A 72,089-nucleotide genomic window follows, 5' to 3' on the forward strand; every position below is an offset into this window, starting at 1 on the left:
TGACTTTCTGTTTTGACGTTAGGTACCCTTTCTCTAACTCCACACTGTTCTGACTTTACCCATTTCAGAAACTAGATTTGATTCTGCACCCACATAGCTGATATTGAAAAGGATGCCTCCAGCATAGCTTACACTTATATTGGTGTAGCAGAAAGAGCAGTGAACTGGGATTGAGAAAATGTGGATTCAAATCTTGTCCTAGATACGTAAGATTAGATAATTCACTGCATTAAAGGGTACCTCTGATTCTTCATATGTTAATGATGAAGTGCGTTGATCTAGATGGTTTTAGGATCCTTTCCCCAGACATATTAACCTTCTGGTACTCAACTAGTCCCTGAAAGCAATGGCAACCACTCCAGAGCGACCTCAGATCAATCCTCTGCCTAATTTCTGGATAAAAGAGGCTCAACAATCTTTGAGATCTTTGTATTTATAACATCTGTATTGATATGAATGGATTCAATAAATTTCATGGCATGAAAAGAACCAGCTACTCCCTGGGGGAACTAACACATGTTCAAGTTCCAATGGGAATTATTAGAACATTCAACACATTTTGTCCAGAGTTAAAGATGGATCATAAAGTGTCATTATTATTCTTAAGTGCTCTATGTATATGGAGTGAATATGATGGGAAAGATGTAAGTGAGAATCCTTATCTTGGGCCACAGCAAAGATAAGACAAATAGGATCTATTATTTGGCTTTGGGGCTACAAATGTTATCTCTCAGTTCATTGAAAAATAAATGAGAATGTGTTTCCCTGTTTGAGACCAGAAAAATTCATACTCTTAAAGGAAGTGTTCAGAACCTATGTGAGGAAAAGTTTAAAGCCCTCCTGCTGCTGCTGCTGCTAAGTCGCTTCAGTCATGTCCGACTCTGTGCGACCCCATAAACGGAAGCCAACCAGGCTCCCCTGTCCCTGGGATTCTCCAGGCAAGAACACTGGAGTGGGTTGCCATTTCCTTCTCCAATACATGAAAGTGAAAAGTGAAAGTGAAGTTGCTGTGGGTTCGGCTCAGTTTCAGATAGCTCCTCGTTCCAGCTTACACTTCTCGGTATCTACAGGCCCCTTACGGTGTAGTCAGTGTTTTCTAGAGGGATTTTAATCTGTTGCACCAGTCCCTTCTGAAGCTGTTCCCTTACAGATGGCTAACAAACACATGAAAAGATGCTCAACATCACTCATTATTAGAGAAATGCAAATCAAAACCACAATGAGGTACCATTACACGCCAGTCAGGATGGCTGCTATCCAAAAGTCTACAAGCAATAAATGCTGGAGAGGGTGTGGAGAAAAGGGAACCCTCTTACACTGTTGGTGGGAATGCAAGCTAGTACAGCCGCTATGGAAAACAGTGTGGAGATTTCTTAAAAAACTGGAAATAGAACTGCCATATGACCCAGCAATCCCACTTCTGGGCATACACACAGAGGAAACCAGATCTGAAAGAGACACGTGCACCCCAATGTTCATTGCAGCACTGTTTATAATAGCCAGGACATGGAAGCAACCTAGATGCCCATCAGCAGATGAATGGATAAGGAAGCTGTGGTACATATACACCATGGAATATTACTCAGCCGTTAAAAAGAATTCATTTGAACAGTTCTAATGAGATGGATGAAACTGGAGCCCTTATACAGAGTGAAGTAAGCCAGAAAGATAAAGAACATTAAGCATACTAACGCATATATATGGAATTTAGAAAGATGGTAACGATAACCTATATGCAAAACAGAAAAAGAGACACACAAATACAGAACAGACTATTGAACTCTGTGGGAGAATGTGAGGGTCGGATATTTCAAAAGAACAGCATGTATACTATCTATGGTGAAACAGATCACCAGCCCAGGTGGGATGCATGAGACAAGTGCTCGGGCCTGGTGCACTGGGAAGACCCAGAGGAATCGGGTGGAGAGGGAGGTGGGAGGGGGAATCGGGATGGGGAATACGTGTAAATCTATGGCTGATTCATATCAATGTATGACAAAACCCACTGAAATGTTGTGAAGTAATTAGCCTCCAACTAATAAAAAATTAAAAAAAAAAAAGAAAGTGAAGTTGCTCAGCCGCATCCACCTCTTAACGACCCCATGGACTGCAGCCTACCAGTCTCCACCATCCATGTATTTTCCAGGCAAGAGTACTGGAGTGGGGTGCCATTGCCTTCTCCAAAGCCCTCCTACAAGACTCAAATATAGACTTGAACAAATGGAAACATACACCATGATCTTGAATTAGAATATACATCATAAAGATGTCCGTTCACCTTAAATGAATTTATAGAGTTAATGTAATTTAAATAATAAATCACACCAGGCCTCTTTGATCTAGATAAACTGACTACAAAATTCTTTCAGAAAAATAAAATGCAAACATGCAAGAGGAGCCAGGGATACATTTTAAAAAGTAGAGCAATGGGAGAGGATGAGTTCTAGAGTGCAGAGAAACCATGCTATAAAGATGCCATAAATAAAACAATTTGATATAGATGAATTAATATAAAAACAATTAAAAAAACAAAATTAAAAATCAAGGAATAGGCTTAATTGCACATGGAAATAAAGTATATAAAAAATGAATTTCTAAAATGAAGTGAAGTGAAGTCGCTCAGTCGTGTCTGACTCTTTGTGACCCCATGGACGGTAGCTACCAGGCTCCGTGATCCATGGGATTTTCCAGGCAAGAATACTGGAGTGGGCTGCCATTTCCTTCTCCAGAGGATCTTCCCAACCCAGGGAGTAGGGGACAATTAGTGCTTTTTAACAAGTGATTTTGAGATAGCTGGATAGCCACCTTGAAAAGAACTGCATTAATTCCTCATACCTTACCTACCTTACACATATTTACTTGTAAAACCTGATTTTCTTTTTATATCTAGGGGAGGAAATAATTCCCAACTACAACTCAAAATTCATTAATAATAAGGGAAAATTGAATATTTTGATTACATACTTTTTCATGGCAGAAACGCAAAAGCATAGCTGACACAAATGAATACTTAGAGAAAAAAATCTAACCTTTAAGGATGAAGCAATGATAAATTAATACATAAAGAGCTAATAAACGAGTAAAAAGACCAGCAACCATGCAGAGAAATGGAACAAGATGTGCAAATACGTTATTGTTGTTCAGTCGCTAAGTTGTTTCCGACTCTTTGCGACCCTTTGGACTGCAGCGCACCAGGCTTCCCTGTGCTTCACTATCTCCCAGAGTTTGTTCAGAATTATGTCCATTGAGTCAGTGATGCCATCCCACCATCTCATCCTCTGTTGCCCCCTTCTCCTCCTACCTTCAATCTTTCTCAGCATCAGGGTTTTTCCAATGAGTTGGCTCTTTTCATCAGGTGGCTAAAGTATTGGAGCTTCAGCATCAGTCCTTCCAATGAATATTCAGGCCTGATTTCCTTTAGGATTGACTGTTTTGATCTCTTTGCTGTCTAAGGGACTCTCAAGAGTTTTCTCCAACACCACAGTTTGAAAGCATCAGTTCTTCAGTTCTCAGCCTTCTTTACGGTCCAACACTCACATCTGTACATTACTACTGGAAAAACCATTACTTTGACTATATGGACCTTTGTCAGCAAAGTGATGTCTCTGTTTTTTAAAACACTGCTTAGGTTTGTCATAGTTTTTCTTCCAAGGAGTAAGCGTCTTTTAATTTCATGGCTGCAGTCACTGTCTGCACTGATTTTGGAGTCAAAGAAAATAAAGTCTGTCACTGTTTCCACTGTTTCCCCAACTATTTGCCATTAAGTGATGAGACCGGATGCCATGATCTTAGTCTTTTTGAATGTTGAGTTTTAGGCCAGCCTTCTACTCTCCTCTTTCACCTTTACCAAGAGGCTCTTTAGTTCCTCTTCACTTTCTGCTGTAAGGGTGGTGTCACCTGAATATCTGAGGTTATCATATTTCTCCCAGAAATCTTGATTCCAGCTTGGCATTTTGCATGATGCAAATAGGAACAAGCTGTATAAAAATGTTCAAACTTTAATAAGAAAATGTATTAGGGAATTCCCTGGTGGGTCAGTGGTTAGGACTTGGTGCTTTCACTGTAGTGGGCCCAGAGTTTGATCCCTGGTTGGGGAACTAAGATCACATAAGCTACATGGTGCAGCCAAAAAAATAAGCTGTTAAATTACATTGAGATACTGTTTATCAACTATCATATGCAAAATAATTTATATCAGATAAAAATCTAACAGCTTGGAAACCTACTACAGTTTGAACTTCTTTACACAGGAACTATATCCCAGTACAGTGGAATGAAAATTGGAACCCTGCTAACTCACACAGGTCTCTGGACCTCACACAACCCTGTAACCAAATTTTATTGCTCAAAGCAATTTCCAAGATCCATGGGGTTGGGAAAATGTTCAGTTTTTATTTGAAGAAGATGTAATATATTCTGGTTGTGATTTCCAATCTATATCTGCTCACTCTCTGGATACAATTATTTACAGTCTTCCTGCATGAAAAATATGCGCACTAAATTTCAAGATTCTCAAATTCTCAACTATTTGGCTAGAAGTCCAAGGTCTTTTCTTCTGCACCAGCTCCACATATATATGTGTATGCGTGTGTGGGTGGTTCCTTGGGCGCAGATCTTCTTCATATGAATCAAAAGACATCATCTGTTCTACTCTTCACACACCCAACGTTCAATGATGAGACTCTGATCAGTTAATTGTGACAGACACACCAATTGAAAAAGAAGAGAAACAAAGGCACATAGTGGGACTTGGCCCATGGCTGTTCTAAAATACTTCTGGGGCAGTTTCCCTGGGGCAGGGAATGCTCTTTGACTATGGTTAGGTTCATTATCGTTCCAGATGTTTCTTCTGTTCCTTTCTCTCTTTCTCCTCCTGAAATTCTCACCACACATACGTTATACATTTTGTAGCAGTCCCACAAACTTTGGATATTCTCTCTCTTTTCTTTTTTCAGGTTTTGTTCTCTTTGCTTTTCAATTTTGAAGGTTTCTGTTAATATTTGAGGTATCCTTAAGTTCACATATTCTTTCTTCAGCCACATCCAGGGCACCAATGAGCCCATCAGAGGCATTCTTCATTTCCGTTTCAGTGTTTTGGATCTATTGCATTACCCTTTTGGTGCTTTCTTAGGATCTCCATCTCTTTGCTTACATTGTCCATCTGTTCTTGCCTGTTGTCTACTTTATCCATTAGCACATCCATAACATTTGTTTTAAATTCCCAGTCTGGTAATTCCAATATTCCCAATGTATGGAATTCTGATTCCATACATTCTGGTGGTTCTGATGCTTACTCTGCTTCTTCAAACTGTGGGTTTTTCTATTTTTTTTTTTTTTTTGTTTGTTTTGATTTTGGTATGCCTTGTGATTTTTTTTTTTTTTTTTTTTTTTTGATGGTCAAACCTGGGTAAAAGGAGCTACCATAAACATGCCTTAAATAATGTGGTAGTTAAATGCAGGGGTGAGGGGAAGCTTTCTATAGACCCATGATTAGGTCTCAGAGTTTCAGTAAGCCTGTACTTCTGGGTGAACTTCATAAGTGTTTTGCTTCCTTTTGTTTTCCTAATTGCTTGGGTAGGATAGAATGTCTTGAGTGAGCTAGAGTTGGGATTCTCCTTTATCCCATACGGAAGGCCAAAGCTGACTGGAGATGGGGTATTCCCCATCTTCTAGGTCAGCTGGGCTCTGATAATACCCTATCAGGTTAGGTTCTGGTTAAATGGTTTCTCCTAGGGCAGACATTGTTAATGTGTGTATGTGTGCTCTGACATATTTCAAAATGGTTCTTTTTCCTCTTCCTCTCTGCTGGAAGCTGGAGAGGATTTTTTCTCTGATATACTCTAAGAATCTAGTCTAACTCTTGGAGATAAATAATATAAAATTTTGCTCATATGACCAGGTTCTCTAGTTTTTAACACTCAAAGTTGTCCATACTGAGCCTCCACAATTAGTCAATTACAGTTCAAATTTTCCCACCCTGTACTGGTTCCCTGGGCATTTCTAGCTAAGGTCTTTGCTCTTATAACTGGTGACTCCTATATTGCCCGCATTTCTCTCCAATATTGGAGGCAGAGATGTGCCTGTGTCCCACCTCTCTTAAATATCCTAGAAGAGTTGTTTTTTCAGTCTGTTCATCTCCAATATACATGACTTTATACACACACACTCACATAGTTACATAGTTGACCCTTGAACAACACAGGTTTGAACTGTCCTAGTCCATTTATATGTGGATTTTTTTTCAGTAGTAAATATGAGAACACTACATGATTCGAGGTTGGTTTAATCCATGGATGTGGAATGGTGGACACAGAGGACTTACTATCAAGTTACACACAAATTTTTGACTTCTTACTCTTAACCCCCATGTTCAAGGGTCAACTGTAGTTTCAAGAGTAAGACATGTGGCTTCTTGCAATGTTTTCAAGGTTCATTCAGGTTGTAGCATGGATCACTATTTTATACCTCATTCCATTTCATGGCCAAATAATATTCCATTGTATGGCTATCCAACATTTAGTTTATTCATTAATCAGTTTATAGATGTTTCCACATTTTGGCTGTTGTGAATAATGCTACTACAAACATTTATGTACAAGTTTTTGACACAAAAGGCTGCATATTATGTTATTTCATTTGTATGAAATGTCAGGAATAGACAAACGCATACAGAAAACAGATTATTGATTGTAAGGGCTTGGAGAAAGGAGATTTGGGAGTGTTTGCTCAACAAATACAGGCTTTCCTTTTGGATAAAATGTTCTGGAATGTGAAAGGGGATAGTGGCAGTCATTGACAAAAAAATTTTCTTGAACTAGATGGTGGTGATAGTTGCACAATGCTCAGAATATACTAAATATCACTAAAGGTAAATTTTATATTATGTGTATTTAACTGCAAACAAAATTAGTAAGAAGTGAAAATTTTCCAAATATATATGAAGAAGGAAATGCATCAACTACTTCTTTATTCTCAATCCCTGATGTAGCCAGTGTTAGTCTACTCTGTTATTGTTTGTTTCTTATAAAATTAAGATCATATAATACACATGACCAACCAGTTTGTTTTTCATTTGATGGTTTATTATAGACATTGTAGTGTATTCAAATTCAAGTATTTCTTTTCATGACAGCTGTATTTTTTAAAGTAAGGGTATTCTGTAACTTATATAATTCCTTTACTAATAGGTAATCAGATTTTTCCCCTTATTTTTCCCACTGCTTACTCTGCTAAAATAAATATTTTTTTTTTCATAGTTTAAAGGATCACTGCTTTTATTTCCATGAATTGATTCTCAAAAGAAAGATTTATGAGTCAAATGACATTGAAGAAAAGTATACTTTAATTTTAGAAGTTATTGCCGAGATATTGGGTTTGTTTGTTTTTAACGCTGCAGTTTATACATTCATCAATGATATGCGTGTGTGCTAAGTTGCTTCAGCCAGATCTGACTCTTTGTGATACTATGGATGATAGCCTGCCAGGATCCTCTGCCCGTGGGGATTCTCCAGGCAAGAATACGGAAGGGGTTGCCATGCCCTCCTTCAGGGGATCTTCCCCACCCAGAGATCAAACCCCCATCTCTTATGTCTTCTGTACTGGCAGGTAGGTTCTTTACCACTAGCATCACCTGGGAAGCCCCATCCATGATACAAAATATCCCTAAATATTCTTCTAAATTTTGATCAATTTGATGAGCAAAAATGTCATTGATTTTTATTTTAATATGCAGTTCCCTGGCCATTAATGAGGTTAAATATTTCTCATAAGTTTATTTGTTATTAGGTGTAATTTATTCTAGGAATTACTTATTTATTGTGTTTTTTTTTTTTTGTCAATTTTTTCCCTATTGAAATTTTTCTTATTAATTTACTGGAGACATTTCAAAATGCTTTTTGCATAAGGTTGCAGACAAGGAATGAAGTTATTTATTTACTTTCCATATAGATGTGCATGCATGCTTAGTTTCTCCAGTCATGTCTGACTCTTTGCAACCCTATAGACTGTAGCCCACCAGGCTTCTCTGTCCATGAGATTCTCTAGGCAAGAATGCTGGAGTGGGTTGCCATGCCCTGCTCCAGGGGATCTTCCCGACCCAGGGATCCAACCTGATCTCCTGTGTCTCCTGCATTGCAGGCAGGTCCTTTACCACTGAGCCACTGGAACAAAGAACAATTGTTAAACAGTCTTTTGTTAAAAGGGCTCTTCTTTCCTATCAAATTATTTTGGTACCTTTTTTGAAAATCAGTTATCATATATGTGAAATTCTTCTGGACTTTCCATTCTGTTCCATGCATCTGTTTTGTAGGCAAACACAATACTCTAATGATTACTATAGCTTTATAATAAGTGTTGAAAACAGATTTTGTGACCCTAACAAATTTGTTCTGTTCACATTGTTTCAGTGATCTTAGGTTATTTGAAATTTCATATTAATTTTAAAATCAATTTAAGCCTGCTGGGATAATGATTAGCATGATGTTAAATGTATACAACAATTAGGAGATAATGAACTCGTTCACAGAATTGTGTCTTTTTATCTATGAGCACAGTCTGCTTCCCATCATCTCTTCATCCTTGGACCCAGGAAGATGGATAAAGAGCAATGCGGGAATTATGCATTGAATCTTAAAGCTTCTGCTCAAATGTGGCACATGTGGCACAAAACTTCTGCCCATATTATGTTGAATAAATAAGTCATGTTTCCAAGGCTTTGGTTAAAAAAAAAAAACAAAACAAAAAAATGGGAATTATGCTCTTCTTACAGCAATGGAGGGTCTCTGAAGAGATAAACTAAGTAGAATTATTTAATTTAATAATTTCCTGCCTTCAAATGCTCTCTTCTCAAATCATCTGTATAAATCCTTACAAAATATTGATTTCAAGTCACCATAACTGCCTATAGTCTTACAATGAGCCATTATCGTCTCTTACATCAAATCATATTTTAGAGTGGCATTCTTATTCTTCTAAACTGCTAGCTGAATATCTTGTTCCTGCAAATAAGTTCCACTATTTCATTTCCCACATACTTTTTTCCCTTACCAAGCGAAATTTTAGTTTTCATTATAGGTCAAGTTCATGATATTTCTTCTGTAAGAACATATTCTTGATTGATTAAGCACACTGCAATTTTTCCCTTATCTAAAATCCAGTGCACTCTTTATCTCTAAGAATTGGTTGAAAACTTGATATATTTGACTGCACTGTTTCACAAATTGTTTTATTTATGAGTGTTCAGTAACTCCAAAAAATTATACATTACTTAAAGCATAAATAAATGTTCCTGGATTTTATTCTCCCATGGCCTCTAGAACAAGGCTAGATAATCAAGAGTGCTCATTAAAATTTGTTGGCATCTCCTTCTACCTTCTAAATGTTGACTTTTCCAACTTCCATCCCCTGAATCTCTCAGGTCCAGGTAAAAACAATCATTGTAAATTCCCATGAGAAAATTAATATATCTTCCTGTTGTGAACTAAATCATACCACTGTTGTTGTTCAAAAGATCCCATTGAAATATGATTTCTTGGTCAATTCCCAAGTCCCTACAACATCCATTTTATCTACAGCTGCTACACAGCTAATGATTCACCTAGGTCATTTATTTATATTTAAAACTAACTCCTCTACATTCTCCGTCAGAGCCTACTCAACACTGTGTATACTATAAAGCCTTGATTCTGCTAGAGATCTGGTAAGCAAAAGTGCTCTTTTCTTTTTTTCGTGTGTCTTTCCTACTTCCACCTTCTAATTCTGGAGGATTAGGTCATTAAAACAGTTTGCATATGTTGGCATATATGAAGGGAGAATTCAAACAGAAGTGGGACTAAGCCTTAAGGCTTATTCTCATTGAAGTGATATGATATATCCTGTAGAAGACAAGGTAAAATTTTAATTCATGTAATTATGTAATCACAAATATTTGTAGGAGGAACATACTCCTATTTAAGGAAAAAGAGAAATAGAGAAGCAGTTAAATGCCTTTCTTTGGGGTAGTGGCTATATTGCAATATACTTGATACTCAGTCTTGTTCAGTTCAGTTCAGTTCAGTCACTCTTTGTGACCCCATAGGCTGCAGCATGTCAGACTTCCCTGTTCATCACCACCCTGGAGTTTGCTCAAACTCATGTACATCGAGTCAGTGAGGCTATCCAACCATCCCATCCTCTGTTGTTCCTTTCTCCTCCTGCCTTCAATCTTTCTCAGCATCAGAGTCTTTTCAAATGAGTCAGTTCTTCCCATCAGGTGGCCAAAGTATTGGAGTTTCAGCTGCATCAGTCCTTCCAATGAATAGTCAGGCCTGATTTCCTTTAGGATGGACTGGTGTTGGATCTCCTTGCAGTCCAAGGGACTCTCAAGAGTCTTCTCCAACACCACAGTTCAAAAGCATCAGTTCTTTGGTGCTCAGCTATGTTTATAGTCCAACTCTCACATCCATACATGACTACTGGAAAAACCATAGCCTTGACTAGATGGACTTTTGTTGGCAAAGTAATGCCTCTGCTTTTTAATATGCTGTCTAGGTTCGTCATAACTTTTCTTCCAAGAAGTAAGCATCTTTTAATTTTATGGCTGCAGTCATCACCTGTAGTGATTTTGGAGCCCCCCAAAATAAAGTCTGTCATGGTTTCCACTGTTTCCCCATCTGTTTCCCATGAAGTGATGGGACCAGATGCCATGATCTTAGTTTTCTGAATGTTGAGCTCTAAGCCAACTTTTCACTTTCATCAAGAGGCTCTTTAGTTCTTCTTCTCTTTCTGCCATAAGGGTGGTGTCACCTGAATATCTGAGGTTATTGATGTTTCTTCTAGCAATCTTGATTCCAGCTTGTGCTTCATCCAGTCCAGGATTTCTCATGATGTACTCTGCATATAAGTTAAATAAGCAGGGTGACAATATACAGCCTCGATGTACTTCTTTCCCTATTTGGAACCAGTCTGTTGTTCCATGTCCAGTTCTAACTGTTGCTTCCTGATCTGCATACAGGTTTCTCAAGAGGCAGGTCAGGTGGTCTGGTATGCCCATCTCTTTCAGAATTTTCCACAGTTTGTTGTGGAAAACAGTTTGTTGACTGTGATCCACACAGTCAAAGGCTTTGGCATAGTCAATAAAACAGAAGTAGATGTTTTTCTGGAACTCTCTTGCTTTTTCATGATCTAGCAGATGTTGGCAATTTGACCTCTGGTTCCTCTGCCTTTTGTAAATTCAGCTTGAACATCTGGAAGTTCGTGGTTCACATACTATTGAATTCTGTTTTGGAGAATTTTGAGCATTACTTTGCTAGTGTGTGAGATGAGTGCAATTGTGCAGTAGTTTGAGCATTCTTTGGCATTGCCTTTCTTTGGGACTGGAATGAAAACTGACCTTTTCCAGTCCCGTGGCCACTGCTGAGTTTTCCAAATTTGCTGGCATATTGAGTGCAGCATTTTCACAGCATCATCTTCTAGGTTTTGAAATAGCTCAACTGGCATTCCATCACCTCCACTAGCTTTGTTCGTAGAATGCTTCCTAAGGCTCACTTCACTTTGCATTCCAGGCTGTCTGGCTCTAGGTAAGTGATCATACCATCATGATTATCTGGGTCATGAAGATCTTTTTTTGTATAGTTCATCTGTGTATTCTTGCCACATCTTCTTAATAACTTCTGCTTCTGTTAGGTCCGTACTATTTCTGTTCTTTATTGTGCCCGTCTTTGCATGGAATGTTCCCTTGATATCTCTAATTTTCTTGAAGAGATCTCTAGTCTTTCCCATTCTATTGTTTTCCTCTATTTCTTTGCATTGATCACTGAGGAAGGCTTTCTTATTTCTCTTTGCTGTTCTTTGGAACTCTGCATTCAAATGGGTATATCTTTCCTTTTCTCCTTTGCCTTTTGCTTCTCTTCTTTTCACAGCTATTTGTAATGCTTCCTCAGACAACCATTTTCCTTTTGCATTTCTTTTTCTTGGGAATGGTCTTGATCACTGCCTTCTGTACAATGTCATGAACCTCCATCCATAATTCTTCAGGCACTCTATCAGATTTAATCCCTTGAATCTATTTCTCACTTCCACTGTATAATCATAAGGGATTTGATTTAGGTCATACCTGAATGGTCTAGTGGTTTTCCCTACTTTCTTCAATTTAAGTCTGAATTTGGCAATAAGTAGTTCATGATCTGAGTGACAGTCAGCTCTCAGTCTTGTTTTTGCTGACTTTATAAAACTTAGTTTGGGTAAATATCAACAAAACTAATTTTCTCTGTGTTTCTGGTGGGTCTCAATCAGATGAATTTTATCCATAAATATGTTAATAATTCTCTATAAATTTATGAGCTTTTGCAACTGTCAACTTAAGTCTGTCCATAACGTTGCTTAAGAGCCCATGTCACTTATATGAGATATAATTTTTAATGTTCTTTCATGATGGATAACCTTATGGAAATCCATACTTTCAGTATGGATAAGTTTCTAAATGACTAAACCTGTGTGTGTGTATGTGTGTGTGTGTGTGTGTGTGTGTGTGTGTGTATGCATTTAACACACAGTCAATTCAGAGTAAGTGCTTCCTTAATGTGAGTTCTTATCTTTAAAATTGCACATGCTAATCTCATTTGGATTTCCACTAGCACTAGGAAGGAAAGTGTTATTTTCAACATCTATGACTTAAGTGGTATTCCACCACAATCCCTAATATCCTACTTTTCAAATCAATATAGCCAATGAAGGTGGAAAGAATACTAAAGATAAGTTTTCCTAGAGGAAGCAAAGTCTATGAAAATGAATCTGGGAAACAGAGCCTTCACTTCAATAGAATCATGTTTTCTCTTGAATTTTTTTCTTTTTCTTTGATATAGGTTTCCAACTATCAGTTAGGACGATGGATGTGGCGAACGAGTCTACAGTTTCTGGTTTTGTTTTGCTAGGACTCTCTAAATCCTGGAAACTACAGACATTTTTCTTTGTGGTGTTTTCGCTGTTTTATGTGGCAACAATGGTGGGTAATAGCCTCATAGTCATCACAGTGATAGCTGACTCTCATCTGCACTTCCCCATGTACTTCCTGCTCACCAACCTTTCCATCATTGATATGTCTCTTGCTTCCTTTGCAACCCCTAAGATGATCACAGACTACCTCAGTGGACACAAAACCATCTCCTTTGATGGTTGCATCACCCAGATATTTTTTCTACACCTTTTTACTGGCACTGAGATTATTTTACTAATGGCTATGTCTTTTGATAGGTATATTGCAATATGCAAGCCTCTCCACTATGCTTCAATCATAAGTCCCCAGATGTGTGTTGCCCTTGTGGTGGTCTCCTGGGTTGTAGGAGTCATGCATTCCATGAGCCAGGTCATATTCGCTTTCACATTGCCATTCTGTGGTCCCAATGAGGTAGATAGCTTTTTCTGTGACCTTCCTGTGGTGTTCCAACTAGCATGTGTAAATACTTATGTCCTGGGCCTCTTTATGATCTCAACCAGTGGCATCATTGCCTTGTCCTGCTTTATTCTTCTATTCAGTTCTTATGTTATTGTCTTGGTAACTATCAGAAATCATGCTTCAAAAGGAACATCTAAGATTCTTTCTACCTGCACAGCTCATTTCATTGTTGTCTTCATGTTCTTTGGCCCCTGCATCTTCATCTATATGTGGCCACTAAGCAGTTTTCTGATAGACAAGATTCTATCTGTGTTTTATACCATCTTCACTCCCATTCTGAACCCAGTCATCTATACTTTGAGAAATCAGGAAGTGAAAACAGCCATGAGGAAACTGAAGAATAAGCTTCTAAATTCTAACAAGGCAACTCCATTGCATTATTTTTAGTTTTAACATCTAGTTTTATTCCTGGGTATTAATTGCCACATTTTTTGTGCACACAGCACACGTTAGGCTTTTATTTCTCAAGTTATTATCAACTTGAAATTGCCAAAATTTGTGAAATCACAAGTTCATGTTAAAACTATCCTCATACATGTATTTTAAATACATTTTAAATTTCAGAAAAGCAAGCTGACAGAAGCAAATTTTTCCAGAAGCAAAGAATATCTATAAAAATGTTAAGAGTGATTGTTTCAGTTAGGAAATTCAATATTAGCATTCTATTCATTGGAAAAGAGGAATAGAAAATGAGAAGTATTGATCAAACGCTAACTAGAAGATAATGACATTTACATACAACTAACAACTGAGCTACTCAGAGAACTCTAAAGTATGACAAATTAGTGAATTTCTGTAAGCCTTATAAATTCAATACTGGTATAGGAGTAACCTCTGATCAATAAGCAATGATTATCTATGCACATTCCTGACATTACTACTTAACATTTAAACAAATTTGTGAGTTCTATTAAAGAAAGTCTGAGTATGTTTCATTATAAATTTTGATGAAGTCCAAAGTGAGTGCTGTAAGTAGACACTCACTTTTAGCTAATAAGAAACACATTCATGATAACTCCTTCTGATAACACAGACTGAAAAAAGAGGCTAGAAAATTCTATGAGTAGAAGATATTATGAAATGAGTTTCAAAACACCACACTTTGCTTCATACAGACCCTAAGGTCAGTTTAATGCCTGGAAAGTTAAAACTAGAATGAAATGAAAGATACAGTATATGATAGTGAATTAGTGGAAAGTTTATGCTTTTCTTTGAAGTATTATATTGTTTTATACTTTTGTTAAATTACTTCTTCCTCTTAATATTTGGATGCAAAAATAAGAAATTTGTGATTAGTTATACAATGTCAATGTAATAAGTGTACTTCTGTCAGGAAAGTTTTTTTTTTTTTTTCTAATACTTTTAAGTAAGTGCTAGGTTCAAAATTAGGTTGAAGGTACACAAGGTATCACTACCACCTGCTGGTCGATACTGGAAATGCAGGCATTGAAAGACTTGCCATCTCCTGGACCCTTTACTTTGCAAATCATTGGCTTTGTTGATGGCAAATCTTAAAGAATTAACTGTTATTTGGAATTTACTAAATTATACTTATAAAATATGGTGTCCAATATATTATACAATTTGTATTTTCAAGAGGAAAGATCAGTTGCCACCACAGTGTTTGATAAATATCAAGTTGTTATTCTTTTCTGGCATTATTGAACAGAGAAAACCAAGAATTATATATGCATTAAATGCCATTAACAAGAGAGAATTTAAGAAAATGAAATTCTTAACTTTTCATTTTAAGCCAAATGATGAGAAATATGTTTTTCTTCCTTAGTGTGTGTTTTTTATTTTATTAATTAAAGTATTAAACAAAGGGATGCTTACAGTTTGAAAGTGTGATATTGTGTTTAAACTAGGCATTTTTGAAACTATTGAATAAATCATCTGCAGTATTAACACAAGAATAAAATCTGTCTATTGCTGCAGAATAATAGCATAATTCTATTTGAAATAGGGATCAGTTCAGTTCAGTTCTGTCTCTCAGTCATGTCCTACTCTTTGCGACCCCATGAATCGCAGCACGCCAGGCCTCCCTGTCCATCACAAACTCCAGGAGTTTACTCAAACTCATGTCCATCGAGTCGGTGATGCCATCCAGCCACCTCATCCTCTTTCATCCCCTTCTCCTCCTGCCCCCGATCCCTCCCAGCATCAGGGCCTTTTCCAACGAGTCAACTCTTCTCATGAGGTGGCCAAAGTATTGGAGTTTCAGCTTCAGCATCAGTCTTTCCAGTGAACACCCAGGACTCATCTCCTTTGGGATGGACTGGTTGGATCTCCTTGCAGTCCAAGGGACTCTCAAGAGTCTTCTCCAACACCACAGTTCAAAAGCATCAATTTTTCGGCGCTCAGCTTTCTTCACAGTCCAACTCTCACATCCATACATGACCACCGGAAAAACTATAGCCTTGACCAGACGGATCTTTGTTGGCAAAGTAATGTCTCTGCTTTTTAATATGCTATCTACGTTGGTCATAACTCTCCTTTCAAGGAGTAAGCGTCTTTTAATTTCATGGCTGCAGTCACCATCTGCAGCAATTTTGGAGCCCCCAAAAATAAATAAGGATAGAGATGGACAAATTCTGGTTGTATGCATAAATTTTCTCTGTTTCAGTTACATGTGCAAATATGTTCAAGATTAAGGAACTCATTTATATAGAATTTTTATATCTGTTGTTCTAGAAATGCTCCAAGTAATGCTTTCAAATAATATCTTTATTTGAACAGGAATTATGTTTTTAAATGAACTGCTTTTTGCAGGATAAAACTGTGGAGTCTTTTTAAAGGGATGTCATCAATCTTCAGTGCTTATGTGGATAATTCTAAAACCCAAGGGTATTTGCCAAACTCTCAACAGTATAACTCATCAACAGATAACTCTGTAAGGCAAGTCAATAATGAAATTGAGTAGTTGGATTGATAGTAAGTTTGTCTAGCTGAGAATGAAAAGGACCATAGATAGCCTCTGGACAACTTCCATATATAACGAGAACTACCACTTTCTCTGATGGCTCAGCATGAGGAGTCATCATACAAGATACTTCTACACATTACATAAACACTAAAATCATAATTAGGAGCCACATCTTGATTATTTTATCGCCGTGTCTCCTCAACATGCTGCTGACACCCTTTAACCAAGGGTAAGTACAATCTAATGGCCACAGGCTCCTGAAACAGGAAAGATGGTGCCATTTGCCACTAGGGCATCTAAAGGCAGAAATAATGTTTTATAAAGCATGCTAGATGAAGAGATACCAGCTAGTATAAACATACCAGGTTGAGGATAGCTTTAAATGATCTGAATTTCCAATAACACATTTGAGGGAACATCAGGAGATGGAGAATTTACAAAAGTATGTTGACAAACAACTTCATATTCCCTTAGGTGTTCGGGAAGCTTGGCCATACCAAATGTATGAGTTCTTAAAAATTGTAAGAAGCTGTTTAGTACAAGTAAGCAATATTATCAAACGCAGGTGAAAAAAAAAACTGTAAAAGTCAGGTCTAGATGAAATGACAAAATGTAAATTGTCATATATGAAGGAATTGGATATACATAATGACAATAAAATCCATAAATGATATACACTTTATATACTTCCAAAAATATTTGAGGAAGATTTCAAAATATTATACAGTGTGATGATGGTGGGTTTACATTGAAGGCTAAGGTTTAGACCCCTCCTCTGCATGCATTTCTTCAAAAGCCCTGGAATGGATCCCAGCAACAGCTTGTTCATAATTTTGACTCTTTTTTTCTTATAGAAGTCACCTTATATTACATTAACTTTCGGCTCTGCAGAACCTGAATCTACCCTGAGTGTAGAAGTTAGACTTCTACAAAAATGTTGGACTTGGGCATGTTTCTACCAGGGCTAAAAGCCTGTTATACTGCTTGTTGGTGCTGTAAACTTGGGCCAGATGCCTAATGTACCTTTGCCTCAGTTTCTGCATCTGTAAAAGGACATGGTAATGGTACCTACATCACAGAGTTTTTTAAGGGATAAAGGAAGTTATTCATATAAAGCACATAATATGCATTCAATACATGTTCTTAAAGTATAATTCTAAACAACTCTGGGTATTTTTAAGGAACTTGGTACTCTACTGAGCTAACAATTGACATGTTTAATTTGATAAGTAAATTTTTATTTTATAAATTTAAAATATTTGTGTCTGTATTGTTATTTTTGTTGTTCAGTTGCTAAGTTGTATCTGACTCTTCGCAACCCCATGGACTGTGGCCTGCCAGGCTCCTCTGTCCCTGGGATTTCCTAGGCAAGAATACTGGAGTGGGTTGCCATTTCCTCCTCCAGTAAATCTTCCCGACCCAGGGATTGAACCCACATCTCCTGTATTGGCAAGTGGATTCTTTACCACTGAGCTACCAGGAAGCTCCTTATGTTTGTATATATGTGCATAAAATTAATGTGTATTAATTAACTAGGAAAATTAAACGTAACTTCCACTAGAAAAATACACTGGTTCTTATATTAATTCAAACCTCTAGAAACATGTTTTTCTCACTGCTAATAATTTTTGTGAATCAAGAGAACTTCTAAATTGTTGTTTAACTACTATGTGATTGCTTGTTTACAATGCATAATTATTAAATAATTAATTTTAGACTGTATTTTCACCACAATTATGGCCGGAATAAGAAAGGTGATGTTTGATCCTCTGTATTATTAAGGTGAAGACATAGATAAATGCACAGAGTAGTGAATGCTAACTTAGATAAATATAACTTGTATATGAACTTGCATTTATGTGAGGAATTTTTCTACATTGATAAAGGCATGGGATAATGTGATTACTGGACTCTGGTGCCAAGTGGAATAAGTTCTTGGTAGATGCTATCATTTCAACATGTTTATACTCTTTGTAGATGTGTTTCCAAACTTAAACAATGACCAAAAACAATGAAAAGCAAAATAACCTTGTTTTTCAAATGAGCTTTTAAACAAAACACTTAAAGCAAAATTGACGAGAAAGTTGAAATAACCCTATTCTCTTCTCATGTTTTCCTTATTACTATTTTACTTGGTTATTTTTGGATGCATGTATCCAGATGGGAAACAAGGAGGAAAAAGCAGTCATGTAAATCTAATTCATGTGAACTTCTTGCTTTTTTATATTTTACTCTGGCAATTTACTCTCAGATGCCAATGAAATCCACTGAGCAATTTGACAGTCTTTTTTATGTGCTCCAGTAATGATGATTAATTTATAAAGGTCAGTGTACTTCTTATTGTGAATTATGTTCAATGTTATTAGTTATACCATGAGGCAAATATGCACAACTTATGACGGAGTCAGAAGAACCAACATCCAAATAAGTTTGGAACTGTGACATGGATCATGGGTTGATGCAATCTGCATGGTTGCTGGTATAATTTAGTTGACATTTTATCTGCTTCTTTCTGATTTTTTGTTAAATACAAACATATATACATACACACATACACAGATCCCAACATCTATTAATAGCATGTGCTAAAATATCATGTTTGTGTTTTATATTTTACTCTGGTAAGTTACATTGCTAGTGTAGGGAGATTTACATCTACTATCTCTTTAAAATTTACTTTGTTATTAAAGAAAATATTTAGGCCTAGAGGTTCCAGTTTTTTTTCTACCTCTAGTAGCCTTTTTATGGCTACTAATCTCTAGCCTATCACTGATTTGCCTGACCTGGTTGTTTTGCCTTAGAATTGTGCTAAGACCCTGAAGCCATCAATAAAAGTAAAATTTTCCCCTTTTCATCATCCACCACCCACTAAAGGAAACTGAAAGGAGAAAGTGTATCTTAGACTGAAAATACTAGGGCTTGAAAGGACACTTAAAAATTTGTTTTAATCCAATTAAATATCTATCTATTAACTTTTTCATCTTGTCTGGTATAATTATATTGCTTAGCCTTCAGTGAAGAAAACAGAAACCACTGCTCCCCATTGCTTCCTATAGCTTGCATTACCACCTGAACTACCCCCGACTCCCCAACCAGATCTGTGGAAAAACTGTCCTCCATGAAATCAGTCCCTGCTGCCCAAAAGGGTGTGGATCACTGCATTCAGTTCAGTTCAGTCACCCAGTTGTGTCCGGCTCTTTGTGACCCCATGGACTGCAGCACGCCAGGCATCCCTGTTCATCACAAACTGCCGGAGATTGCTCAAACTCATGTATTTCGAGTCAGTGAGGCTATCCAACCATCTCATCTTCTGTCGTCCCCTTTTCCTTCTGCCTTCAATCTTGCCAAGCATCAGGGTCTTTTCCAATGAGTCGGTTCTTCGCATCAGTTCAGTTCAGTTCAGTCACTCCTTCGTGTCCGACTCTGCGATTCCATGGACTGCAGCTCGTCAGGCCTCCCGGTCCATCACCAACTCCTGGAGTTTACTCAAACTCATGTCCATTGAGTCGGTGATGCCATCCAACCATCTCGTCCTCTGTCATCCCCTTCTCCTCCTACCTTCAATCTTTCCCAGCATCAGGGTCTTTTCCAATGAGTCAGTTCTTCGCATCAGGTGGCCAAAGTATTGGAGTTTCAGCTGCATCAGTCCTTCCAATGAATATTCAGGCCTGATTTGCTTTAGGATGGACTGGCTGGATCTCTCTCCTTACAGTCCAAGGGACTCTCAAGAGTCTTCTGCAACACCACAGTTCAAAAGCATCAATTTTTCAGTGCTCATCTTCCTTAATAGTCCAACTCTCACATCCATACATGACTACTGGAAAAACCATAGCTTTGATTAGGTGGACTTTTGTCGGCAAAGTAATGTCTCTGCTTTTTAATATGCTATTTTGGTCATAGCTTTTTTTCCAAGAAGCAAATGTCTTTTAATTTCATGGCTATAGTCACCATCTGCAGTGATTTTGGAGCCCCCAAAAATAAAGTCTCTCATTCTTTCCATTGTTCTGCATCTATTTGCCATGAAGTGATGGGACTGGGTGCCATGATCTTAGTTTTTGAATGTTGAGTTTTAAGCCAACTTTTTCACCCTCTTCTTTCACTTTCATCAAGAGGCTCTTCAGTTCCTTTTCACTTTTTGCCATAAAAGTGGTATCACCTACATATCTGAGGTTATTGATATTTCCCCCAGCAATCTTGATTCCAGCTTGTCCTTCATCCAGCCCAGCATATCACTGCATCAGATGTTTACCAAACCACTGGAACAGCTAGAGAAGTAGGACTTGGGGGTTGCTACTAGTGTTGTTGAGTTCCAGAATAGACCCAAGTAGTGAGATTTGAAAGTCAAAAGCTTTGATCCTTGATGCTACTGCCACTGCCTCACTATCCTCAACACCCATGAAGCTAGTGCAAAGTCACTAGGATACAGGTCAGGCTGCCACAATTACTTCTCTCTTGTATCTCATCATCTTGCTCACCAGCAGTGATTACATTGGTACTGCCATCTGCCTCAAGCCTGCCTTCTAAAGCTCATGTTGGTGCATCCAATTGGTAGAACCTAAATTGCACAGAAAACCTTTGCTAAAAATAGCAGTTTATAGATTTCAAATTTTTTATGCAACAGAAAACATCCTGGAGGAGGATGGATTGGAGGCCGAGTCAATCAATAATGTCTGTCATACTAATATTCATTTTTCACCACCATAACCTTTTTAATATACAGTAAAACCAAGATAAAAAAATTCAACAAATGCATACCCTAATGAAATATAAGGCACTCACCATTATAACTACTTCTCAAATCAAAAACAGAACTTCACCTCAGAAGCCCTTGAGAACTTATTCTCATCAATAGAGGTCCTATTTGGATCCTGGAGTCCTTTTGGATCTGGTGTCCCTATGTCTCATTTCATGCAGGCTTTCACAAATGGAGAAAAATAAGTCTGCACTGTAGCAATTAAAATAGTTTTTGTGCAAAGAGACTACAAGGTTTTTCCTTGCTTTAAAAGAAAAGAAAGGAAATAGGTGAATATATTGTGACCTAGCTCAAGCAATGCAGAGACTGACGTTTCTCTGTGCCTGTTTTACCTGAATCTCATTAGTAAAGCACCCACACCTGAAGAGAAAAGGGAGAAAAACATTGATACAGACTCGGGGCTTTCCCTGAACCAGATCACTACTCCTTTATCTGTGGTCTAGAGCAGGGGTCTCCAAACTCCAGATAATGCCTGATGATCTGAGGTAGAACTGATGTAACTACAATAGAAATAAGTGAGTGAGTGAGTGAAAGTTGTTCATTTGTGTCTGACTCTCTGTGACCCCATGGCTCTGGCCTGCCAGGCCCCTCTGTCCATGGAATTTTCCAGGCAAGAATACTGGAGTGGGTTGCCTTTCCCTTCTCCAGGACAATAAATATAAAGTGTACAATAAATGTAATACATTTGAATTATCCTGAAACCATCCGCAACCCCTGTTTGTGGAAAAATTGTCTTCCATGAGATCAGTTCCTGGTGCCAAAAACATTGGGGACCATTGGTCTAGAGGATAGCTATTTCTGGCTAATTATATAAGGTAATCTGTCCACAGTACAGTTTTGGCCTCTCGGACTGACAGTTCATTTCCTTGCTCATTTGTTGTAAAAATGTTTCATAATGAAATAAACTTTCAAACATTGATTCACATTAATGTTCTAACCTGATAGCACTCTAAAAATGTCTCCTTTAAGAGGAAAAAGGTTACCTTCTGCCACTGAATGTACTAGTCAGCACTTCTAATTCACATAGCAATGCCTCCATCTTCTTTATAAATGACCTTCCAACAACAGCAAAACAAGAATGGTAATATAAGCATTAATAAAAATGCCTACTTTTTAGCTTTTTCTTAATTTCCAAAGACTATGCAGATTCTCTTAATCCAAGCTGCTGTTTAAAAATACTTTCTCAGTAACTTACAAATCAACTGGTCCTCCAACAATTGTTGTGGGAAAAAATCTGCAAAGATTCACCTACAGAACACTAACACCTGCAAATTAAAGAATGTGTGCTCTTTCCAGGAATTCATGTACCATTTACAAAAATGTAATTAACATGTGGGCCTTGGAGTCTCAATAAATACCAGAAACTCTATTATTATACAATGCATTATCTAATTACAATTCAATAAAATATGAAATGATAAATAGTCTTCCCTTCCCCAACCTCCATCCCCCTCAAAAAAAAAAAAATAGAACCCTGTGCCTTTGGAAATAAGAAAAAGAATTTTGTAGGTAAGTCATGAGTTAAAAAAACCATAATGGCAATGAGAAAAACGTCTAGAACTTAGTGATACAAATAGGGTACTGTGCTTAGTCACTCAGTCATGTCCGGCTCTTTGTCACCCTATGGACTGTAGCCCACCAGGCTCCTCAATCCATGGGATTCTCCAGGCAAGAATACTGGAGTGGGTTGTCATTCCCTTCTCCAGGGATCTTCCCAACCTAGGGATCGAACCCAGGTCTCTCACATTGCAGGTGGATTATGTACCATCAGCCACCAGGGAAGCCCAAGAATACTGAAGTGGGTAGCCCATCTCTTCTCTAGGGGAACTTCCTGACCCAAGAATTGAACCGGGGTCTCCTTCATTGCAGGTGGATTCTTTACCAGCTACCAAAGTTCCAGGGAACATTTTTAGTCATAAATACCAGGTTAACACTTCCCTGGTGGCTCAGGTGGTAAAGTGTCTGCCTACAATGAGGGAGACCCAGGTTCAATCCCTGGGTCAGAAAGATCCCCTGAAGAAGGAAATGGCAACCCACTCCAGTATTCTTGCCTGGAGAATCCCATGGACGGAGAATCCTGGTAGGCTACAGTCCATGGGGTCACAAAGAGTCGGACACGACTGAGCGACTTCACTTTCACTTTCTTTCACCATGTTAAAATATAGAAAAAATTGTAAGCTTAGTGTTCTATATAAGAAATTAGCAGTGGGGGTTGGGGGGCTTCCCTGGTGGCTCAGTGTTAGAGAATCCACCTATCAATGTAGGAGACACAGGTTCTATCCCTGATCTGGAAAGATATCACATGTCATGGAGCAGCTAAGCCCATGGGCCACAACTATTGAACCTGTACTCTATGGCCGGGAACCCACAGCTACTGAGCCCACAAACTGTGGCTACTGCAACCCATGTACCCTAGAGCCAGAGCTCATCAAGAGAAGCCACTGCAAGAGAAACCCGCATACTGCAGCTAGAGAGTAGCCCCTGCTGGCAGCAACTAGAGAAAAGCCCCAGCAGCAATGAAGACCCAGGACAGCCAAAAATAAATAATTATTAAAAATAACAGAAACTAGGGAGAAAAAACTAAAGAATGAAAGAGTAAAAGGACAAAAATTATAAAGAAGTAATGGATAAAAGTTATAAAGAGCAGAAAATAATGAAATTTTCTATGGTTCTTTCTGTGAATCTAGCTTAAAACCAACGAGGAAACTAGAAGAAGAGGGCTTCTGGAAAACTTTGTTTTTGAACACAGCATATGTATCAGTTTGGATTTTATGAAGAAAGCTGAACTACTAAGAGTGACATGAAATAAGGAATTCATTATAAAGATCAGACTTTACACAATAATTAGACAGTGGAAAATACTAAGGACAGAAGGTAGGTTGTTGCTTTTAAGGTGAAGTTGAATGTATGTCAGCAAGATTGATGACTGAGAAGGTGTGGCATCTAAAGTGGGTTGACAGCATACAATTGACAGCATAAAATTGGGTCTTCTGTTTTTCTACTCTGATCATCTCTTCACTTTGGAGTGTCCAATTCCTTTGCATCTAATTCAATGATTGATATGGTGCAGCTAAAAGTTGGTGATTTGGTTTCTATATGTCCCATGTCTGTCTGATCATGCTACTCCCTTTAATAATGCAGTGCTTTCCTCCCAATGGCTTTTTAATTTTCCTAGGAGAAAATTTAACATTATGTAATGTTTCTTATATAAGTAAATCCCATACACTCTAGATTTAAGCCATATTACATTTTGTTTAATTCTCTAATTTTACATCTTCACCAAATTTTGCCTCTTTACATATAGACACTGGCATTTTTTCTGGTTAAAAATGTTCCCAATTTATCCACTAACCTGGCTAAAATCTGGCTCATTATTTATATATCAGTTGAAATATTCCATAAATTTCTTATAAAGATCATAACCTTCTATAACGTAATCATACCACTCTCTACTTCTTCCGTGGTAAAACAAGTAAGATTTTACTTTAGTTTCTTGTTAAGATACCTGCTTTCTGCCTTAGAATATATATATATCCTGTGATGTCAGGACTGTATTATCATGTACCCCAATGTATTCCTAACTTCTAGTTTAGTAACTGAAAAATAATTAGTATTCAATGACCATTTGATGAAGAGATGCAGTAATACATTGTTTATGAAATGAGTTCAAATTGACTTAGACTTTAACTCAAGAAGCTTTCAATACAGGACAACAAATGAATCTATATAACACAAAGAAGGTGTAATATAAATACAGTTATAAGCAGAAGTCACTTTTTAACTTCTTAATAATTGAACATTGAGGAAATATACAAGACACAAGAAAATGTCTACATGTTCCTCTCCATGTATTCACTACCCAGCTTCAATTCTTATCAACATATGTCTCATTGTGGTTTTTTCCCTATGCTTCAAAGTAAAATTGCCGAGTGCAAGGGTCAGTGGTGTATATGATTTTATAGATACTGCTAACTGCACTTCTATAATAAGTTTCTGCATTTTGCATCCCACTTGCTGTATATAAGAGTGTCTCCAGTCTGGTCAAGACAGTATGATATGAAATTTTGAATATTTTCCAGTATGTGAGAGATGATATTTCAGTATAGTTCTACTTTTAAAACAAAAGTTCTTCAAATAAATACAAATGACTTGTTGCATTTATCAGTGAAAGAAAAATATATTGAGTTGGTCAAAAAAGTTCACTTGGGTTTTTCCGTAGCATCTTATGGAAAACTCCAAAGTGACTTTTTGGCCAACCCAATAGTTCCTGGACAGGCCAAAAAAGGAAAGAAAAGACCAGGACTGAATAAAATAGAAAAGACCTGTGCTATACATGTAATCATTGGGGGTTAGAAAATTGGTCATCAATTCACATGCTGAGGAGATTAACCAATTAAAGAATGTTATATAAAAGCAGAAGATGACAGATTTACCCAGATGAATTTGTTAATTTCCTAAAAAAGCATAAGTTACCACATTTTCTTAAGGAGAAGAAGAAAACTGAAGACGTCAATAGCTATGGGACACATTGAACAAGAGGTTAAAGATGCTATCCTATAGAAATCACAGGACACATTCAATTTTAAGTACAAAGTCTTCCAAAACTTCAAAGAACAGATAATGCTAGGGAATAAAAATTCTTTTCTGAGTATTTTGACTCATTTTATGAGTCTATCATTGTCTCAGCACTAAAACTGGATGTAGATAGCACAACTTCAAAACACTACAGGTCAGTTTCACTTGTAAATCTATGTGTAAAACTCCTACATTAAAAAATGACAAAACCCACTACAATGTTGTAAAGTAATTCACCTCCAACTAATAAAAATAAATGAAAAAAAAATTAGAACATCAAACCCAGGTTGTGATATTCTCATTTAATATGTTATAAACAGGATTTATGCTAAGTATGCACATATATTCACATTGGATGCTCTGTTAATGATTTTTAATAGTTGAGATTAAAAGAGGACTTTATTATATATTCTTATTGGGGGGATCAGATGTTCTCTGCTGAGTTTTTCCATATTCTCATTAAAGTGGAAAATATCACTAAAGATTCAATTCTTCATAAAATATTTCATAAGTTCTTGTGTCAGATTTCCCTAAATCAATTTGAAACACAGTGCCTGTAATCAGTGGAAGTAAGATGCAGGGTCAGAGCTCTGGGAGCTGAGGGAAAACAGAAAATGATTTGGCTCTCTGAACTGAAACCATTTTCTCTATTCAACAAACCAGCAAACATCTAATGACAAAGAATCACCATGGGACACATTAGGCCTCCCACAGTCCCAGTTCATTCCCTAGTCCTGAACCAAATAGAGAAATAATAAATTGAGAAAAAGGTGAAATAAAGTGTTGTAAAGAAGAGGTGGTTTGTCTAAGTCAATATTTTTTTTTTTTTATAGTTTTACATCTGATGCAGCTTTCTTATAGGAGCATGTGATTTGAAAGAAACCAAAATTTGTTTCAACTTTCTTGAGATCTGCAGATAAGTAAACTTGGTATGTTTTCTTCATTTAGTGTCAAGCACTTGCTTGATCCACTTGCTTGGGATTTCTTTCTTTAAAAAGGGTTGAGATCTTTAACTAGAGAAAGAAACTTGGCGCAATGACTTGTGATGCTTGGATTTACAATTTAGTTGAAATTCTTTTGCCTCAACCACATAATATTTACATCCATGTTAGTCTGGCACATAAAATTTTACTTTGGTTATGATAGAAAATGGTTTAAGGATCTGTATCTGTAATATTTAAGCTAAATTTTAAATTTTATTTAAAGGTCTTCTGAGCAGAAGAGGTTTTCTAGGGGCATATCCATGTGCATGCTAAGTTGCTTTAGTTGTGTCCGACTCTGTGTAACCCCATAGACAGTAGCCTGCCAGGTTTCTCTGTCCATGGGATTCTCCAGGCAAGAATACTGGAGTGGTTACCATTTCCTTCTCCATAACATTTTGTATTTAAAGCAGTTTATCCCAGCCCAGTCCAACACAGACGAAAATGGCACTCAGTAGGATACAGTGTTACTCTCCCTGAGGATTTCCGGCATTTTTCTTCTCCTCCTTCCACACTCATTAATTTCTCATTCACTTTCACTAATAGAAGGTTGTCATTTCATAGGAGACTGACAAAATTAAAAAGTATGATCAAGAATGCTTACTTAGACCCATACTTACTCCTTTTGGATACAAATTCCCTTCCCCAGAAGAGAATGCAATAGAGGATGCCCGTTCCACTCCAGGTGATAGTGACCTAAATGTCCTTTGGAATGTTTAGGTTATTTCATCACAGCGTTCATTGTTCATTCTCTCGATTATTTTTTTACATTCAAATTTTTGGGAGAATCTTTGCAAAGCGCCAGATAGCAATAACTCATCTAGAAAATATTATCAGAGAATAAAATTTTCCAGGCTAATGCATTTTAAACTTAAACTTATCTCTTAGCAAAATGCATTAACCAAATATATATGACCTCCTATCTTTTTAACTAGGAAGGGCCCTTATTATCAAGTTCGTTTATGGCACATTAAGAAATATTAAAGCGATTTTACATCAACTGTCTAAACTCAGCTCCTCTCATCTTCCAATCTGGATAATTCCATTTGTCACAAACTCTTAAACCATACTTTTTAGATTCTATTAGAGACTCTATTATCAAGGATTGTGGAAAGGGTTTTAAAGCCCTGCGATGAGGTTCTGGATGTGTTGCTGACTAGTAATATAATATTGAGCATGTTAGTTAACTTTTCTGATACTCTATTTCCACGTATGAAAAATGTGGACAATAATCTCCTCCTTGCCAGATTATTATAAGTACTTAAATGCACACAAAATGTATCTGAAAACACTTCCAAACTAAACAGTTTTGCCCACTGACATTATGCTTTTTGCACTATTTTTCACAGAGACTGACCCTTATCACTTCTAATTATAACATAGAAAATGAAAAGTGAGAACCTTTTTCTTAAAAAAAAAAAAAAGGTTCTTGCACTTCTAAACATATTTTTTAAAGGAATTTTCAAAGTCTTATCTATTTTCTTAAAAACTCTCTCTGCATTCTTCCAAAGAAGCTGCAGAGAGAACATAGGCAGAAAGGATTATTTTATAATCTATTGACAAAGTGTTTATTTGCTCAATTGTGTATTATCTTGTTATTTGTGTTTTCATTTATTTGTTATCTCAACTTTTGTCTAATTAGAAATCATTGTGTTGCTGGATATTTTTTAAAGGAGATATCTTATTTCACTAGGTCTGAGAAATTCTAGATAAAACCTAGAAATTCCATATACTGAAGATAATTCATCTTTTGGAAGTTTTCTGAATTGATAAGTGAAATGATACACTTGGCCTTCAAATGATCTATGTTAACGAAATCAGATCTTTGCATTTCATGGCTGTAACCTTATCTATTGATGTTCTGTACTATATTCTGGTCATCTTAGTTTACTTCTTTTCATATGATACAATGTTAGTTTCAAAGAACTGTAATTCAAACCAAAACAGCTATAATAACTTGAGCGACAACATAGATTAAATGGTTTTAATGATGTGGTAGTGGAAATTAAGTAATAGAGAAAGGACAGAGGCAAGAAGAGAGAGACCCTCATAGTAAAAATCACAGGTCTTTTCCTTGTAAGTGTGGTCTCTGAGACTTCTCTAAGAATTGAAGCTGCTTGTGGATAATCCCAAATGGATAATGAAAATCAGCCAGGCAAGAAGGCAATAAAGATTCTGGATACCTTAGCTCTTCCTATTAATTGTTCTATTTGCAATGTAGATTTATTTTTTTGCTTAGCATCATATTTGACCCACAAATGTATAAAATAAAGTGTTGATTTACTGCATCTGCACCTCTTAGCTGTTCTTCATCAGTAAGGATAATTGAGAGAAGAATCTCTTTGTTAAAATTATAGATGAAACATTTTCTATTAGAAACAACTCTAGAGTATTTTAAATTAATGTTGAGAGTAGAACCCTTTAGGATCAGGGTCTACTTTTCTTGCTCTTGATAAAAATGAATGTTTCTCTTTGTAGGTACTCCATGAACCAAGGAAATAATTCTAGGGTGGCTGAGTTTGTGTTGCTGGGGCTTTCCAGTTCCTGGGAGCTCCAGTATTTCTTCTTCATGTTGTTTAATTTCCTGTATATCATCATTGTGCTGGGAAACCTCCTCATTGTACTCACAGTGATCTCTGAACCTGCCCTGCATACACCCATGTACATAATGCTCAGTAATCTTTCCATTCTTGATGTCTTTCTGGCCACTTATGCAACCCCCAAGATGATTCATGATTTCCTTCATGAACCCAAGACCATCTCCTTCGAGGGCTGCATGGCCCAGATATTCTTACTCCATGTCTTTGCTGGTGGTGAGATGGTGCTCCTTGTAGCTATGGCATATGACAGGTATGTAGCCATATGCAAACCTCTCCATTATGAAACCATCATGAACTTGTGCAAATGTACAGGTCTGGTAGCAGGCTCTTGGGTGATTGGGGTCATGCACTCCTTGAGCCAATTAGCTTTCACAGTAAACCTGCCCTTCTGTGGTCCAAATGTTGTGAACAGTTATTACTGTGACCTTACTTTGGTCATCAAACTTGCCTGTACAGATACGTATGTCCCTGAAGTGTTGATGCTTTTGGATAGTGGTCTCATGGGGGTGGCTTCATTCTTGCTCTTGCTCGTCTCCTACACAGTCATCCTGGTCACTGTGCACCGTCGTTGCTCAATGGACATGACCAAGGCCCGCAGCACTCTTACTGCCCACATCATTGTGGTTACCCTCTTCTTTGGGCCCTGTATCTTCATCTACGCCTGGCCTTTCAGCAACTTCCCGGTGGATAAAGTCCTTTCTGTGTTCTCTACAGTTTTCACACCTATATTGAACCCCATTATCTACACATTGAGAAACAAAGAGGTGAAATCGGCAATGCGTAAACTGAAGACACGCTATGTACGTTCTGGGCTGTCTTCTCAACTCTCTCTCCTAAGACTAGATGTGTTGAGTTGAGTAGACAGCAATACACTTGAGGAAACATGGATTGTCTCTTTTCTTGGTGACCACCATCGTTTTTAAAAATACTTTATTTGCTTAAAGTGATAAAGGTAATGCATGTTCTTTGTTAAATATCTATTGTAAAGAAGCTTACATACAATTATGCAGTCTCTAACCACAATTATTTTTGATATGGTTTATAGTTAATTTGCTTATATTTGCTACCTGATGTCAGTGACAAGATATTTCACAAACTGTTGTATAATTTAAATTGTATGAATATGTTACCTGCACAAACACAGACATGTAGATCAATGGAACAGAACAGAGAGCCTAGAAATAAACACATGCAATTATGGTCAATTTGTTATCGTTTAGTCGCTAAGTCATGTGTGACTCTTTGTGATCCCACGGGCTGCGGCATGCCAGACTTCCTTCACTTTCTCCTGGAGTTTGCTCAAATTCATGTCCTTTGAGTCAGTAATGTTATCTAATCATCTCATCCTCTGCTGCCCTCTTCTCCTTTTGCCTTCAATCTTTCCCAGCATCAGAGTCTTTTTCAATGAGTTGGCTTCTCATCAGCTGGCCAAAGTAATGGAGCTTCAGTTTCAGCATCAGTCCTTCCGATGAATATTCAGGGTTGATTTCCTTTAGGATTGACTGGTTCAATCTCCCTGCAGTCCAAGGGACTCTCAAGAGTCTTCTCCAACACCACAATTCGAAAGTAGCCACTCTTCTGAGCTCAGCAATTCTTCTGTGCTCACAACTGCACATGAGTACTGGTAAAAACACATCTTTTCCTATGTAGACTTCTGTTGGCAAAGTGATTTCTTTGCTTTTTAATATTCTGTCTAGGTTTGTCAGAACTTTCCTTCCAAGGAGCAAGGATCTTTTAATTTCATAGCTGCATTCACTGTCTGCAGTGATTTATGGTCAATTAATCTACAACAAAGGAAGCAAGAATATACCATAGAGAAAAGACAGTCTCATCTACTCAAAGCACAGCCGTTTACTTTTCTGTATTTTGTTAGCAGATGAAGAATTATTCAAATAAATAGTGTTTTAATTTTGGGACCATTTTTGTTTGTTTCTTCTCATTTTATAGTAATTAATCTATTCTCCTTCAATTAATATTTCCCTCTTCATGTATTAATTAGTAATTCTAATGATAATATATTCTCCCGTTAAGTAGTCTTTTCCCAGTTATTTTTAAGGGATATTTAATCAATACATACATTTTGTGTATCAGAATATTTGGTAGAAAACACCATTATAACAGCTAGTAGAATATTCACCATGCGAGAGGTATTACTGTAAACACACTTCATCTTCTTGTTAAAAAAATAAAGGCAGTCTCTTCAATGAATGGTGCTGGGAAAACTGGACATCTACATATAAACTCAAAATATATTAAAGACCTAAATATAAGACTAGATCCATATTTTTTTTTAAGACTAGATCCATAAAACTCCTAGAAGAAAACATAAGCAGAACACACTTTGACATAAATCATAGCAATATTTTTTGGATCTATCTCCTAAAGCAAAGGAAAAAATAAACAAATGGGACCTCATTAAACTTTAAAGCTTTTTCACAGCAAAGAAACTCATCAACAAAACAAAAACACAACCTACTGAATGGGATAAAACATTTGCAAATATGACTGATAAAGAGTTAACAGCCAAAATATATAAGAAGCATCATACAATTCAGCATCAAATAAAGCAATGACCTGATTTAAAAATGGACAGAACTGAATAGACATTTTTCCAAAGAGAAAATGCAGATGGCCAATAGGCATATAAATAACAAGGGGTGAGGATCTGGGGAAAAGGGAGCCCTTGTACACTGTTGATGTTAATGCACATTGGTACAGTTACTGTGTGAAACAGTGTGGAGGTTTCTCAAGAAACTAAAGAATAGAACTACCATATGACCCAACAATTTCACTTTGGAATATATATTCAAAGAAAACCACCTTCCCCAAACACTAATTCAAAATGATACATGAACTCCAGTGTTTGTAGCCTCATTATTTACTATTGCTAAGATATGTAAGCAACCTAAGTGTCCATCAACAGATGAGCAGATAAAGAAGACGCAGTATATCTATATACTATGGAATACTGCTCAGCCATTTGCACCAACATGGATGAACTTTGAGGGTGTCATGCTAAGTGAAATAAGTCAGACAGAGAAAGACAAGCACAGTATGATATCACTTTTTGCAGACCCATAAAAGATTTATATAAGACAGATATGAACTTTAGACACTTGGCAATAAGACAAGGACAACAAAGGATGAGATAGTTGGATGACATCACTGACTCAATGGACATGAGTTTGAGCAAATTCTGGGAAATAGTGAAGGACAGGGAAGCTTGGCATGCTGCAGTCCATGGGGTCACAAAGAGTTGGACATGACCAGGTGACTGAACAACTATAACAATAAAATTAAAGCAAAACCTCCATCATATACGTTATGAAAAAGGTAATTACTGAGCCCTAATGTGGTGTCTGAACATTGGTTTAAAGGGCAGCAAACTGAAAAGGCAGTTATTTTGGAGATTATTAAACACTACGATCCAGAAGCACATTATGATGTCACTCTAGTGAAAACTTACCTAGTAAATTTCCATGCTTCCAATCTTAGCCTTCAGTATATTCTAATATGACAGCCAAAGTAATCATGATAAAATTTGTCACTTCTTTGCCCAAAAAACTCCAAAGCATTCATCCATTTCCTGCACATTGAAACTAAAGTTGTTATGATGACCTCTAAGTCCCAATACCTCTATCCCTTGGTACTTTTCTGATCTTAAATCCAACATTTCTCATGCTTGTTAACCCTGCTTCAATTAGCATTGTCTTGTTACTGTTTTTAGAAAACTCTAAGCACCTATACCAGGCTCTTTGCATTTGATATCCCCTCTTTGCGGGAGAAATTTTCTTCCTTTTGAAATCTGTATGCTTATCTCTTCACTTCCTTCAGGTTTCTTCTTAAAGTAGTCTGTTCAGTGAAGTCTTCTGTGACAACTCTATCTACAAGTACAATGTTTTCAACAATATTTATCATGCTTCACTGTTTTATATTTTGCTCCATAGCACTTACTACCATATAACACATTATATCATGTACTTATTTCTTTACAATAAATGTGTTTGTTTCTCCCAACTACCCAGTAAAAGCTTAATTGAGGACAACAGCTTTGTTTCGTTCACTGCTACATCCACTAAGCTTGGAAAATTGCCTGGTATTTGGTAGGCATGAAAAAATGTTATTGAATAAATTGGTCTTAATTCTATTTAAAGCAAAGAAAAAAGAAACAACAACCCAAAAAACAAACAAAAAAAACTACTCTGCATAAACATAGTGGGAGTAAAAAGCTACTCATTCCACAACTGATATTTAATCCTCATTTATTTCTCCAAACCATAGAAAGCTTCTAAGCAAAAATGCTTCCCCTTCCCTCCCCACCCTCATACAATGCTATATAAGCAACAAGAAATGAATACCTCTCTACCAAATATTTCTACTGCAGGAAGCAGCACCCTTTTTCTGATACTTCTGCTGACTGAGCTAATCTGTAGGAAAGTTTGAGCTTTCAGTCAGGAAGAACAGATTTTAGATTCAAATTGTCCCCACAGTTTTATTTTCTTGAATCCCATTTCATTATGTACATAAGAAGGAAAACTAGCTAAATCAATTTTTTCTCAGCCATAAAAAAATAAGCACTGGAACACTTTTTTATTCATTATGAAATTGCGGGATTTTACTATGTAAACAGATGAATGTAAAGCTAACATGATTATAGTGGATTGGAGGAGATAAGTTTGGAGCCTTCAGTCCCCTTTAAGAGCACATGGGGGCACCTGCACAACACTTCCAAGGTTCCATGAATCAAAGTTTGAAATTCCCTGGGCTGTAAAGTCTTTCTGGCTCTTCCTGGACTTTTACATTCTGATTTGTCTTCTCATTCTGATTTCCCTCCCTCTTTCTTGGTCTTTGCTGGCAATCAACTGAATAAGTCTGAATATCCTATTCCCAAAATGTTTAATCCCTTTGTCCTTCTTTGTACATATCCATCTTGACTTCAGCAGGCATATAAGGAACTCCTGAGGTATAGCTTCCAATTGCAACTACTCCCATCTAGCCTTTATTCCCTCTAGGCATTTCCACAACCATCAGATGCATACTCCTAAACTATATTCTCCTATACTGAAATTGTGAGTAGCATTTCATTTCCCAACAAATCAATTACAGAATCCTCAGTTGGTTCAGTTTAGTTCAGTCGCTCAGTCGTGTCCATGCGACCCCATGGACTGCAGCACGCCAGGCTTCCCTGTCCATCACCAACTCCCAGAGTTTACTCAAACTCATATCCATTGAGTTGGTGATGCCATCCAACCATCTCATCCTCTGTCATCCCCTTCTCCTCTGTCTTCAATCTTTCCCAGCATCAGGGTCCTTTCAAATGAGTCGGCTCTTTGCATCAGGTGGCCAAAGTAGTGGGGCTTCAGCTTCAACATCAGTCCTTCCGATGAATATTCAAAACTGATTTCCTTTAGGATAGATTGGTTGCATCCTAAGGGATGCAGTCCCTTGCAGTCCAAGGGACTCTCAAGAGTCTTCTCCAACACCACAGTTCAAAAGCATCAATTCTTCGGTGCTCAGCTTTCTTTAAGTCCAACTTTCACATCCATACATGACTACTCAAAACACCATAGCCTTGACTAGACAGACCTTTGTTGGCAAAGTAATGTCTCTGCTTTTTAATATGCTGTCTATGTTGGTCATAATTTTTCTTCCAAGGGGTAAGTGTTTTTTAATTTCATGGCTGCAATCACCATCTGCACTGATTTTGGAGCCCCCCAAAATAAAGTCTGTCACTGTATGACTGTTTGTCCATCTACTTGCCATGAAGTGATGGAATTGGATGCCATGATCTTTGTTTTCTGAATGTTGAGTTTTAAGCCAACTTTTTCGCTTTCCTCTTTCACCCACATAAAGAGGCTCTTTAGTTCTTCTTCACTTTCTGCCATAAGGGTGGTATCATCTGCATATCTGAGGTTATTGATATTTCTCCCGGAAATCTTGATTCCAGCTTTTGCCTCTTCCAGCCCAGTGTTTCTCATGATGTACTCTGCATATAAGTTAAATAAGCAGGGTGACAATATACAGCCTTGACGTACTCCTTTTCCTATTTGGGACCAGTCTGTTGGTCTATGTCCAGTTCTAACTTTGCTTCCTGACCTACATACAGATTTCTCAAGAGGCAAGTCAGGTTGTCTGGTATTCCCATCTCTTTCAGAATTTTCCAGTTTATTGTGATCCATACAGTCAAAGGTTTTGGCATTGTCAATAAAGCAGAAATAGATGTTTTTCTGGAACTCTATTGCTTTTTCAATGATCCAGCAGATGTTGGCAATTTGATCTCTGGTTCCTCTGCCTTTTCTAAAACCAGCTTGAACATCTGGAAGTTCATGGTTCATGTATTGTTGAAGCCTGGCTTGGAGAATTTTGAGCATTACTTTACTATTGTGTGAGATGAGTGCAATTGTGTGGTAGTTTGAGCATTCTTTGAAATTGCCTTTCTTTGGGATTGGAATGAAAACTGACCTTTTCCAGTCCTATGGCCACTGCTGAGTTTTCCAAATTTGCTGGCATATTGAGTACAGCACTTTCACAGCATCATGTTTTAAGATGTGAAATAGCTCAATGAAACTAAGCCATGCCATGTAGGGCCACCAAGATGGATGGGTCATGGTGGAGAGTTCTGACAAAATGTGGTCCACTGGAGAAGGGAATGGCAAACCACTTCAGTAGTCTTGCCTTGAGAACCCCATGAACAGTATGAAAAGACAAAAAGATAGGACACTGAAAGATGAACTCCCCAGGCCGGTAGGTGCCCAATATGCTACGGGAGATTAGTGGAGAAATAACTCCAGAAAGAATGAAAAGACCGAGTCAAAGCAGAAACAATACCCAGTTGTGGATGTGACTGGTGATAGAAGCAAGGTCCAATGCTATAAAGAGCAATATTGCATAGGAACCTGAAATGTTAGGTCCCTGAATCAAGGCAAATTGGAAGTGGTCAGTCAGGAGATGACAAGAGTGAACGTGGACATTTTAGGAATCAGTGAACTAAAATAGACTGGAATGGGTGAATTTAACTCAGATGACCATTGTATGTACTACTGTGGGCAGGAATCCCTTAGAAGAAATGGAGTAGCCATCATTGTCAACAGAAGAGTCCAAAATACAGTACTTGGATGCAATCTCAAAAATGACAGAATGATCTCTGTTCGTTTCCAAAGCAAACCAATCAATATCAAGGTAATACAAGTCTATGCCCCGACCAGTAACACTGAAGAAGCTGAAGTTAAACAGTTCTATGAAGACCTACAAGACCTTTTAGAACTAAAACCCAAAAAAGATGTCCTTTTCATTATAGGGGACTGGAATGCAAAAGTAGGTCCTCCCTTAAGTAATAAAAAAAATGTATGTTAGACTATCTTCTGATCAATGGAAGCTCTGGTATTTTTATCTTTCTCTGGAAAGTCCTTATAGTGAGGCTTGCTTATTTTAAGGAGTTAAAGTGAGAGATAAGATATTTCCTATTACAAGGAACATGCAAAAGAAATTAGCTTATTTATAAGGTTCCTTAGTCTGGTATTAGACTAACTAGATGGAATAGAAATTTCATGGAGTTATTTCAGAAGTATGCTGAAAAATCTCATTCCTTACCTTCCCTCACCCTTTTATTTTTTATTTTTTTCCCTCACCCTTTTAGTGATATTTAAAAGGTATTTGTTAAAAAGATATGCATTAATATTTCTCTTCATAAATACATATTAAAAAGATGAAGAGCCCATTAGAAAATGGTCAAAAGACATGGAAAAGCAATTGTGGAGTGAAAAAAGTATAAATGGGCAATTCAGGGATTAGTGGTTAACTCCACTAATAATCATTAAATACATTCATATGTCAGTGAGATGCATTTTCTTTTCTTTGGGGAGCTGTGTTGTGTGGCTTGTAGCATCTTAGTTTCCCAACCAGGGATTGAACCGAGGCCCACAGCACTGAAACCATGGAGTCCTAATCACTGGACTGCCAGAGAATTCCCAAGATGCATTTTCAAGCAGCAAATTAGCAAAATTAAAAAACCAAACTATAATACACTGTCTTGTCAAGAGAATGGTAGGTGAAGAATGGGCATTCTGATGTATCATTTTAGTGAGATAAATTTTGGTATAGTTAATTTAAAAACTCTGAAGTGCATAATTATAATGATGTATCCTAAATAAATAATGTATACAATCATAAAATTATGTTGCAGAAACCAGTACTCGAGAAACCACACACCACACTTGGAGAGTTGGAGAAGTCAGGTTTATTACACTGGCAGGCCCAGAGGAGTTAACACTCCAAGCTCTGAGCCTCGAACAAAGGGGTTACAGAGCTTTTATACATGGACAGGCATGATTAAGTGGGTTTGCTGGTTTGCAGGGGCTGGGCGATTGCAAAGAACAGGACAAAGGTGAGTGAGATAAGCTCCAGTTTCTAATATTGTGAGTCCCCACTTTCTGAGACCTACGTGATCCAGACTTTGTAAGGAGTAAGCTGAGTTACAGAGGCAGAAGGAGCAGGAGGTTATGTAAAATTTTAACTTTTCCTCTTCAGTTATAGCTAAATAAAAGCAAGGTTATTATACATTAATAATATAGAAAATTCAAAATGCCCATATGATAAAATACAATAAATATATTTTAAAAGTGGTATAAAATTACTGTATTGACCTAGGAGATATTTATTATATAATGTTAAGTGGTAGGTTTAAAATAATATGTACTGTGTATATAATGGTATATCTTTTATATATACAGTTATCTCTGTATTCTCATTACAGATAATTTTTATTCTTATTCCTTTCTTGATTTTTCTAAATTAAAACATAGAATCTTATTAATTAAAAAATGGTTTACTTTTTTTCAGATTGGAAAGATAATATATACTTATTGCAGAGCAACAACAAAAACAAAAAAACTTCAGCAAACATAGAAATGTATAAGGAATAAATTTATTGCATTCTTTCACTCAGAGATAACCACTGTTAATGCTTTAGGGTAGACCTTTATGAGCTTTTCTGTGTATATAACACTAGCAAGAGTTTTGTATACAAATGATTTTAGCACCTGGGTCTCAGACTGTTCTAAAAAGCTTCCTTAATTTCAGATAAAGAAACAGAGGCTTGGACAATTAAGAGTACTACTTTATTTGACTTCAGGTTTTACTAGGTATCTGTGGAAAGGAGCATGATGACCTTGAATTCCTAAGTTGGAGCAGTCAAAAGGGGAAAGCTCCACTGAGTTGGTAGACAAGGGAAGCTAAGGAAATAAGTGAAGTGTAGTGATAGTCACTCGGTTGTGTCTGACTTTGTGACTACAGAGACTGTAGCCCACCAGGCTCCTCTGTCCATGGAATTCTCCAAAGATAGACTTTATTTACTATTTTGATTATTTTGCCTAAGGTGAAAAATGGTCTCTGTGTAAAGAGGTGCCACTAAAGTGCACGGAATAACCATTCCCTTAAGTGCTGCTGCTGCTGCTAAGGCACTTCAGTCGTGCCCGACCCTGTGCGACCCCATAGACGGCAGCCCACCAGGCTCCCCATCCCTGGGATTCTCCAGGCAAGAACACTGGAGTGGGTTGCCATTTCCTTCTCCAATGCAGGAAAGTGAAAAGTGGAAGTGAAGTCGTTCAGTCATGTCCGATTCTCAGTGGCCCCATGGACTACAGCCCACCAGGCTCCTCCGTCCGTGGGATTTTCCAGGCAAAGTACTGAGTGGGTTGCCATTGCCTTCTCCTCTCTTAAGTGGGATGATATCAAATATCACACTTTGATATTTAAGTACTATGTTAATTAACACATGCAAATATTTTATCATAGATGGAACAAAGGCATTGTACCTAACAACTACTGAATAGCTTTCATGGGCCAAGTACTGTTATAAGTTTAACAGAGGTGGACCTTATGAGGCCTTCCCAAACAGGCCTTCCCCCACAGCCTCTGCTTTAGCTACTCTCTGAAGTACCTAGATAATAGTATTTGATGCACATTTCCTGAGTTGTTTTATCCAATGGAAAATGTTAAGTACTTGATGACCAGGAGCACATAGCCCCAGGCCTCCTGGGGCCCAAGGACTGATACTGTTAACCCCTATGACACTGCTCTGTTACCTTGCCATCAACCAATCAGAGGACTGTGCATGGGATGGATGATCACAAACCTTGTCCCCCTTCTCCCTCATCTGGCTTTTAAAAATGCCTATAGTTTTGGTCTTGAGTCACCTGTCTCCTCTCATGGCCCTTCTATAAAGCTTTCTCTGCTACAAACTCTGATATTTTGGTTTGTTTGACCTCTCTATGTGTCAGGCGCATGAACTTGGGCTAACATTAAGTGTTTTATCTATTAATATTATATAGATATTCCCTACAATCCAAAAATAGGGCATAGCAGTGAAATGTTTGCAAGCAAAAATGGCATAAAGTGAATCAATAATTACCTTAGGACATAACTTGCTAATGGATGCACAAATGATCTGAGATAAAACACAGATGCTCACAGTTACAGTTCACGGGTATGGAGGTCATATGCTAAGAACCTAAGTGTAGTCCTGGGAAGAAGCTTGGCAGTGCCACTTCTTGTTATTCAAGGATCCTGAAGCCTCTATAACAACTCACTGTAAAACAAATGCCAAACACTATTTTTGCTTTTCTCCTTTTTTTATATAAAAGCAAAAGTCTCCTTCGAATTTAAGTTAGCAAAACAGACACTAATATAAGTCTTTTTCTGTAAAGCAAACTTTCAATAAGCAAGGGACACTTGTAATTCTTTTACTCTTTAAAAAAATTCTATGAGTCATATATTATTATTTTCTCCAGTTTATAGTTGCAAAAAGTGAAGCCCAGAGAGCTTAATTAATATACCCAAAGTCATATTGCTAGAAATTACAAGACATAGTATTTGAAAGCTGTCAGTGTGAGTCTAGAGTTTCTTTCCCGTTTCAGGAATTGTGATGCTTGGTAAACTTCTATTTTTAGAATAAAACTATCATGCGCCAATGCAGTGATGAAAGCCAAGTTATCCAGTCATTAAAAAATAAATGATTGTATACAACATGTATTTAATGTGCTAATAAGGAATGTAAGTATGTTGAGAGGGATTTGATACCAAGTTTGGCCTTGCTCATTTTCTCTCCCAATCCTATGATGTATTTCTATTTCACTTTACAGGAACATTTCTGATCCAATTTCAGAAATTTGAAACCATGAACCAAGAAAATAATTCAGGAGTGACTGAATTTGTATTGCACAGTCTTTCAGGTTCTCGAGAGCTACAACTTTTCTATTTTGCATTTTTTACACTCTTCTATTTATCTATTGTGCTGGGGAACCTCCTCATAGTGCTCACAGTCTTCTCTGAACCTTCCCTACACACACCCATGTACTTTCTACTCAGTAACCTCTCCTTCATTGATGTGTGTCTGTCCACTTTTGCTACTCCCAAAATGATTGTTGACTTCCTCGTGGAGCACAAGACCATCTCCTTTGAAGGCTGCATGGCCCAGATATTCTTCCTGCACGTCTTTGCCGGTGGTGAGATGATGCTCCTTGTGGCCATGGCATATGATAGATACGTGGCCATATGTCGCCCCCTGCATTATGCCGCCATCATGAATGTGCGCAAGTGCGTAAGCCTCGTGGTGGGCTCCTGGCTCATTGGGGTTCTGCACTCGGTAAGTCAGTTGGTCTTCACAGTGAACCTCCCATTCTGTGGCCCCAACAGAGTGGACAGTTTTTTCTGTGACCTTCCCCTGGTTATCAAACTTGCCTGCACAGACCCCTTCACTCTTGAGGTCCTGATGCTCTCAGACAGCGGGCTAATGGCCACGTGCTCCTTTGTGCTCTTACTGGTCTCCTACACGGTCATCCTGCTCACCGTGCGGCGGCGTTCCTCAGCGGGCATGGCCAAGGCAAGGGCCACCCTGAGCGCCCACATCGCCGTAGTAACCCTCTTCTTCGGGCCCTGCATCTTCATTTATGCCTGGCCTTTTAGCAGTCTCCCAGTGGATAAGTTTCTCTCAATATTTTATACAGTTTTTACCCCTCTTTTAAATCCCTTGATCTACACCTTGAGAAATAAGGAAGTAATATCAGCAATGCAAAAACTAAGGCTCCGACAGGTGAGTTCCTAACGGTCTCCCAGTGCTCCTTTGTGACCACCAGCAGCCCATAATAATAGCCGGGTTAGTGTACCTTCTGTGAATTACTGTTATGTCTCAAATACCATAGGACACATTTTCTTCCTTTTCATATCTTTTGCTTATAGAACAGTAAACTAGCGATCTTAGATAACAGAAGAATAGGGCACCCTGTCTTTTGCTTGTGAAATGATTTTTTTAATTTCATGGCAAAATTATTTATAGTGTTGGGAAGGGCTGTATTTTTCCTATTACCCCTTGTGAGGTCTTGTGTATAAACTAGTAAAAAAATGGACACAAAGCAGATTAACAGGAGAAAAAGAAACACATTTTAATTCATCCACATGAAGCTCTTATAGAAATGAAACCTAATAAGAGGCCAAAGCAGGCAGCTTTTATACATTTTAGACAAAAAACAAACAAAAAACAACAAATTTATGAGGAATTGACAGGACAAAGAAAATTAGCATTTGGGTGCCCAGTTAGTGAAGAATCTAAGCAGAGTTTGCAGTTGAGATAGTAAAGTAAGGAAGTAACAAGGTTTGCTTCTGTAGGCTTCTTGGTCCAATTCACTGTCTTTGGTGATAAGGGTGTCCTTCTACCTCCAGATACAGAGGGTGCAACCCCTCATATAAGAGATTTCCTACTTTTAGCAGACAGAAATGTGGGTCAGTCAGAATGTCCTTCTTGCATTGGTCATTTCTTAAGTAACTTTAAGAATCAATATAGTAACTTTAATAATCAGTATGTCATTGAGGCACATTTTGAGGCAACCTACCATGGACACCAACAATAATATTAAAAGTCTTCTTTTTCTAAGGGAACCCTTGTAGATTATTGATGGAAATGCAAATTGGTGCAGTAAAAAGCAGTATTAAAAAAAAAACTAAAAATATATGGATGGACCTAGAGAATATTACAGTTAGTAATATAAGTTAGACACAGAAAAACAAATACACTATGATATCTCTTATGTGCATTATTTAAAAAATAATACAAATGAAGGCATATGGTAAAACAGAAACACACTCACAGATATAGAAAGCAAACTAGTGATTACCAGTGGGGAGAAGAAATGGGAGAGGGACCTGTTAGGGGTCTGGAATTAGATACAAATGTGAAAGTGAAAGTGAAGTCATTCAGTTGTGTCCGACTTTTTGTGACCCCATGGACTGTAGCCTACCAGGCTTCTCCATCCATGGAATTTTCCATACGAGTACTGGAGTGGGTTGCCATTTCCTTCTCCAGGGTGTCTTCCCAACCCAGGGATCCAACCCAGGTCTCCAGCATTGCAGGCTGCCTGAGCCACCAGGGAAGCCAAAAACACACAAATGATTGTGTATAAAATAGAGATGTAACAGGGATACATTGTATAGCACAGAGTATTATAGCCATTATCCTGTAATAACTTCTAATGGAATATAAACTGTAAAAATACTGAATCAGTATGCTGTACTCCTGAAGCTCGTATAATATTGTAAATCAACTATACGCCAATAAAAGTCTTCTTTTCCTAAAAAAAAGTGATTAAATTCAAGCTTCTTCCAATCTACTTGATAAATATGGAGATGTACAAAATACTAAAATTATGTATAATATGTAAATCATATTTGCAAGTTTTAGGATAGTAATTAATTTACCGTTATTTTCCAGTCATCTTTTTATCTGGTATCATTATTGTCATAAATTTTACAGATGAGGAAAACTTGACACAGTTCTCACCATTTTTATTTGACAGAATAAGTCCTGATTGTAGACTTCATTCCCTGTCTCTTCTTTCTTCATATATGTATACAAACACAAACAACTATATTCCTTGCTATTCAAGCTATTTTTATCTGAACTAAGGAACTAATTACACTGAGATAAATTTTTTGGCAGATTATTTCTTGCAATCTAAAGTCTAATTGCAAACTAACCAAACTTAGAGATCAAAGAGCACATAGGTTATGTTGCAGAACTCATCTAAACTCAGAAACCAAATAGATTGCATATTTACTTTAACGATGTTACAAATACTAAAATGTGACTCCACAAGTAATGTTTACATATTTCAGTGTATTAAATCGAAGTTCAGAATTGACACTTAAAGTTGGCGATTGAAAGAGCACATACAAAAATAGACATCTCTCCATATATAGAGGATTTTTTTCTAACAGTGTTAAATGTGTGACTTTGCTATATGTATTCTCCTCCCTATCTCCATGTCATGCCCTCTTAATTTACGTTGACCAATAAAACATACTTGAGAATACATATTTTAAGGCTCTTTAAAGGTATAAAAACATTATTTTGAATTTCCAAAGAAGGCTACATTTTCAAACTTAGATTTAATATTCAATTCTTACTCATAGTGTAACCTTCTTTCACCAGTTAGAAAACCAAGAGTGAGTGTCATACAAACTAATTTAGTTGAATACACTCATAATTGGCAAGAAGACGAAATGATTCAAGTAACTTTAACTTGTGACTTCTGGCCTTTGAAAGAAAGTCCATGACCAAAAGACAAATTATGCTTTTGATATATCATATATAGAAGAAATAGTTGTATGGAATAGGATTTAATGCCAATTATATTTTAAACAGCTTTAGACTCATTTTTCCTGCATAACTTTACCATTCTGTAAGGTTTGTTGATTCTTCTGTGAAACATAGACAAAATATAATAACCTAACATAGGACTGTGTAATACAACCATGGGAATGATAAAACAAAACATATATTCAATGATCACATAAAGTTTATAAATTGTATTTTTATATATCATCTCATTCCATCCTTGCAAAATATCTATGGATTAGAAAAAGATTATATCTCTATTGGCAACACTATTGAAACTTAAAAAATAATAAAAATACTTATGAGTTTTGGGTATTATTTAATAGAAATGAAGGACATCATGGTATCTGAAATAGTGGAAGTTTTGGGAGGGAGATGTTGATGGAAAGTGATGGTAGGTCATGAAAATGATGGGCAGTGCTTGGCTCTCAGGGGTAAATTTTGTTTGTGCAGGACTGTTTGGGTCTGGGAACTTCAGTGAAAGTATGGACTAGCAGAGAAAACTAAGTAGCACAAGGAAAAGACCAAAATATCTGTCTTCACTCTGAACTTATGGATATAAAAATGCTTCCTCTTGGAAATTACAATAGTGGGATTATCCACATATAAGTTTAGAGTTTAAATTTATATGCTGTGTATATTTTGAACGCAATTACCTGATAAAATCACATATGATATTGAGAACTCAGGGGCTTCCATGGTGGGCAGTGGTGAAGAATCTGCCTGCCAACGCAGGACACACAGGAGACATGAGTTCGATCCCTGGGTCAGGAAGATCCCCTGGAGGAGGAAGTGGCAACCTCCTCCAGTATTCTTCCTGAAGAATCCTATGGACAGAGGAGCCTGGTGGGCTACTGTTTATGGTGTGGCAAACAGTCGGACACAACTGAGCACAATACAGTACTAAGTATTGAGAACTCAAGGGACAATGAAGTTTGGGTGGCCTTTGGAAAAGCAAAAACAAAAACGTCTCTGAAGGATCACATGGATTTAAACACATGCAGTCCTGCTGCTGAGCATAGAAGAATTGATGCTTTTGAACTGTGGTGTTGGAGAAGACTCTTGAAGTCCCTTGGACTGCAAAGAGATCCAACCAGTCCATCCTTAGGGAGATCAGTCCTTGGTGTTCGTTGGAAGGACTGATGTTGAAGCTGAAACTCCAATACTTTGGCCACCTGATGTAAGAGCTGACTCACTGGAAAAGACCCTGATGCTGGGAAAGGTTGAGGGCAGGAGGAGAAGGGGACGACAGAAGATGAGATGGTTGGATGGCATCACTGACTCAATGGACTTGGGTTTGGGTGGACTCCAGGAATTGGTGATGGACAGGGAGGCCTGGCGTGCTGTGGTTCATGGGGTTGCAAAGAGTCAGACACGACTGAGTGACTGAACTGAATTGAAGTCCTGTTGAGTTTGAGTTCACAGTCAAATTCACAAAACCCGAGGAACCTATCCCCAGTGAACAAGAGTCAACAGACACAATGTATTAACCTCCTGCTTCCCCCTCAAATCACTAGTAAATCTTAGATATATAAGAAATATGTTCAAAAATGACTAAATATATATAGCAAATAAAAAGGAGAAAATATTACCATCATAAAGTAAAAGCAGGTGACTTCTGCCTAGGATAAAAAGAGTAGACATAATTTTCCATATTCCTCCTGCTAAATACAATTGTAATAGTGGACATAATCTATAAAAGAAACATTATAAGAAGGGAGACTGGATAGGGACCTAGGGAATGACATGATATAACTTAAAAAGACAACAACTCAGACACTCTAATTAGAAAAGACAAAAAAAAAAAAGAAAAATCCTAACAAAATCTTGTTCTCTCAAGCTGAAGAACCAAGAAGGCAGCAGCTGGCAAGACAGAAAACTTCCACAATAGTTTCTCTACTCCAGCCAAACACCATACCAAAAAATCTTTCATCCCACTTTATACTAGCAAAGGCCAATGGATAGCTTAGACTCCTATTCCTGGCCAAAGTGTAAAAATGTACCAAATCCCCCACCTCCTGAGATGGTGTCAGAGGAGGGCATGTAGGGAGCCAGAGCTCTCATCTTTGTCAGACTATAATCAGTTCCTCCTCCCTTGGTGTAAGTGGGTAGCAGCATCAGCCTCCAATCCCTCCCAGTCAGGTAGCTTTGAAGAAGCCCTCGGGAGGAGCCAGAACTCTCTCCCACCCAGCAATGACTAGAAGCTCCTCATTATCCTTGGGTGCTGAGAAAAACTGGACTTGTACCCCCACTGGACCTGAGAAGACATTGTTCCCCTGTCCTCATTTTTTTTTTTTTTCCTCCCTGCCAAAAAAAAATGTGGGTTGTGTCTCTCTTATCATCAAAGATGTCATGCTCATCACATGATTTTTATTATGCTTTTATTTTACTAACCATAGAAGAAATGGGTACTAGCTTTTAGGTAAAGAATAAGGCCCAGTGATTCACCATCATTCCCATATACAAATAGAGAAACAGATTCCGGAACTGTGTTTTACCTAAAAGAATATGGCTGGTTAGCCCCTAAGTTCAAATATCTCTCCAGGCATGTAGGCAACTAGTGAGGTTGGGTTCTCTGAAGAGTTAAAAGCCAAGTAGAGTGAGGGGGCAAAATAAAGAGAAGACTGGTCTCCCTTTAAGCTAAGGATAAACGGAGGCTAAACTTGTGGAAAATATGTGGAAACCCATCCGACAAGGAATATACATATTTATGATTCCAATTCCTTCAAGTCTTTGCTCAAATGGAATGTATAACAGGTACCTGTCAAAGCAATTTTTAAAGAAGTGAGCTAAACAGACCGGTTTAAATAAGGTTAGTGAGGTTTGTTATGTAGATTCCTTGGTGTCATCTCAGCTGTTAAGGATCTAGAGTTGTCTCTGATTATCTTCTGACCTTCCTGGTAGAAAGGAGAAGGGAACACCCATACAAATGTATGTCCTGGTTTTAGGCAGATTGGGAGGACAGAGAGCTTTACTTATATCTGCTTCTTCTCAATTGTCCTGAGATTAAAATGATTCTTAAGCCAAAGTGGCATATTTCAGGGTGGCATATTTTGCTACCTTTCACAGTGCTTTATTACTAATAAAGATGAAGGAAATATAGCAAAACATTAAAATATGGCAAAATTGAACACTATACAGAGACATTTAACAGTTCTCTTTGAGTATACTTGAAATGTTAAAGTAGTTTTACAGCAGGGTAAACTGAGGCTCAGAGTTAAATGATTTACCTAATAACTTATTCTTCATTATTAATAGAGTTGGGAACAAGAATCTACCTCCTTTAAGTTCTTATTCTGTGTCCTTTCCTCTGTATACTGCCCAAGGGCTGAAAGACCCTCCCTTTTCCTCCTATGATTCTATGGCCCTCATTGTAATTGTCAACAATGTGGGATGCTATTTACTTTGTTCCAAGGGGAATATGTAGTGGAAAGTATTAATAATACCCATTGGAAGATGAACCTTTGCTATCTATTGCTAAATCTCCAAAGCTTCAGTTGGTCACTTAGAGAAAACCATGCACTATTCCAATTTGACAGGAGAAAAAGGCATCTATAAGTATAACTAGGTGGAAAAAGTTAATCCCACAGTAGAGAACTGAAGAGTTCAATTTACATCTCTGATATGTCTTATATCAGGTAGGTTATATCTAATGAAAATGTACATTAAAAATAGATTGTGTCCAGGTACATTTTGCATTATTACATTGTGCCTCAAAGAGAATCCACAGATGGGAGGAAAATGTATTAGAAGTAAAAGAAAATAAGTCAAGATGAGAATGTTCGTGTGTTTTAGCAGGTTTGGAAGAATTTGTGAGAAATTATGTAAGAAGGTGCGGTATTCTTAGGCAGATTATGACAAACTCCAATTGTACTTAAAAGAATCCATTATGCTATGCTTACCTAGCACCTGAATAAATAAACATGAAAATCAAGGCTATATATTTCTTTGTGGTTACTGGCCTATGAAGTAAAACTATAAAAAAATCATGGAAATGTTAATACCAAATTCAGCTTATAGTTTTGTGGTTGTATATCTTTGCATGAATGATTTACTTTACACTCTGTAAAAGTGGATCAGACAAGATTTATTTAAACCTATAGAAATACAGTGCAAATTTCTTGTTAAGATTCTCATTATTTTTTTATCATTTTTTAAAAGCTTGGTAAACAGACTGTTGTTTATATCCAACACAAAAAATAAATAATTTTCTCTATGCTGCAATTCAAATGGATTATTTTATTCCCTTTGAATTTGTTGGTTTGATTATGGGCAGTGGTTTTAATGACTCAAGTATGAACTTGCATTATTAATAAGATGAAATATTTTTGTTCCACGTGGAGATGAAGTTTATGTAGGCACTTTATGGTTTGCAGACAATTTACTGGGAAGGCCTCTGTGCACAGGAAGATTAGAAGATAGAAATACTAAGTAGAATGATAGATATGAGGTGAAATATATTTCAGTTAGCACTAAATGCATTTAGGTAAAATCTATTTCAGGAGAAATATCTGTACTCTATCCTGTGAGTTGCACATAAGATGCACAAGTATTCAGGCATCCCTCCATGTGGTAGGGAAATGTGAGCTACCCACAAACTCTTACCCTAAAAGAGCGCACAATATACATGCAAGTAAAGCACCTCAGCAAAACCAGGGGTGAGACGTGTCAGCTTCAGCTCCGTGGAGACTGAGGAGACGACACTTGCTCTGGAATAGACCATCTATCTGTGAAAGACAGGGGAAAATGAACAGGTAGTGTTTACCAGCTACATAAATGATTGAGTGTGTCTTTTAGAGAGCAGGGTAGATAAAACCAGATCAACCATGTATACTTACTTGCTTGTCAAGGTAAAGAATTTAGAATTTATTTATTTTTTCACTTTAAGGAGTAATGAGATGTTACAAGTGGAAGAGTGGGGAAAAAGTAAGATTTATGACCTGGAAGAATAAAAGTGATAGTTACACAATGAAAAATCCTGAAAGGGGAAAAGAGTTGAATTGAGGAGAAAAGTTGTGAGCCAGAAATTACCTCATTCTCTTAATTTATACACATTGCGCTGTGTGCTCAGTTGCTCAGTCAAGTCCAACTCTGTGACCCTATGGATCATAGGCCGCCAGGCTCCTCTGTCCATGGGGTTTCCCAGGCAAGCTTATTGGACTGGGTTGTGATTTCCTTCTCCAGGGTATCTTCCCAACCCAGGGATTAAGCCTACATCTCCTGCATTGGCAGGCAGGTTCTTTACCAGTAGCCACCAGGGAAGCGCATATAATGGAATATTACTCAGTTGTCCAGGGAATCTTCCTGACCCAGGGATCAAACCCGTGTCTCATGTCTCATGCATTGGCAGGCAGGTTCTTTACCACTAGCACCACCTGGGAACCCCTTTATACACATTGTATTCATACAATAAACATTTTCACTAGGTAGAGTTCATCATTTTATGTAATAAGTTCATAAACTTGAGCAAGAAAACTTTAGAGATGGGGAAACAGAAAGAAAGTGATTCCACATGGAAAAGATAATAAAATAATGTATGGTATATTTCAGAATACTGTCAATTACATACTGTTATAAACATTGTTGTCACTAATACATGCATTTAATTTTTAATTTTTTAGAGGGATTCTCTTAATAGATTCCAAAAGTCTACAATAATGTATATATAAAACGTGGATAAGTTGAAATGTTTCTCTGAACATTCTTCCAATAAAAATATAGGAAATTATTTTCTACTTGAGGGCTTCCCTGTGTGGATTGAGATTGCGTCTGTATCTAAATGAGCATTGATCAAAAAGTATAGAGTTTCAGATATGTAAGATGAATAAATTCTGGAGGTCTAATGTATAGCATGGTGACTATAGTTAGTAGTTATGTATTATATATTTAAAATTTGCTGAGAGACTAGATTTTAATTGTTTTACAGCTGAAAAGATAACTATGTGGGATAATGGACATGTTAATATTAGTTTGATTGTGGTAATAATTTCACAGTGTATACATGTACCAAAATATCACACTGTATACCTTAAATATGTTTTACTCATCAGTTATTACTCTATTGAGCTGGGGATGGTGGGATTGAGAGTCTAGGACAGTATCCCAGGGACAGAGTGAGACTTTAGCTTCTTGTATGAACACATATATGCTCTTACTTGGGGGTAAGATCACTTCTCACTCTAAGGCTCATTACTATAACTGTGATCAATGGTTAATTGTGAGAACAAATACAGTTATAAATAGAGCTTCCTGAAAGCTTTTTTTTCAGTCCAATGGAATTGGATTTATATAGCAGGGTTATAGTATTACAGGGGTGAAATGAGACGGAAGTTTGAAATAATTCTCAGGATTATCTGATTCCAAATAAAATATATTTAAAGGCGCATGGGACATTTATAATTCAATTATTTTTTCTCTATGCTGAAACAACTAGTCTTTAATTATGAAGATGTCTTAATAATCTCATGGAAAAAAAAATAATCTCATGGAGAACACTAAGCAAGGGGATCATAAATTATTCTAATTTTGATAGGCAAACATAATGGAAAATTTAGGTTTTGTTTTTAAATTATTAAGGAAAGATGAGTTTTAGATAATTAAGATAAAGTTATAATATGCATCTTAAGAAATCATACAAAAGAGTAATTGACAGTCTAGGTTGCAACTATAGACCTGGAAAATATATATTCAACAATATCTCCTTAGGAGGAACTGTTTAAATTGTTATTATTCTTGCGATAGCAGTAAAGTTTTGTTTACATTGTGATCATGATGTTAGGTCATGAATGAGCTTGTTTACAACTGTATGAAAGATTATTAAGACTATCCCAAAACTCAAGGGGTTCTAATGAGACTGGTAAAATTATCTGGACATTCTCATAAGCTCCTTCTGACTCTTCAGATATATTATCATGGTCTCTTCAAAATTTTTCATTCAGCAAATATGCATTATATCTGGTATCTCAGAATCCTTTGCATTAAAAGTGTTATAGTTTGTAATTTTGATTCCTCTGATTCCCCTTCCTCAGGATTGTTTCAGAGCAAGTCTGCAGCCTGGATCCATGGATAAGGTCAATTCATCGGTGGTGTCTGAGTTTGTATTGCTGGGACTCTCTAGTTCTCAGGAGCTCCAGCGTTTCTTTTTTGTTTTCTTCTCTGTGTTATATGTGGTCACTGTGCTGGGAAACCTTCTCATTATCCTCACAGTAACTTCTGACAACAGCCTGCACTCTCCCATGTACTTTCTCTTGGGAAACCTTTCCTTTGTGGACATCTGTCAGGCTTCCTTTGCTACTCCTAAGATGATTGCTGATTTTCTGAGTGAACAGAAGACCATCTCCTTCAGTGGCTGCATAGCTCAGATTTCCTTCATTCACCTTTTCACTGGTGGGGAGATGATGCTACTTGTCTCCATGGCCTATGACAGATACGTAGCCATATGCAAACCCCTGCACTATGTCGGCATCATGAGCCGAAGGATGTGCACTCTTCTGGTAATGATCTCCTGGGCAGTGGGCTTGGTGCACACACTAAGCCAGTTGTCATTCACTGTGAATCTGCCTTTCTGTGGGCCCAATGTAGTAGACAGCTTTTTTTGTGACCTCCCTCGAGTGACCAAACTTGCCTGCCTGGACTCTTACATCATTGAAATACTAATTGTAGTCAATAGTGGAATCCTCTCCTTAAGCACTTTCTCACTCTTGGTCAGCTCTTATATCATTATTTTCATCACTGTCTGGTTTAAGTCTTCTGCTGCAATGGCCAAAGCATTTTCTACTCTGGCTGCCCATATTACTGTAGTCATATTATTCTTTGGACCTTGCATATTTATCTACGTGTGGCCCTTTACCACCTACCCTGTGGATAAAGTTCTTGCCATATTTTATACAATTTTCACCCCCATTCTAAACCCCATTATTTATACATTAAGGAACAGAGATATGAAGACTGCCATGAGGAAAATTATGATCCATTATCTGAGGCCCAAGAAAATTTCTGAAATGCCAGTAATAGTGAGGAATTCCCTTTATTAGATCAAATTCATTCAAGTTCCACAAATCAATAGTCTGTTTATAAATATTTTCAACATGCTTGCATGGTATATCTTAACTGTGGTGAAAGTAATGAAGAAGATGATTTAGAGAATATTCAGTGGATATTAAGTTTTTCCCAGAGGCTGGGAAAAAAGAAAGAGTAGCTGATTCCTTGGTGGGGATAACTTTAGACATTTGAAAAAATCTTATGAGTTTCCCAATTTACATGCCTAAAAATCAATATAGGCAAATAGTGTTTAAGAATCTGAAACTGAATTTTCCCAACCAGAGGATAGCAGCTTCACTAATTTAAGATAAGTGCATAAAATTAAGTGAAGATTCTTTGGTTATGAGACTTCTCCTCCAATATCAATTATGCCTATCCCATATTATTTTCCAATAATTAACAGTGCTTTAAAATATGGAACTAAATATAATTGGAAGTTTACTTTTCAAATATTTAGTGGGCTTTCTCTGATCAGTTAAGGAAATGCCAGTTTCCTCTGAAATTACGAGTTGTAGAAGAGAGGAGAGTCTTTAAAGCTGACCAATTCAACACTGACTTTTCAGTCTGTTCTATAAGGAGCCGTGCAGCACTCCTTGTATGTGGGCCAAATACAAAGTTCTTTGTTATAATGATCAATGTTAAACATACATCCTGGTTAGCAATCAGGACCCCACAAACGGATCTCTACCCTGGACTCTGGGGACAGTTAGGGAAATTATCACTGTTGATTAGACCTTCTAAGTTTACTTTCCCAAATCTCTCAATTCATATAAGACAAATAGATTATGTAAATATTAGTCTTTCTTTTATACTAAGGATGAAAACTCTAATTTTGTACTTTATTGCTTGCCTTATTTATTTATTGTTGCACTTTACTGTTCAGCTATACATTGTAATGTGAAGACAGTTGGTTTTTAGTTTGGGTGAGTTGATTTGGTAGAGTAATTTTTGACATTGAAATCTATATGCCATATATAATATTGAATTAATCTTAAATTTGTATCTTAATGGACTTCTTGAAATAAAATGCTAAACATTAAGAAATGGTGTCTGAATTCCCAGAGCTAATTTCACAGAAGAAGAAATGTTCGTGTCAGAGGACTCCAAATTTTGAATTTTCCCACATGGCCTCACTTACATTGTATGCAAGTGAACAAAGTATCTTTACCCTCTCCTTGAGAGGGTCTCTCTCAAGGAGATATAAAGTGCTATCTATATCTCAACCAAGTTTTTTCAAAGAATGTCTGGAAAGCCAGCAATTTTTCCTATAGTAGAGAAAAACACATTTTGTTCTTAATTCTTTATGTAATCTCTTTATGAGCTGCACATTCAAGGTCCTACCTTTAAATGGTGAAGTTGACAACTTTCTTAGCAGTAGACACAATTTCAGATAAGTTAGAAGAATTTCCAGCCAATGTGTGTCAAGAAAAAGAGCAATGGTCACAATTATGTCTGGTGTTTCCTTTCATCAAAAAAGGTAATAAGAAAAGTTAGAAGAAAATTACAGGTATTCCTTTAATAAAAAGTATATTTTTCCTTCCTAAAGGAAACCAAGTGCAACCCACTCCAGTATTCTTGCCTGGAGAATCCCATGGACAGAGAAGCTTGGCAGGCTACAGTCCATGGGGTTGCAAAGAGTTGGACCCTACTGGAACGACTTAGCACACACATATTTTTTCCTTAGCGCATTTCCTTTTTTTTTTCCCAACAATATGTGTATTTTTGATGTGAGCCATTTTTAACATTTTTTTAAAATGCCAGGAAGTCCCTCCTTTGTCCATTTCTTGACAAAGAAGCTATATCAGTTAACAGGAGAAAAATCAAACAAAATTTAATAACATACATACATGTGAGAGAACTGGAAAACTGGGTAACTCACCAAAATGGCTAAAACCGTCACCTAAATACTGCCTGCAGCTAAAGAGAAAAGAGGATGTTGGGGATAGAGGTATGGTGAGAGGAAGGCAATTTACATGGAAATACAAAAGCAAATGTTTGGTAAACGAATATTTGCTGAGCTGTGCAGAGACAATGGGACACTGAGAAGAATCTTAACAAACAGACTCTGCTATGTTCCTCCCTGCTATACACCTAGTTCATATTATAGTTATCAAGGTGATAGTGTGTTGTGCTGTCACTTCAGTCGTGTCTGACTTTGCAACCCTATGAACTCTAGCCCACCAGGCTCCTCTGTCCATGGGATTCTCCAGGCAAGAATACTGGAGTGGGTTGCTGTGCCCTTCTCCAGGGGATCTTCCCAACCCAGGGATGGGACCCATCCTTCCCAACCCAGGGATGGAAACGTGTCTCCTGCATTGGCAGGCGGGTTATTTACCACCAGCACCACCTGGGAAGCCCATCAAGGTAATAGCTCCCTTCCTAAAACATATCCTGTCTACATTCTTTAGGCAGTTAAAGGGAAAATCAAAGTTTCTTCCTGAGTCTTTGCATCTTACTTGTCTTCATCTCAAAATAATTCTCATGCCAAAGAAATATTTTGGGATAGCAAATTGTGCTTCCCTGCAGCTATTTTAATGATAATCATTTTTTCTTTTCCTACAAGCAAAAGAAACTAATTCTGACCATTCAAAGCACAAAGTTACTATTACAAGAAGTTAGTATAAAGAAAAAAAATGCTGCCTTTTGTATCAGCTCTAAAAGGATCAAACCCTTAACCACTGCATTCACCTACCAACAGTGCACCTGAGAGGAATTCAGAATGGAGAAAAACTGGTAGCACTCTATGCTTTGGATACCTACCTCTAGAAAGTCAAGATAATAGATAATTGTCTATTAGATAATTGCCCTTTGAAGGACAATTTTCAATGACCTCAGATTCTTGTATTTTTCTATACATAGAGAAGCACTAAAAGCATTAATTTGATATGTCTGTTCCTTTGGAATTAGCAGTAATCTGCTATTTAGTTTGACTACATGTTTTTCTCAGCAAAAAAATTTGTATCCTGGCTCCTCCCTCACCTCTTCAAACAGTTCCTCAGAGCTCTTTGAGAGACTGTCTCCTGGGCTGTTCTCCAGGCTTTTCTGGTAGCTCCGATGGTAAAGAATCCACCTGCATTGCCGGAGCCTGCAGTTCGATTCCTGGGTTGGGAAGATCCCCTGGAGGAGCGCATGGCAACCCACTCCAGTATTCTTCACTGGAGAATCCCCGTGGACAGAGGTGCCTGGCGGGCTACAGTCCATGGGGTTGCAAAGAGTTGGACACTACTGAGCAACTAATCAAAGCACTCCTGGGCTGCAGTCTTCAGTAAGGCCCCTGAATAAAATTTAAATCACAACTTCTATGTTGTGCATTTTAACATCAGTCAATGTGTGTCCATATATATGTTTGGTTTGTAGAAATGTGCACACGATAATTTTACCAATCTTATGTTTTCCTTGTCAAGTTTTTAATCTTACACATGTTCATCTATAAAAATAATGTAATAATTTTAATCATTGAATACATTCCACCACACTAAAATATTGTATTTCTTTACTCTCAAATTTATGGACTTGGGTTGTTTCCAGTATCGATCTCTTTCAGTCAATGCTGTAATACTTGCCATTGTTCTTGTGTCCTTAGGTAAGTACACATTTTACTCAAGTGTGATTACACACACACATTTAACATATACACATGCAAAGTGATAGGCGAAATCTGTTTTAATCTCTCTCTTTAAAGATGGCCATTTAAAACTTACATCTACATCACAACCTTTGGAAATCTAGACAATGTATTATATAAAATATAGTTGAAAAGACTTGTCCACTAAAATATATAGTCACAAACTGAAAGTTGAGAATTATTTTATTTGGTGGGAATGTTTAGGACTCCAAGCCTGAGAAACAGCATCTCAGTAGCTCTGAGAAAACCTCCAAAGAGGCAAGAGAGGTAATCAGGCTATATACAAGTTTGTGACAAAGTGGGTAAGCAGTCTGAACATCAAAGACTATCGTAAGTAGTAAGGAAAACCAGATATCATGGGAAGATGCAAGGCTCGGGCTCACTGAATTCATTCCTTTCATATGCATCTCAGCTATCTAGGGCCAAAACCCATTTCTACATTGTTTACATCCTTAATTCCTTGTTCACCATATGGAGTGGCAGGTGTGGCAGATGGCTATTTCTTGCAACCCCCAGCTCTTCAGCAATTGCCATGGGGGATAGGGTGGTGGCATCTGCTGGATCGCAGGCATTCTGCTCTGTTTTGGGGCCCTCATTCACATTTGGAGGCCAGAAATCGCAGATGACTCGACATTTCTTGTGTATTGATATGGCAGGAGATATTTTCATTTCACAGGCAGTTGAAATATTTTGGCGGGGGGAATAGATTTTTCATGTAGAAGATATGAGTGTGCCTTAAAATATTTGAAGAGACATTATGTTTAAGTGGGAGTAGGCTTTCTTTATTAAACTACAGATGGTAAACTAGTTAAGCACTCTAACAATAGACTAAGCTGTCCTGTGAAATAGTGGGCTCCTTGTGATTGGAGGAAACCACTCTGAGGCTAGGTGATCGATTGTAAGGCAGTTTGACTGTTTTCTTGGGCTCCATAATCACTGCAGATGGTGACTGCCATGAAATTAAAAGATGCTTGCTCCTTGGAATAAAGCTATGACCAACCTAGACAACATATTAAAACCTTTGCTGACAAAGGTCCGTATAGCCAAAGCTATGGTTTTCCCAGTAGTCATGTATAGATGTGATAGTTGGACCATAAAGAAAACTGAGTGCCGAAGAATTGATGCTTTTGAACTGTGATGTTGGAGAAAACTCTAAACTTAGAGTCTCTCTTGGACAGCAAAGAGATCAAACCAGTCAATGCTAAAGGAAATCAGTCCTGAATACTCATTGGAAAGACTGATGCTGAAGCTGAAACTCCAATACTTTGGCCACCTGATGTGAAGAACTGTCTCACTGGAAAAAGATCCTGATCCCTGATTCTGGGAAAGACTGAAGGCAGGAAGAGAAGGGGACTATAGAGAATGAGATGGTTGGATGGCATCACCGACTTGACGGACCTGAGTTTGAACAGGCTCCAGGAGTTTGTGATGGACAGGGAAGCCAGGCGTGCTGCAGTTCACCGGGTCGCAGAGAGTCAGACATGACTGAGTGACTGAACTGAACTGGACTGATGATTGTTTTACTGACAGAAAGTTAGGAATTGAAAAATTACTTTGCTGACTAGGAATCAGTGATAAAAAATCTTTTGCTTTCATATACACCAACTAGTTGGTAACAAACTTTTCCCCTTTCTTTTCCATTCCTGGAAAAATTATTTTGTAAAACTTAATTACTCCCACTGTTGGATGACATCAGTTCTCTAAAGGGTGATTTCTCACTTCCCCAAAGAAATGGGTTTCCTGGATTGAGGATGGAAAGCTTTATATTGCGTTACCTTAGATATTGTAATTGTATAGTCCAGGACAAGAGGAGCAGAGCCCTCACTACTTCAGGACAAGAACTGAGGGGTATGCTTTTGCACAGCTCAGTTCAGGACAAGCTAAAATGCATCAAGTCAAGAGTATGTTGCAAATATTTTTAATATGAAGGGCAGCCAAGTTGATAATACTAGTATCAATATTTGATAAACAAAAGAAAATATGATATAGCCATTACCTGTCCCTTATATGCCATTTTTTTATGCTTTCTATTCAGAAGATAATTGGCCATTTGTTAAAACAATTATTACTAACATAATTTGCCTAGAATGAAGAAGGGGTGGCTATATAATGGCCAATAAGGGTATGCTTTACTGTTTTTGCTTTGCTGTTAGGCTTACAGGTAATCAGCTATTGTAAGACAAAATAATGAAAACAAAATTATGCATGCGTATGGTTTTGGAGATCTATTGACATAATTTAGAGATGGCTATGGATGTAACGTCAACTTCTGTGTCTCAAACTTGGTCTTACACCAAGAATGAGGAAATTATCCTATAGTGTACTTTGCATTCTGAAAGCATTTCTTCTGACATACATTGACAATGAAAATGTGTATGATTCATTAATAACTTTCTGGTGCTCTGTGCCTAGCCCAAGGAATTCTGAGTGACTTTTATAAACTCCACATATTTCTATAACATAACTGCCTCTGAACCTAGAATTTTAGAGATGAAAATAGCCTTGGAAATACTCTAGTTCTACCTTCTAGTGTCAGTCAGACAGCTGAAAAGTGACAAAAGTTAGTTGTTCCTTTTTTACTAATGGGTACTACCTAAGATATTAAGAAGAAAATGAGATATAACATTGACCTTAGTCTATTCTACCTGGATTAAGAAATCATAGGAAACTAGGGTGGAGAAGATTTTGTAGTTGTTTCCTGTATTTTGAAAAATGAAATGACAAATTTTATCATCTATGAGATACTTTGTAGAAAATTTGGATATTTTCAGAAAAACTTTTTTAAAAGATGAGACGATCTTTAAAAATTGAATAAATACCACTAACTACAGGTTATTAACCATTATGCTTTCTCTTCCTCCTCTTCCGTCTTCTTTCCTCCTTCTCCTCTTCTGCTCCCCTTGTCTTCTCTTCCTCCTAATTATTTTCTTCTTATCTTCATCTATCTCTCTCTCCCTTTCTCCCTCTCTCTCTTTAATGTTATTCCACTAAATTATCATGATATTTGTCAGGCTTTATCTAGGAGACTGAAAATTATATGAAGTCCCTCATGGCCTCAAATTTTATATGTTTAAAATTAATAACTGTAGCTTTGTAGGCTCATTTTAATTTTAAAAATGGAATTTCTTTCCTTTCCAATGTTTGTTTGTCTCCTCTGTATTGCTCATGTAAATACATGATCAGAAAAGCCAACACTGGCCCAAATCTTCCACACGGAGATGAGAATCGCATAATGGAAGTTTGTAATGAGGTCAGTTCATGCCTTTTTAATCCGTTTCTATTCTTGAATAACTTACGTTTCTGATTCCCCTTAAAACTAGAGATTGTAACTCAAATGCACTGAGTGAAGTCCTTGAAAGGGTAGGTTTTAGTGCCTCAACAATCAGGTTATAATCACATAAATTAAAGCTTTTAACAGTTTAAATATTTTTAATTGGTTAATTTATGGTTACTGTTCAGTTTTGCTTTTAAGCTTTTAAATATCTGTTGTATTAGTTATATCTTTCACTGAAGAATACAGGGTATAGAACTTCAGTCAGTATAGTGACAAATTAATACCTATTTGTTGTATTGGGTACACAGGGCTAAAGCCAAAAATGTCTCCTGATCCACAAGAGGTTGTGCAGGGTTTTCTTCTGGGATCAAGTGGCCACATGGTGCCCAATGTATTAAGACAAAATGTCAAAAAACAATTTAGAGGCAATTAACACATTACTTAAACTTTCTCTTTTGAAAATCTGTGTTCAAAATGCACCACATGTTGTTATATAAAATATTTCCAAAAGAACAGACAGATTTTGATAAATCCAGGTGTGTCAGGCATGTTTGGGAAGAGACAAAAGGCAGAGTCGGAAGAGATTGAAGACACATAGGTGACTCATTCACCGTTGGTCTTTATGTAACAGAAGGTGAACTCAGATTAACTATTGTTCAAAGGATGAAAGGAATGTTCTTGATTTTCACAGAAACTTTCAGAGTATTACCATTGCCTCTTCTTTCAACATTGTCACAAATTGCTTCTATTAAGCTTCCTAAAGCACTGTCAAACACTTTATGATTCTCAGTTTCGAGAACATTAATGTAATCCACTGGCGTTACATTCAAGGCTAATTGCACCCATGATTTGCTCTTAACCTACCACTCCCAGCTTCATTTTTACTGTTCCTTAAGCACACCCTCCTCCAGCCAAGCCACTGAACTCATGGCTCTCTGAGTATGTCTTTCATGTTTTCACCTTTGTAGCTTTAGTCCTGCTATTCCCCACGCTTAAAATAGCTGTTTCCTAGCCAGTTTTGACTAGCAAATTATAAGCTTTTAAATAGTTTTAGCTAAAATGATATATATCCCATGATATGTTACCACTTTGGCATAGTTTATTCATTTTGCTAATATCTATGGTATTCTTTTATCAGTTATTGTTTTCTTGTTTCTGATTTTATATTTTCATTTTTAAAATGAATATCTTATCTCTCTATGATAGGGTCCATACCCAATTATCTTTATTTCTCACTTCTACTTTCCATAGCAGTCATAGACGTTAAATACTAGTTTATTGACTATTTACATAGTCTCATTAAATTAACTTTTAATTGAAAACTTATCATATTTCTTTTGTATATATACTAGATACAGTGTCAATCACAGTGACATTTTCCTGATTTTCTTTTACTTAGGTAACAGTAGATTGGATACATGGCTCACACAAATGAATCAATGGTATCTGAGTTTGTGCTTCTGGGACTCTCTAATTCTTGGGAACTTCAGCTTTTCTTTTTCGCCATCTTCTCAATAGTGTATGTGACATCAGTTCTGGGCAACATCATGATTATTGTTATTGTTTCCTCTGACTCCCATTTGAACTCTCCTATGTACTTCCTGCTCAGTAACCTTTCTTTCATTGACATCTGCCAATCTAACTTTGCCACTCCCAAGATGCTTGTGGACTTTTTTGTGGAGCACAAAACTATCTCCTTTGAGGGTTGCATGGCCCAAATATTCCTTCTTCACAGTTTCGTTGGGAGTGAGATGATGTTGCTTGTAGCTATGGCATATGACAGATTTATAGCCATTTGTAAGCCTCTACGCTATAGCACAATTATGAATCGAAGACTATGTATAATTTTTGTGTTTATTTCCTGGGCTGTGGGTATTCTTCATTCTGTGAGCCACTTGGCTTTTACAGTGGATCTGCCATTCTGTGGCCCTAATGAGGTAGACAGCTTCTTTTGTGACCTTCCCCTGGTGATAGAGTTGGCTTGCATGGATACTTACGAGATGGAAATTATGACCCTAACTAACAGTGGCCTGATATCACTGAGCTGTTTTCTGGCTTTAATTATTTCCTACACTGTCATTTTGATAACTGTCCGTCAGCGCTCTTCCAGTGGATCATCAAAGGCACTTTCTACATTAACTGCTCATATCACAGTGGTGATTCTTTTCTTTGGGCCTTGCATTTATTTTTATATATGGCCTTTTAGCAGACTTTCTCTGGATAAGTTCCTTTCTGTGTTCTACACTGTTTGTACACCCCTGTTGAACCCCATCATCTACTCTCTGAGGAATGAAGATGTTAAATCAGCCATGAGAAAATTGAGAAACCATCATGTGAGCTTCTGGTAAAACTAGGGAACACCATGAAGGAACAAAAATATGCAATGGAAATGAAGAGCCCCTACTGGATCACAGCATCAAGCCAATTATTTTTGCTAATGACAGGGGTTATTGAATTACAGAATTGGATTTTTCTCCCAACTGCAAGGGAATTACATAAAACCAGTTCCTGGTTTGCTATTTAATTTTAACCAGTTTTTCATAGTTTATAATTCTAAAGTACAAATTCTCTTTAAAATATTTAGTAACCTTTTAAAATATTTTTTACATAATTTAGAGATTCTATTCTACATAAAATCTATTTATGTTACTAAGTTTGTGATTCTCTTCAATTGAACTTGTGTGATTTTTATGCCTTGCAATCAAAACATTCAAGTAAATTATGTTTCTGTTAGCCTCTATCAACTTATTTAGAACATTTTTTTCTATAAATTGACATAGTAGAAAAATATTGTTTTAAAACATAGATTTCACCTCACTTATATACATTTGTTGCATGTTTGTTAGCTTGTCTTTTCCTCATGTATTGAAAATTTTTGGATATTTATAGTTTTTCCTATCTGCTGCTATGTCCCAATAAAATTTTTCTGTTTTTCCTAGATTATTTGATACTCATTTCTATTCATTACAAAATGTTTTCTAGATATTTGCTGCTAACTGCAGCATACATATCTATTTCCCTAGTCTACTTATTTTTAAGTAGAAAAAGTTAGTTATCATGAATTCTACATTAGTCATAAAAAATTGCAAATATCTTTGAAATTGTCTGCAAATACATCAGGTATAGAATATTTAAATTCACAGAAAAAGTCAATTCGATATGTACCTAAACACATACAAATGCACAAAAATGACAAATTTTTTTTGCAACTGAGGATCAAGTCTGAGATCTTTTCTTTTGTATTTCTTGGAAAACAGAAGAAAGAATGTAAAATTCTTGTACCTGTAATAATGCTTTGCAGGCATGCTAAGTTGCTTCAGTCATGTCCAACTCTTTGCGATACAATGGACTGTGGCCTGCCAGGCTCCTCTGTCCATGGGACTCTCCAGGCAAGAATATTGGAGTGGGCTGCCATGCCCTTCTCCAGGGAATCTTCCTGACCCAGGGATTGAACCCAGATCTCTTATTATCTCCTGCATTGGCAATCAAGTTCTTTACCACTAGCACCACCTGGTAATAATGGTTTTAAAATCTGTGCTGGAGAAGACTCTTGAGAGTCCTTGGACAGCAAAGAGATCAAACCAGTCAATCCTAAAGGAAATCAATCCTGAATATTCATTGGAAGGGCTGATGCTGAAGCTGAAGCTCCAATATTTTGGCCACCTGAGGCGAAGCACCCACTCATTTGAAAAAGACCCTGATGCTGGGAAAGATTGATGGCAAGAGGAAAAGAGGACAGAGGATGAGATGGTTGGATGGCATCACTGACTCAATGGACATGAATTTGAGCTAACTTGGAGATAGTGAAGGACATGGGAGCTTGGCATGCTGCAGTCCATGTGGTCACAAGGAGTCGGACGTGACTTAGCGACTGAACAACAAATTATTTTTCATTCACTGGCCAAACGTTTCTTATGTACTTCTCCCTTTGCCTTATGAAAAAGGCCTTATAACAAAATGACTAAATGTATTCACCAAAGAAAAAAGAGTCACTTAACAGAAAATAGAAAGCCTGCAATTGTTATCACATTGGGTTCAGTATTTTAATTATATTTTAAGACACAACTTAGTGACTATGTGTTTAGATATTAACTCTGCATGATAAATGAGTGCCAGCTGAGTCTTAGACATGGATAGTCTTTTAGAACCATGATACTAACTATTAGCTAAGGATTCTTGGGACTTTAGATTTCAGGTCAAATTTATTTGTACAATATCAAACATGGTAATGTTCCTTTAACATGACTTTTTTTTAAACAAGTTTTATATAGTGCCAAAAACATTTTACATATGTAATAAACATTAATGCATTCATGATATTGTTGGTAGTATTTTTTTCTCTTTTAACTCTGACTTGCAAGTGAAAATAGAGAGTTGCCAATAGTTTCCTTGAAAAATTGTCATTCTGATCCTCAATAGTCAAATACTGAGGTAGAGGAGGGGGAGACGACACAAGGAAAGATGGAGGCAAGGGAAGACAGTGGGAGAAAGGGGGAAATTAGAATTTGTGATGGCAATTTGATTTGGCCAGTTCCTTGTACTACCAGAGACACATTCTTCCACTTTCTAACCATTGTTGGGTCTACTGGGGATTTAAGTGATCAGGCACAACCTATCACATTGAGTTTGATAAAAAAAACTCAAAAGCCGAAAAGTTAAAAAAAAAAGATTGGCAAATATGACTAAATTAATTTCCACAAAAGTTTTAGTTTTTTTTTTTTTAATTCCATCACAAATAAAGTCAAGAGAAAGATAAGGTGACCAGCAGTATTACCCACAGGGGTAATATCTTTAATTTGTAAAGAGGTTTTATAAGTCAGTAAGCAAATACCCATGGCATCCAGTCCCATCACTTCATGGCAAATAGATGGGGAAACAATGGAAACAGTGACTTTATTTTTTTTGGACTCCAAAATCACTGCAGATGGTGACTACAGCCATGAAATTAAAAGACACTTGCTCCTTGGAAGAAAAGCTATGACCAACCTAGACAGCATATTAAAAAGCAGAGATGTTACTTTACCAACAAAGGTCCATCTACTCAAAGCTATGGTTTTTCCAGTAGTCATGTATGGATGTGAGAGTTGGACTATAAAGAAAGCTGAGTGCCAAAATATTGATGCTTTTGAACTGTGATGTTGGAAAAGACTCTTGAGAGTCCCTTGGGCTGGCAAGGAGATCCAAACAGTCCATCCTAAAGGAGATCAATCCTGAATATTTATTGGAAGGACTGATGCTGAAGCTGAAACTCCAATACTTTGGCCACCTGATGTGAAGAACTGACTCATTGGAAAAGACCCTGATGCTGGCAAAAGATTGAAGGCAGGAGGAAAAGGGGATGATGGAGGATGAGATGGTTGGATGGCATCACCAACATGATTGACATGAGTCTGAGCAAGCCCCAGGAGTTGGTGATGGACAGGAAGCCTGGTGTGCTGCAGTCCATGGGGTCGCAGAGTCAGACACGACCGGGTGACTGAGTTGAACTGAAGCAAATACCGAGAAGCCAGTAGAAAAATTAGCAAAGTATAATATTAGGCAGTTTATTATTAAAGAATTGCAAGTGACTCAAGCATATTAATAAACATTAAAACTACCATATAAAAAGTGGAAGTTTAGTACAGTGAGAAACCACCACCGCTCACCCAGTGAGATAGCACCGCTCGGGACTCTCACTTTCCTCCAATGAACTTGTGTTCAGACCAGCTCCTCCAAATGCCCTCCTGTTTCTCTATAAAGTGACCTCCTTCTCTTCTGTTTGCCAGGCTTGTGTATGGTTTTGCCACAGCTTGCAATTGCAATATGTCTGCCATTCCTGAATAAAACCACTTTCCTGGTTAAGATAACTGCCTGCTTTATTTTAAAGATTGGCATGACTTACGGTTTTATTTTATTTTTAAAGATTAAACTGGAGGAATTGATTCGAAAAAGTCAATGGTAAAAATTGAGATCATCAGAAGATCTTGAAACATTTGAGGAGAAAAATGATGATGGTTTAGACAGGGGAGTAAAGTGAATATAATTTAATAAACTGGGAATATTTTGGAGGAATACAAAATAGAATGTAGGAAAAAAAAAGTGGGGAAAAGGAAGGAACTAAGTTTCTGGCTGAAAATGCTGGGGCAAAAGAAATGCCATTAGCTGGGGATGGGGCAGAGTGAAGGGGGAATAGGTTTGGAAACAGAAGAATTGAAGTATCTGTGAAATATTAAAGAGAAAGCTCAAGAAGGAAGCTGGTCTATCAGTAGAGAATTCAGAGAAACCTGGGCTTCTTTACCGGCTCCCCAAGTTTCCCTTCCTTGCTGTCACCTGCTCTTCTCTGCAGACTTTAGTCCTTTCACTGCTCTGAGATCTCTTTCCACAAAATCCAAAAGCAAACTACTTGCACATCTAAGCAGTATTACCCACTGTATGCCTAAATGAGCTTTCTTTCTGATCCTAATGTATGGTTAAGTAATGAGCAAAGGCAATTAAAATATTGGATTTTGAGGGGTAGCTTATTTTAAGGTATGGAGTTTGAAAAATGTTATCATAGATAATTTCCATAAAAAGAAAAAAGCAAAGGATTAAAGAAAAGATTCTAATTCTCTTAGGCCCATTGCCAGATTTATATTTCTTATGACACATATTCCCGCTCTGGGTGTTTGGGCTAGTATTTACTGGCTTAGTCACTTTAAACATGGGAAAAAAGGCACTTGGAGGGAGACAGCTTGTTGAACAAGAGTAACTGGTGTTGCAAACTCCTAGGTCACTACATTTCCCTCTTGTGATGTGTACTTTGCTTTCAATTATAGACAAATAACTTAAATGTTTTTGTCATCTTGTTTTTGAGAAAAACAACTCGAAGTGTAGCAGTAATTCCCACAGCAAGATGACCTCACTTAATAAAGGAAGTTTTTTAATTGGCTATTGCAATCCATGGGATTGGTTATCTGATATCTGGGGGCGTGTAGTATGGTGCCTGGTGGGCTGCCGTCTATAGGGTCGCACAGAGTCGGACACGACTGAAGCGACTTAGCAGCAGCAGCAGTATGGTATTCAAATATTGTTTTATGGACTCTTGTGACTCAATCATTTTTTTAAAAAAAAGCCAATAGGTTTTGGAGGTTTCTTTTCTTCAACCTATTATTGCTCCCCTGTGATTTCTCTCAAAACTGGTATGCGGAATTTAATCACATGAAGCAAAAAATTAAATATAGATATTAACATTCAGAGTTAAAGGGATTCTGGGCTAAAGTAATTATAGAAGTGAGATGATAAGATTCTGTAATAGCTTATATGGGACAAGAATCTGAAAAAGAATGGATATTTGTATATGTATAACTGAATCACTTTGCCATACACCTGAAACTAACACAATATTGTAAATCAACTATACTCCAATATAAAATAAGAATTAAATTAAAACAAGAACTTGGAGTTTGTATATGAGATTCTAAAATCTGAAATAAAACATTAGACTTTTCTGATTATTGTCACTGCTAACACGTTGATGGACTGAAGCACCCAGGTGAAGGTAAGCCTATTGCTAAATTATTTTGAAAAAATAGATATGGTGATAGAGAATAGAATGGGGCTAGAAGTTGTCATTTTAATAAGCCAATAGATTTTGCATTTATCACTTTGAAAACTCTTGTCAAGCCTTGTATGTACATTGATACACTATAGGAAGATGTTTTAAAAGGCATAAGATTCTATGAATAATACAAAAAAGTAATTAGTAATTTTTATATTTTAAAATGCTCTCAATGTGTGGATGTCTTACCTTGGATAAATAATACAGTATATCTCATCCAGCTGTCACTGAATGTGACGACAGACACACAGAAAAATTTTCCCAGATTCTGAGATCTGGCCATAAGCTTCATTTCAAGGGTTCTTACAAGAAATCACAGATCATTTCAATACTATTTTGAATGATACAATTATCACCATGCATTTATATAAAAATATAAATTGCTTTTCAAATTCTGTGTATAGAAGTATATGTATAGAATTTGGAATGCAATTTTACATCTATTTTTTTTTAGAAAACAAAAAAGGCTAGATTTTTAGTGTGTGTCCTTATTTTAAGACTGAATTTACAGCTTTCTAAAATTGTTTAAGCCTATGAGGCAGATTATTGTTCAAAAAAGGCGATTATGTCAATTTCATAGTAAGGTTAAAAGCTAAGTTTCCATTATTTAATTTCTAATAAACTGGCCAAAATTATACTGATGTTTTTCAAGAGAATGCTTATTTCACATAAACAATTTGTTGCACATGTTTGCTATTCCTTTTGTCTGAAGTAGATTCTCTCAAGGCTTGCTCTTCATTTTCTTTAGTTGCTGCTGAAATGTAACCTGCCCGGTGAGCTTTTCTGACCACTTGGTTAGTCCATATTCCTTTGTCCTGCTTTATTTTCTCTGAAGCACTTATCACTAAATGACATAATATATATTTTATCTCCATTGCCTCCGCCAGTCCCACCATTTCTTTAGAATATAACCAAATGTGAAAGTGAAGTCGCTCAGTCGTGTCCGACTCTTCGCGACCCCATGGACTGCAGCCTACCAGGCTCCTCCGTCCATGGGATTTTCCAGGCAAGAGTACTGGGGTGAAGGTGGGACATATTCCCCATCCCCACCCCGCTTTTTTTCCCATTGCTTTGCCTCCAGAGCCCATAAGGTTGCATGGTGCAGGGCAGGCAATTTTTATTATTTGTTGAGCTAATTAATTATATAAATTATGTTTTCAGCTGACTTTGGAAAAACACTTTTGTTATTGTGATAAACTCATCACAGAAAGAAGAGATTAAAAAATCACCAGCAAAGATAAGTGGTACAAATATAAGTTTAAATAACAAACATATCATAGTAATTAAATTATATTCAGTTCCATCTTTGAAATGCTTTGAAGGTCAGATTAAATAATATTATATTCAACTACTGTGAAAAGGAGATCATATGGAGAGAAATAAAGAGTGATTGAAAAGAACATATGCTTCTGAGTTTCTAGGAAGATATTTTGACTGCTAAATCATGTAAAACTCAAATTGTTTTTAATATAGAAAAGTGAATGTAATTTGTCACTCATAGTAGTTTAACTTGTTACAAATTAATTTCTCTCTCTTATTATCACTGTAGATTTTCCCAAATGCATGGCCACATCTCACATATTTCTCCAATGTCATTGCTAAAGTAATTGGTCTGATTTTCATCTCTTTGCACTTGGCCTAAATTTCTTGTCCCTCCAAGATTCTGTAAAAGGCATCAGATTCATCTTTTGAATTTCTAATCTGAATGTGTAAGTATGGTACATGGGACTTTCAAAGTGCTATTGAGATCTTGCACACTTCTATAAAAAGTATATTGGTATATAATATCAAATCAAATTTTCCCTTCCTTCCATATTGACTTATTTATTAGATAAATCTGTTATCTCTATCCATCTTTTATCTAGCCAATCCATAAATGCAAAAGTAAATGACAATTTGTATAGTTATATAACACAAGGAAAATATAAATTTCCAGAAATAATAATAATACCATTATCAGTTAATTTTTTTAATAAATAATTATTTTTCTTCCCTTTAGCTAACTTGAGCAGCCCAGATTCATTTAACGGATGGAGCAATAAGTCAGTGGTTACTGAATTCATTTTGTTGGGCCTCTCTAGCTCTCGGGAACTCCAGCTCTTCCTCTTTTTTATCTTCTCTGTGTTTTATGGTGCTGCAGTGTTGGGAAACATTCTTATCATTCTCACAGTGATTACAGACTCTCGACTGCATTCTCCGATGTACTTTCTTCTTAGCAATCTCTCCTTCATTGATGTGTGTCAGGCTACATTTGCCACTCCCAAGATGATTGCAGACTTCCTCAGTGAACACAAGACCATCACTTTCGAGGGATGCATGTCACAGATATTTTTTTTGCATGTTTTTGGGGGCAGTGAGATGGTACTTCTTGTTGCCATGGCCTATGATAGATATATCGCTATATGCAAACCTCTGCATTACATGACCATCATGAACCGAAGAGTGTGCACTGTCCTGGTGGGAGTCTCCTGGGCCATTGGCATCTTGCACTCAGCCAGTCACCTGGTATTCACAGTAGATCTTCCTTTCTGTGGACCCAACAAAGTAGACAATTTCTTTTGTGACCTCCCCCTCGTGATTAAACTTGCCTGCTTGGACACCTATGTTCTAGAGATCCTGGTGCTCACAAATAGTGGCCTGTTGTCACTTATCTGTTTTCTCCTTTTGCTCATTTCTTACACTATCATCCTGGCTACTGTCCATCGCCAAGCCTCTGGTGGGACATCCAAGGCACTTTCCACTCTGTCTGCCCACATTACTGTTGTAGTTCTGTTCTTTGGCCCATTAATCTTTATCTATATTTGGCCCTTTGAAAGCTTCACAATTGATAAATTTATCTCTGTGTTTTTTACTGTATTCACTCCTCTTCTTAACCCTATGATTTATACCCTAAGGAATAAAGATGTAAAGGAAGCCTTGAAGAAACTAAGGAACCAACATGTGGGTTCCAAGGAAGCCTTTTAGACAACTGTGATGAAGCAACACAAGTCCTTTCTTCTTGTTTTTTGTAATGCACATGTTTAATTGTTATCATTGTGTTTCTATCATAATTAGTCTTTCCAGTGATAAGACCTGAATTTGTCACTCTAAAGTTGGCAAATGCAGTGCAGAACCTCATATTATGTTACCAGTTTGATGTTCTGTGGCTCACTTCATCTTCCCTGAAATGGTAACTGTGCTGTGCTGTGCTTACTTGCTCAGTCATATCTGACTCTCTGCGACCCCATGAACTGTAGCCCGCCAGGCTCCTCTGTCCATGGGATTCTCCAGGCCAGAATACTGGAGTGGGTTGCCATGCCCTCCTTCAGGGGATCTTCCCAGCCCAGATATTGAACCCAGGTCTCCCACATTGCAGGCAGATTCTTGACTGTCTGAGCCATGAGGGAAGCCCCAAAACTGTAACTACATATATTAGAATTTATAATTTCCCTTATATAGGTCTTGTTAAAAAATCTTGCAGCCTTCTAAAGATACCTCCATATTAAATCAGATTAGCAAACACATCTAACTTGACTGGAGTAGCATAGAAAGCAATTTAGTGCTAAAAACAGAAATTGCTTTGACATTACAGGCTAAATGAAAACTTTCATAAGTTATAGTTCATAACTATTTCAGCTAATAACTTGATTTCTATAAGTAGTTGCAAATATTCCACATTCACAAATGAGGCAATACTGTTCATAAATTTTAAATTATAATTAAATTTTGAATACCCCAATTACTATAGTATCAATGATAGGACTAAGTTTTGATGCTCTGATTTTGAAACAAATAACATATCAATAGCATCACCAAGGCCATAATTCAAATTATAAGAGTAGTCTTACACTTTCTGGGACAACTGTCATAGCACTTTACAAACTTTATTTATACCATTGATAATAAACCTACCAGCTGAAAATGATTATAGGATATCTAAATAGACAGTGATGTTTAATTCATGTGAGAGTTTACATTTCAAAGTAGTCACAGAAAGCACACATATTAGTAATTATGAAATATATTCTATACATTTAAAAAACTTAAGTGAAATTTCAGAAACATCTCACCAAATCAGGGAATGACTAGCGTAAAGAAGGTGAGCACAATTGATTCAGTCCCTTATTAGTCACAGATCAATCACTGTTGTCACCACATCACTGATTCATGCCAGGAGGTGTTTATTCTGTTTTTATTAGCTTTGAATCCAAATGTCATTTTTTAACTGAAGATGTAATTGTGTTTTTGTTTTTATTACTTAGATTGTAAGACAATTACTGTTATATTACCATATTCATCAATATACCAAAAGTTTAACATGCAAGCACATGCAGTAGGTGCCATAAGAAGGATATAATATTCAAAACAGTGATTTGCAGGTAAGTTATACTGTTGTTGATACACATGAGGCATTTGTAGTAATGAAATAGGAAGCTAGTGGAAAACTAGATTGTTCTTACCTCAGTCATATCTTTGAGACATTGTACCCTGCAGCAATCTGTCTTTATCACATTTGTTGTACACTTGTGAGGGTGTGAGGTTACTTCATTGGGTATCACTTTAATAAACTTAAATTGATTAAAAACAGGCTGTATGAATATTATTCGAATGAGAAATGACAGGTTTTACAGAAGAGGCAAAGCCATAGTTCTGTGTTCAGTAAAAGATTTCAAATGAAGTCAAGATATCTATTAAAAAGTTCATTACCAGATAATAAAGGCAAGTAAAGGATATAATAGAGATTATAAACATGTTTATAATGGTATGTTATAAACATGCAGTGTTAATAATCTCAGTGTGGTAATGTTCAGTTTTGTTCAATTCAATTGAACCCAATACTTTTCAGCAATTTTTTACTTAATTTATGCAGATGTTGTAGACAGAGGAGACTAAGAAAGAACTCTGGCCTCATATGAATGACTGAATGTTAAGGAAACAAAGACTCACAGAACTTACTCCGTATTCTAATTGCAGAATAGTGTGACCAGCAGAGCACATTTTTCTGGACAACTACAAGAAAGCCTCATAATTGATATCAATTTAATGAATTGCCCTACTGCAAGTTTTGGCCCACAGACTTACAGACCCAGAAATGCCAACTTGTTGATAGCTGCAAGAAACTTGAGAGAATTTGTCAAGTTACACTGAAATTGTAATTATAAAACAAATCAGATAGTCACAGCATTGTGATTAGAATAGACATCACATTATTAGTTAGTGCTTTTGGTGAATCTATGTTAAACTTTAAGTTTGGTTACCTGATTGACACAAGATCATCACACTCTGATAACCTGCCAGGGAAACGCCGCCTGAACGGTGTTGGGGTGGGCACGGTTATGATTTGCATTTGTGACGCCCTCTCTTATTTTTCTATACATTCAGGGCTGTATATAGTCTTTTTCAGGGTATGTTAATACCTCTCACCAGATTAAAGTCAAAATTTACTGGCCTAAGAGTCACTGTAATTGAATTGAAGAGAACTGTCATATGTTCTATCCATTATGTATGCTTATAAAACCTAATTCTCAAGTGACAACCATATTTTTACTATTTCTAAACACTCATAAGTCATATATCATAGGCAACAAACTTAATGAAAAGCTATGCAAATGATAAACACAAACAGAAAAAAAGTCTATCTATTAGGTAGTAAAAATATAATTTAAA

At 37.0% G+C, this 72,089-nt stretch overlaps 6 protein-coding genes across 6 annotated transcripts; all 6 read left to right on the forward strand.

Moving 5' to 3' along the window:
• The first annotated feature begins 12,862 nt into the window (after positions 1-12,862).
• Positions 12,863-13,816, forward strand: LOC122444117 (olfactory receptor 4K2). Its single transcript, XM_043472918.1, has one exon. It carries the CDS (start codon positions 12,863-12,865, stop codon positions 13,814-13,816), a length of 954 nt encoding a protein of 317 aa, XP_043328853.1.
• Positions 13,817-29,148: 15,332 nt separating this feature from the next.
• Positions 29,149-30,120, forward strand: LOC122444263 (olfactory receptor 4K15-like). The gene has a single exon (XM_043473000.1). It carries the CDS (start codon positions 29,149-29,151, stop codon positions 30,118-30,120), a length of 972 nt encoding a protein of 323 aa, XP_043328935.1.
• Positions 30,121-40,436: 10,316 nt separating this feature from the next.
• LOC122444063 (olfactory receptor 4K15-like) lies at positions 40,437-41,363 on the forward strand. The gene has a single exon (XM_043472861.1). The coding sequence runs from the start codon at positions 40,437-40,439 to the stop codon at positions 41,361-41,363; it is 927 nt and encodes a 308-aa protein (XP_043328796.1).
• A 9,607-nt stretch (positions 41,364-50,970) lies between these two features.
• On the forward strand, positions 50,971-52,037 carry LOC122444064 (olfactory receptor 4K5). The gene has a single exon (XM_043472862.1). It carries the CDS (start codon positions 50,990-50,992, stop codon positions 51,959-51,961), a length of 972 nt encoding a protein of 323 aa, XP_043328797.1. The 5' UTR covers positions 50,971-50,989; the 3' UTR covers positions 51,962-52,037.
• An 8,248-nt stretch (positions 52,038-60,285) lies between these two features.
• Positions 60,286-61,215, forward strand: LOC122444065 (olfactory receptor 4K1). The gene has a single exon (XM_043472863.1). It carries the CDS (start codon positions 60,286-60,288, stop codon positions 61,213-61,215), a length of 930 nt encoding a protein of 309 aa, XP_043328798.1.
• A 6,817-nt stretch (positions 61,216-68,032) lies between these two features.
• On the forward strand, positions 68,033-69,407 carry LOC122444066 (olfactory receptor 4K1-like). The gene is made up of 2 exons (XM_043472864.1): positions 68,033-68,046; positions 68,480-69,407. The coding sequence occupies exons 1-2, from the start codon at positions 68,033-68,035 to the stop codon at positions 69,405-69,407; spliced, it is 942 nt and encodes a 313-aa protein (XP_043328799.1).
• Positions 69,408-72,089: the final 2,682 nt, after the last annotated feature.

This window comes from Cervus canadensis, chromosome 6 (assembly GCF_019320065.1).
Source record: "Cervus canadensis isolate Bull #8, Minnesota chromosome 6, ASM1932006v1, whole genome shotgun sequence".
NCBI classification, from domain to species: domain Eukaryota; kingdom Metazoa; phylum Chordata; class Mammalia; order Artiodactyla; family Cervidae; genus Cervus; species Cervus canadensis.

Coding starts and splice junctions, on each gene's coding strand:
- LOC122444065 (XM_043472863.1), top strand. CDS start 60,286: ATGGCTCACACAAATGAATCAATGGTATCTGAGTTTGTGCTTCTGGGA.
- LOC122444263 (XM_043473000.1), top strand. CDS start 29,149: ATGAACCAAGGAAATAATTCTAGGGTGGCTGAGTTTGTGTTGCTGGGG.
- LOC122444063 (XM_043472861.1), top strand. CDS start 40,437: ATGAACCAAGAAAATAATTCAGGAGTGACTGAATTTGTATTGCACAGT.
- LOC122444064 (XM_043472862.1), top strand. CDS start 50,990: ATGGATAAGGTCAATTCATCGGTGGTGTCTGAGTTTGTATTGCTGGGA.
- LOC122444117 (XM_043472918.1), top strand. CDS start 12,863: ATGGATGTGGCGAACGAGTCTACAGTTTCTGGTTTTGTTTTGCTAGGA.